The following is a 61,778-nucleotide window of genomic DNA, read 5'->3' as shown; positions in this document are numbered from 1 at the left end:
TTGGGAGTTGCCCTTCAACAGGCCTTAAATGTGTGCGAAACCACATTCAGTGAGACTGAGGTTGTGGTGGTCATGTTAATGATACTGCCCTCTAGCTTTCAGCGGTGCTGAGTTTGACCAGTTTCAAGTAGAGAAAGTATAACATAACAGCAGAACATAACAACATTCCAAAAGAAATATCACCCCATGTGTGTGTGTGTGTAAAGATGAGGTTTATGAACAGGTCGAAAACTATCGTAAAGACTATCGTTTCAGTCTAAAGCTTTGTTGCGTGCACCTAATTAGGGCTGGATATTTGGTTTTGGATAAGCAACCCACTAACAGCAGATCATTAAATCCTTTTATGACAGCCGGTGCCAGCGAGGTTTACCTTACAACCTAGACAGTGGCCTTCAAAGTCTGTACACACAAACGCAAGACACAAAAGACAACCATAAGGGCCTGCCATTCACATGTTTGTCATCTCCGAAAGCAGTGCCGTCTGGCCTGGATATGGTCCGGGGCTGGCCCACCTCCGCCCCAGATCAATTCCGGATGTGTTCCATAGTGTGCGCTTATCTGGGATGTTGCGTAAGTTAAGTGGATACTACAAACAGCGCATCCCTTTCTTCTTCAGGACACAGTATAAACATTTCACATTGACAACACCCATGTTTGCTGACTTTAAATTACCAACAATTAAACTAAAACCCAATGTCCCAACAAATTCAACAACATCTGAGAGGAAAGCTGAGGAGACACTCAAGGGAGGAATTAGAGATATTCTGCCATATTTTATGCCTTTAGTCAACTACTGACAAAATAACACTTCAGAAAGAGTTGTAAATGCCAAAAGACACCACAAAGGGACAAAAACAATTCTGTAGACGTTCCAATGTCTGTGTTTGCTACACTTTAAACATTCTCAGCGTTTGACTTTCATATCTCTCTTCCACTCGAATGACTGTCTCTCTCACTCTATCATAAACACTCACTCACTTACACATTTACAAAAACAAACACACACAGACACACTTGGCTTTAGTAGTATGAGATGAGAGGACAGAATTAACCAGCCAAACAATCACAATTCTACCAACCATTTGCCGTTATGGGTCAGTAGCAGTTCCTATCCTCTTCAATCATAGGCTCACTAATTTTTGTATACATATTTGCAATTACATAAGTAAAATAACAGCTAGTAAGAACAGAGAAAAAAATAGGTTGGCCTATACACAACACATGTAATCGTGTGACCTTATCATACATTCTGCAACTGATGTTGTTCTAATCACCCATGCCTGAAACGTGAGGAGGATCATGAGCGGAAATCTGCCCTTGTCGTCTCATGTGTATCAGCTTAACTCAGTACAGTGCACACAATGGTCACTTACACCACCTAGTCTGGCTTGCACAGCCCTTGACAGGGATTGGGTTCCATTGTGTGTCTTTGCTTTCCTATGTTTACTCTTGTATTGACACAAGATCGCAAGTGGAAAGGGGGACAACAAGTGCAGAGGTGATATACTGTATATAATTTTTTAAATCTTCTTTTATCGTTTGTTTTGATTGAGAGCAAACTGGCTAGTTATCTAGACAACTATTAGGCCTATTACGGCTAGTCGCCTATAGCTATAACACCTCTACAGAATCGACATTAAACAGCACATATGTTATATGGCGAGAAAGGGAAACTCAGGAGTACAACTAATTGCTAAGAATATGTAGATTATTGTATTAGATCTTCAAGTAAAATAACTGTAACCAGTTCACACTAAGCAGAAACCTTGTCGCCCAAACCTTAGCTAAATTAACGTTTACCTTACAGAACTTCAAAGAACTGTAAACCTCATCCTTACTTTAATAAATGTTTCTAGAGAAGTCATTATTATGTTACCTTTATTGGCTGCCGTCCATCACTTCCGACGTCAGGAGTTGTAGACTGCTGGTCGCAGGGACAACCATCGCGGCCAGATTGAGTGAATGGTCAAGTTCACTGCAGTGTGATGAATAAAATGATACGGTGTATGTGGAACGTTCTACAGAAGGAACCGATGGTTACCATGGTTGCTGTGGAACTATTACGCTGTCACAAAGGCTACTTCAATTACATCACTGATCTTATTTCACGCGATAAAGGTAATTATCGCTCACGTTTGACTTGATCCGGTTATTCTATTGGATATGATAAAGAAAGACAGAAATATCATTGCACTTATATGCAATTATGTGTTTCCACAGTGTGTATAGGCTACCTATATGGTCACACACTACACTTAACGCTCTTGTTAACTTAGCCTGTTGATAGTTCGTTCGAAGGTGTCATTTAAGATGCGCCGTCAGTTTTAACATGATTAAGCTGCTACGCTTGTATGAACATGGACACCTGATCTGCAACCGTGTACCTTCAAAAGCCTTTGGTCTAAAGAAACACCAGTCGATGATCATACTGACCTCTTTAACAAGTCAACAGGTTAAGACAACAGGGGGCAGTGTTGAGCTGTTTTGCAAGAGTTTGTGATGTCAGGCCATTAGGAATTATTCCATAATGTGTTTAACAGTAACTTTGGTCACACTTTATTTGGATGGTCCCCTATAGACTAAAAACAGATGCTCAGACTTTAAACAAACTGTGAAACTCTGATAACTTCAATTTATGGTTTAGGTTTGTGTTAGGAATTCGGTTTGGTTAGGGTGATGTTCAGTGAACAATTAGAAACTTGAATTTCAACAAACCATCTGTAAAGTCTCTGTGGCGGACTAAACCAAAGTAACTGTTACCCGTACGCTAGCAGGGTAAGCATTTCTCTACCAGGATTTTGTTGAATACCTAGGACTGGGGCAGTAAGACATTTGATGAAGCAGAGAGCCAAGTTCCCCATGTAAGCATTTCACTATTAAAAATCATGCCAGCTGCATGTGATTTTGACCAGAAACTAGAATCAGCTGATTTGAATGACTGAAGGTCCTTGGTGGTTGGATTAGATTGTGCTCTCACCCAACTGGCTGTCAGACCTCCAGAGATGTCCTGGTTCAGTGTATAATTTTTCCAGCACTTCTTTCTGACTAAGAGGAATGGCCTGCAGTCAGCCTGGCTGTCGGCTTTGCCTTCCAGGGCCATCTGTGTCTGAGTGACAACACAGCAAATCCTTCTCTTCATGTCTCTGGCTGTTAAGCAGCCATTTTCTCTCCCTGTTTTGAACGGGGCCATAAATCAGAGGGCTCACGCCCCCAACCCCTTCCCACCTCTCCTCCCACCCTCTCTCTCTCTCTCTCTCTCTCTCTCTCTCTCTCTCTCTCTCTCTCTCTCTCTCTCTCTCTCTCTCTCTCTCTCCCTCTCTTTCCCTTTTTACCCCCCTCCCCTCTCTCAATCTCTCCTTCTCTCTCTGTCTCTCTCTCCTTTTTCCTCTCCCCATCCCTTTCGCATGCTTTCAATTAATCCAAATGATTTCTACGGGAAATCCGATGGACCAATCAATTCACCTGCACATTTCAATAGCCACCACGATCTGTTGGCGCTCTCTCCTGCACAGCTCCATCGCTCTTGTAAAAACATTATTAATTGCCATACAGGGGGCCCATCCATCTTTTCTGACCCCACCCCCCACCCCCACCCCCACCACACACCCTAACATCCCCAACCACACACACACACACACACACACACACACACACACACACACACACACACACACACACACACACCCAGCAGTAGCTCTGAGCTGAGTGAACAGCTAAGGGCACAGAGCAGCATGGCGGTGACAGGTGCCCGCGTCCTATTCAACGCATTAACAAACAAGCAACATCTGCAAGCAACTAAGTTCATGGCCAATCTTATTCCTTGCAGGATTGGTTGCGGTTGGGGGGGGGAGACAATGAGGGGTTGTGGATGTAGCCAAGGAGTAAGGTGGTGTCATTTATCTCCCCCACATTGATTGTCCCTCCAAATCTGCCCCGCCTCACACACACACACACACACACACACACACACACACACACACACACACACACACACACACTCATACACACAGACTGCATTCATATTTGTTAATACCGTGCTCTTTGCACCGCTGAATGTTAAGAAGGAGAGGATGCAGTGTCCTGTGTGACCGGCTGTGACAGGTCATTGTGCTTCCTGAGTGTCCCACAGCCAGTGCACCCACTGACATCTCATCCGTCTCTGTTCGAGCGCTGCTGCCAGCATCACACCAGACACCTGCAGCATTTGCATGGAGGTAGTTGTTTTATGCATAACTCTATTTGTTATGTACGTGATGTGTGTGTTAAGATGGGTCGGGCTGTACGGACAACCTTACACACGGGCACACACACACACACACGTACAATGTTGAAAAAGCAGTGGTACAGAGGATACTAGGAATAAACATTTTCATTCCCAAGCCCTGTAACATAACCACCTGACCCTCACACATGCGTGCACACACACACACACACACACAAACACACAAACACACACACACACACACAAACTCTGCCATGCACATACACAAACTTATAGATAATTTAAAGATGGCAGTGATAGTTCAGTGGATCAGTGCATTGACCTAACCTTACTGCTCCCAACCACATTAACTCCCAACACACATAAATAATATATTTGATGACGCGTCATGATGAATCTCAGAGCACTGACACGCCTCATGTGCACCACACAATATTTTATATCATAAATGTTAATAATGCCCAGTGCTTTAATCACACAGTCATTTCAATTTCAAGTAAATTCAGTTCAGTTAGTTCAAGTGCATGGACAACTGAGAGTTACAGGTAATTAACGCCAGCTGGGTTTCATGAATGTGTTCTGTTGAAACAATAAAGGATTATTAATGCCAAAGACAATTTTAGATGATGTACCAGTTGTTAAACGCCTCAGCTGTCAAACTGCCTTGTGTTTCACTGGCATTCAGAGGCTTTGGGTTTTTAATTGGACTGGAACAGGATTTCAATATGTGGAACAACCCAAACGGGCTTCTAAATTAAATGAAATATTAAGATGTGGAAGACCTGTGGAAATAAAGGGTTTTCAAATTCAGATTCACAGTGGGGGGTAACCATGTCTATCAGTCAAACACTGATTGGCTGAGCAGGGTTAAGAATAATCTAACTGGCAAAGCAGAGTGCAAACCGCAAGCTGATTTGTGGAACTCTGTGTCAAACACACATTGGCAGAGGGCATCACACAAGCCATGACTGGTTGAGCACAGGGTGAAATGCTGAAACAAATGTTGATTGGTTGAGAAGCACATGAATGAAACAAACACTGATTGGCTGAGCAGGGCCCGCCCTCATTCCACATGCACCCCAGAGCATGTCAACAGACCTCCTTTCCGCACATCTTCCTGTGTGATCACCACCATGTCCTGACTGCCTGGGCTTGGTAGCCGTGTTCCACCACTCTGTTAGTCCCACCCAGTCTGTATCTCTGCTCTACCAACAGCTGGCCTGTGTCAGGGGGGGATTCTCAGCCCTGACCACCAATACGAATCACTCAGAGACGTGGATGAATGGTACATGGATGGGCACCTGTTGTGACCCCTGTGCTTTTGTTCCCTCTCTAATTCTGTTGCCTTTCCTTCTTCTCTTTCTCTCTTCCACACTCTCTCTACGCTCCTTTTCTGGTCCTCTGAGGTCACATTCTTTACCTCTTTTCATCTTGTCTTCTACTCACTTTCTCTTTTCCTCCCTCCTTTCTATCACTCACCTTCCTTTACTTTTTTTCTTCTCTCATTCATTACTTTTCTCTTTTACTTCTATTGCACCTCTTTCCTCCTTCATCCTTCACTTCTCTCTATCCTTCTCCTCTCTTCCACTCATTCTCTCTCTGCTCCCTTTCTCTGGCCAATTCCCGCTGGCCAGCAGAGGGCTTGCCCAGTGAGCTGATCCAATCGATGAGGCCTTTCACGTTTGTCAAGTCCACACTGAAGAAATAAGCCCGGGTCACTGTTTAAGAGTCTATTGATTTTACGCTTGCTACAGTGTCGGCATACAGCTGATGACTTTGGGGGGTCGGGGGAGGGGTGGGTCATAAAGCTGTGGTCAGAGTGGGAGGGGATGGGTGGCGGGTGTAGAGTGTTTGTGTGTGTGTTGTGACTAGCAGGTGCCACACACACGCTCATACACAAAACACACACACATACTGCGTGCATACAAAGAGGGCACTCTGAACACACACACATACACATAAACACACACACACCGTCTACCATCAAGCCTAGCCCCACTTTCAACCAAAGGTAGTTGAAGGCCTTTTTACAGACATGCCAGGCTTCAATTCACCTCTCAAGACTGCTGAAAAGCCTCACCCAGGAAAAAAATCAAACACATTGATGCTGGTTTATGTTTCTAAAAACTACAGGAAGGTTCAAAGACAATAGTAGAGGGAAATAACAAGGTATATATATATAGGATTTGATCTAGCAGATTTAAGCACAAATCTAAACCTGCAAACCTGCCTATGGGCTAACTGCTTCATAAACTAAAAAGACAAAAAAAAACATTAGGAATTTCTGTGCCATGAGATGTTGGTTATGGTGAAATACTATATTAATGGTGATTTTTCAAAAGCTTTAGTGGGTTCCTAGTCAGGCAGAGTCGAGGAGAGTAAGTGCCCTAAATAGTGAGTGTATGTGGCAGTAGCTATAGACTGCTGGTACATTTCCACTTCAGTCGTGAGCAGCGTCCTAGAAAAGGTAGAATTTGGCCATTGAAGCCATCAGGAATAACAGGAAAAAATAACATATTTATCCAAAGCAATTTACAGCACATTTTCATTTTATCTGTGTCGTTTAGCAAAATGTTTAAGATAGTGACAAATATGCAACACTGACAATTTGATCATGTAGACTACATCTCAATTCCATCACGTACTGAGTGGTCATTTTGTATAACGCAAAGAATGCTATATTACTAAAATTACTGCCTCGAATGGCGATGTTGTCTCCAAGCCAAACGCCTGCGTGTCCATCTGCGCAGTAGCCTACGCCAGCCAGGTGCGATCTAAGAAAAAGAGCTGCCCTTTGACCTTGTCAAGGGCAACTCCCTACTTTCCAAATGTTACTCTGGGACAAAGCGCCGTCGCGTCGTTTTTTTTTTCTTTCACGCAGCTATTGTAATGGAGATCAGCGGAGCACACACATGTTCCCCGCAGCAGCGCGTGGGCCCGCGCGACTCCTTGTAGCCCCGCACTGGGACGAGCGCGCCACCATATTGTTGTTAGCTCGGCTGTCTTTGTATGGCCGTCATGTTCATACGATGAACGATGGGATTGCATTGTGAGCCAATTATAACCGAAACGGTTGATGTTCTTCAAAATGATGAAGTTGGCGAGGATAATGAATAAAAGTTGACTATTAGCACCACATAAGGCGTTTAGCTATATTATAGCGGAGATCTTGTGCTACAAATGTATAACACGCGTTTAAATATTAAAAAGGGCACAGTTTAAAGTAAACACATTTTAAAAGCAGAGGGACAAAATCAGGAATAGTGGACATTTCTTAAGAATATCACCTTTGTCCTGAATGTTCAATCTTATTAAGCAATTTCAAAACATATATTTTAGTTTTTATAACATTTGCGCATCGCAGTTTTTCGGTGATAAAAATCTAAATAACAAGGGACGCCAAGAGGAATAATGTTGTTGGGCAAGATGTGTTGACTTTCTTTTCCAGTCAGCTGTCTCTAGTGCACGTTGAAGGACTAAGTGCACCCTATGACTACTCTAATTACAGTAGCAACGTTATCGTTTCTAAGAGGCCTTCTTTATCTAGTAATGCACTTATGTGTTGTGAAAGTAACTGGTATTGTCCAAATATTTTGAACCCTGAACAACAATAATAAACTTTAGAAAAAAAACATCAAAATATATATTTTTTTTAAGAAAAAAAAGCACACACAACCACACCTCTTTTTCTCCTTTTTTCCTTTTCTGGAACTCAGTTTTGACCTGCCTCCAGCTACACCGATTTGTTTTGATTGACAAGGGCAAGTCCGCACTGTGACTGGCAGAGGGGACGCATCATTGCCCCTCGTACCAGGCATTATCCAGTTGATACCTGCTTGCAGAGATGCTTGCTGCTTGTCTTCGTTGACCAATGAGAAACCCACAAAGTAGCCAATCAGAGCCCCTCCGTCATGCTCAAGCAGAGAAACACGGATGTCAGTGGCAAGTTGTCAAGAGGCTATATTTTTTTTTTAAATGTATTTAATTCAATTTAATGTCAATATAGATAGAGAGGTAGTTTTCTCTGGTGTTGTGCGGACATGAATGTTACCTGTAGATTCATATACACATCATTATAGTTTATATAGCAGATAAATCTAATACAAATAAAGAAGACATGGAAGTACTTAGTCTATTTAAATCACAAGAGGCCTTACCCATACACACCTAAACATTAAACTATACTCCCCATTCAAATCAGCTCAGGACGTTCAAAATAGTGTTATGACTGTAACTTCGCAACTAACATGGAGGTTCTGCTGTTTTTTTCTCAGCACACAAGACCTGAACTGGAATAGCACGCATGCACACACCCATCCTGACGTCAGCTGTTCGGCACTGAAGTCTAGTAGTGTCTGGTCAGGCAATGCTATGTCAGCCCTTGACTGGCTCCACAAATCTTTGTACGGGCCTTGCACTCAGCCTCTGCATTTTTGAAGACCAAGGACAATGCTTTGCTAATTTTTAGTTTATTCACTCTTACACCCTTACATGTACCAGTCTGCACACACACACACACACACACACACACACACTCACACACACAAACACACACACGCACAAGTCACGTTTTATTTGTTAAATAATGTGAACGTTAATTTATAGTATAGCAGCTCTGTCATTCATCTGTCACAAGATGATATTTATTTATGTGTTTTGAGGAAACAGCACACATTTCATCACCCCCGATTTAATCCAGATTTCACATCAGAACGCACACACGCACGCACACACGCACACACGCACACACACACACACACACACACACACACACACACACACACACACACACACACACACACACACACACACACACACACACACACACACACACGCACACTCACACACAAACACATCCTTTCCTTGACTCCACACACCCCCTTATTCCCTCAAGAGCCCCACCTTCATGGTGGCTTCAGCTGTCAACTCGTGTCAGTCATTCACAGCTGTGAGTGTGACAACAGTGAGACTGACAGACAGATAAGTGACAACAATTTTGTCACACCTGCCCTCAAGGGTGGAGTACTTATCCTCCCTATCATCCTCTCACTAGCCAACTTCTCTGTCAGTTGTATTAGATAAACCAGCCAAGGTTTAGCTGGAGGCTAAACAGGCTTTTCAATTTAGTTTTGGTTGTGTTGACCATCTTTAAATCACAATATGGTCAAATGAGAAACCCAGAGTTGACTGTATTGAGGACAGAAGTTAGGATCTGGCTCAAGAAGAACATACAGTGGTGTAGATCCACACAGCACAAGAGCTCCCCCTGGTGGTATGAGAGGTTGGGAGAGATCATTTTTAACTCAGTAGATACTCTATGGTGACCCCTGGTGACACTAATAGGAAATCTGGCTTTTCCCTTTAAAACCAACCCAGTTACTGTAAAAGCTTGACCCAAGAACAGATACCTAGATACGGTGCAAATTCACCAGCTAGCCAAAAAATAATGACAAACACGGGACTAGGCAAACATGACCATAGCATAGCAACAAACCAAGGATACAATTTGTGTAACACTATCCAAATACAATTATCATTATGTAATAGAAAACCCCTGCAAAATAATAATAAAAAAACATCTGCTAAGAAAATGGAATCCATCTCTTTTAGATAATAAGGCTACCAAATGGGCACAAATTGTCCTCCTGAATTCCAGTTGTTGTTTGAACTCCATAACATGATGAACAGGGCAGCTGCCATCCACTCAGTGTGAAGGATTTTTCCCTTTGGGAAGGGCTTCCATTCACATCCACCTTGTGTGTCTAGTCCACATTTTGTGGTGTGCCTATTTAGGACCTCAGTGATCTTTGCGTTTACTGGAATACAGAAGGCCCATAAATAAGTATTTTTCCAAAAAAGGTATCACATTAAATACATATTCCCTTCAGTGTAATGTGTGGGTGATGTGTGTTGTGTTATTGTGTGTGAAGAGGGAGAGAGATATGGGGTGGAAGACTATGAGAGGCCATCTAGGACATAATTAAATCCTCGTTCACACACTATCATATTCTCACGCGCACTATCATAGCAAACAATCAGAAATTAAATGGATTGCATGAGATTGTGTCATCTTTACATTGGCCTTTTGTGGTCACTTTTCAACTGTAGCAAACACACCATTATTCCACACTTTGCTGTGTTTTGCTTTTTCAAAACAAAAAAAAACACAAAAGTGGGTAAAAAAGCACCACTCACAGAAGTCCAGAGGGCACAAATTGTGGTTTTTCACAAGGAGGGGTATTCTAAACAAGCAATTTGTGAGAAATGTAAGTGTAGTTGTACTACCGTCCACAATGCTCATGAAATTTGTGAATTCAGGGACTTATAGGGACAGACGGGGGTTTGAGAATTAGTGAGTTTTTGTTGGTTTTTAGAAAACCCAAGAAAATCAACTCCATTTCTGATCTCCATTTCAATCACTGCATTCAGAAGAAAAGCACATTTTCACAAGGGTGGCCTTAAACTTTTGCCCGTGACTGCACAGTACAACTTCCAAAAGCTTTTGGTGATAGGATAACATCGCTATCATAAAAGAAAGTTGTAACATAATCGTTTTCACACACTATCAAATAGTCTCTTATCCACTATCAAACATCTCTCAAACATTATCAAACTGTCTCTCATACACTACTAAACTGTGCAAGAGTGTGTGCGTGTGAGGCAGATTGATAATGCCAGCAAGAGCTCTAATAGTCTGTGAAAGAGTTTGATAGTTTGAGAGAGTGAGTTTGTAAAGCGTGTGAAAGAGTAGAGATGAGCCTTTCACATGGGGTGGGTTGAGTTTGGACTCTAAGTGAAGCCACAGGGAGCTTGTATCTGAATTGATCATATCGTCGCCTTTATAATACATGCAACTGTGAAAGGGTCACAATTCATCCTCTGTTTCTTCATTCAAGAGACTGACATCATCAGAATCATTTATATTCTATATAATAATGCATGCCTATTTAAGAGAGAGGCTAAAAATACTAAAACATCAGGGTGGATCTCAGCTTGGGATGACTTGAAGACACTTTCAGTTTAGTGAATCAGATCTGAATCTTTTTGGTAATTTTGTGTATTTTTATTATTACTAATAATATACAATATAAATGCTGAATTTGGAATTTAACCCTAAAAATTGACTTGGGCTGAGATTGTTTCTCCTTTTTATACATTGTTCCACAACGTGTCTCCAGACGGTCCTCCAGGTTTGTGGTAAGTCCTCCAGTGCTTGTAAATCCCTTTAGAATTTATGGCCCGTGTCATCTGATAAATTGATCAAATTTACTTGCTGTGATCTGGGCTAACAGGAGATGGCAGAGCTAAGATGTAGCCCTTCCTCATGGAACCTCTCAGAATTCATGAAGCATTTTAGAGGAAACCCAAGCATCAGTCCGCTTGTGCAATCTCATTAATTTGATGCTTTATGGTGGAGGTTCACTTGTACCACTTTATCCATTTATCCGTGACTGTGTGGGTTTTGTGGCAGTTGGTGTCAATCAAACATTCACTGAAAATAAGGAAACTGCATGGCAACATGTGTTAACTGACTGTGGTGACACACCTCAGACTTAAAAATGTTTCCGGATTCTGGCAATCCAGGCTCCGTGTAAACGTAGCCCTAGTTGCATCTAACATTTCACAGTCAGCTGTGAGGAGCACCGCAATGTTTACAGTAAAGGCAGCTTGTAATTGTTGACAGATTTCAGAGAGAGAGAGAGAGAGAGAGAGAGAGACTAAGGAAGAGAGAGAGGGATAAAAAAGGGATGAAAAGCACTTTCTTATGTCATTCATCTTAAAGGATTGAATTTATATTGCATTTCAAATTGAAATTATAATGTAGAGGTGGACTGCTTCATCTGCTACCCCTCATTAAGGCTGTTTTCTACACCTTATATTCATCTGAGCAAAAAAAGTTTGACTAAAAATGATTTCGGGTTACTTAGACTTTGCCAAGTGGATCACATCCACAGAGAGGCACAAATACAACTCTTCACTTCACAAACACTTCACTTCTCTTTCACAAACAAGCATTTCACTTTTCCAGCTTTTGGGGTGTGAGACTCTTCGAATTTCATGGCACTACATCATCAGAGGGGAAAAAGCTGAGCACTTTTCTTTTTTTTCAAAGGAGGGGGTGAAAGGTTATTGGGGGAGAGCAGAGCACAGATTTGCGGCTGATTTATTTAGCCCATAAGCCTGCAAGGCCTTGTTCAGACAGGCTGTAAAAATGATATAGACATACTGACAGAGAGGAGAGGAAAAGTCTGACAGCTCAGCTCAGCTCACCAACTGGGGAGATGTGGAGTTCAACCCCGTCCAAAAGTATGCAGGCTCCTTACAGTCAAAGGGCCCTTTCATTCATACAGATCTCTGTCTCTGTCTGTCTGTCTCTCTCTCTCTCTCTCTCTCTCTCTCTCTCTCTCTCTCTCTCTCTCTCTCTCTTAATGCACAGTTTTTGTCAGTTTTGAATCTCTCTCCCACGGTCACACTCGCATTGGAACACACTTCGCAACCAAGGGATGATGACGTCAATATGTTGGCCTCTGAATATGATACCTTGGGCTACATTTGTTTACTATTTCTTTCTTATGATAAAATGTCAGGAAATACATTAATTCGTTTTTCTTTGCATCACAATACTTATGCCCATGTTCATGAGCGGCTGAACAGCTAAGTAAGGGATAACGTATAGTCCTTGGGTCTTGGTGGCTTGGGGTCTTGAGGGGTCTTGTTACGTCCTGAAGCGATGTATTTTTCGCTAATGACTGCCAGACTATACATTATCCTGCTTTTTATACAGTTAGCCAAAACAATAGTAGACATTCCTCCAAAATACCTCTTTTTAAGGATTTTGTTGCCTGAATACTTTCGCACTTCTGCTATTTTTCTCAGACATGCACACATCTGAAACACACACACACATTAAAGATTCAGATTGAGTTAGATAAATTAAATCAAAGCAAAGCAATAACCTACAATGCAGCTAGAGTTATCGAAGTTGCCTGACTTATGTCTTTGATGACATATTACTGTTAATAGTAAAACGCTTGCATTGTGGAAGATGTGCAAGTAATGAGATCTTGTTTACTAATGCCTGTATGAATCATTAAATCTCAATATGACTCGTAAATTGAGTCATTCACAGCCAACATGATATCTCATACGGAAAGATTCAGAAAGACTTTTTTTGAGTCACAAAGTTTTTCATCAGACACAGAGATATGAGAAACAGGTTGAGAACCATCTGGAATTTTAGTGTGTAGCTATACTGTCCTCTACCGGACATAGGCCTATGCACCAAATATACAAACATGATGTCCCACATTTGGTCACATTATCTGAGGAAGAGGTACAGTAAGCAGTCAGGAAACAAAACAGCTTTGTAGTGTTCGGCCAACAGTTAGTTCAGCAAATACAGCACAGCCTGGAATTATATTTACATGATATACTTTTGCATTTAGCAGATGCTTTTTGAATTACAACACAGACTCAGACACATTATGAGTTACTATCAAAAAAAAAATCGTTAAAGTGGATTTGCATACATACACGCCCTGCCAGCTCCTTATTAGGAGACGCAATTTTAGAAACGTGTGCTGTCGCAATCTCCCGAATCCACCTCGTAACAGGTGTTCATTAATAAGGTGGAGATATTGTATTAGCCTACGTTGAACGTCCGAAGTCCGTAAAACACATTTAAGTAGTCACTTTTTTTTTTTTAAATCGATAAATAGTCACCATAGGTGTGAAGACCGGTCCCTAGTAGGAGTATAAATTGCAGTCAGTCCCACGACTATTGGTAAAAAAATGCAATAAATTCATGCCATAGTTCTTGGAGATTGGGTTTAGTGTTTATTTATTTATTCACTTACATTTGCAGTGTTCATGTCATTCACATTCAGTCACTTAGCAGACGCGGCCTTTGTCCAAAGTGACGTACAAGGGAGAGAACAGTCAAGCTACGAGCCATATAGACCTACTGTAACAATAAATACTACCTAGTAGAATTATGACTATAGGCTAAATGTGAAACGTAATTGTTAATGATACAAATATTCTCGTATTTATTATTATCATAATTATTTTAATCCGAGGATGTCTGAAGAGTTGACGTGAACGCAATCACCAACGGGTTCTCACAAATTCAACCGTTAACCCTTTTACTGTAATACAGAGTTTTTTCAAATGTCATTCCTCAACGCAATTCCTCAAATAACCACAAGATGGCCCGTGGAATCGCATTTGAGAAGATTCCGGCAGAGTTACGACTGCTATTTCGAGTTCTGAAAGTTGTCTGAAGTTCAGAAGAAAGCACAGAAGAAAAAACCATGGAGAATGCAAATGTTTTCATAAATGTTTCCGAAGTGGAGTTCCTTCTGAAATCCTTCTGAAAGTCTTCCCAACTGCTGTCGAGAATGAGGCCCATTCCGCAGACTGTTTAACCTTCTCAATATATCACAAGAAACACAACAGAAAACCATTATCATTTCACTTGATGCGGAAAAAGCTTTTGATAAGGTAAACTGGGCATTTTTATTCACTACTCTCCACAGGTTTATCTTTGGAGAGTCATTCATCCACTGGATTAAAACACTGTACACATCACCCAGGGCCACAATTACCACTAATGGAATCACTTCACAGAGTTTCACACTGCACCAGGGCACCAGACAGGGATGCCCCCTCTCGCCTTCTCTCTTTGCCATTTTCATAGAACCTCTCGCAGCAGCAATACGACAAAACAGCATAATTCAGGAATTCAGGTAGCAAACATACAACACAAAATCAGTTTATATGCAGACGATCTACTACTCTATATACAGAACCCACAGGTATCACTTCAAGAAATCTTCAATATCATCAATAGATTCTCTCATGTCTCACATTATAATATCAACTGGAGTAAATCAATCTTACTACCCCTCTCAGATGATGCATGGGATTCTGGAGCTCAGGACACTTCCCTCCACTTTCATACTGGCAATATCAAGTACCTAGGGATTCATATTTCCCCCAGAGTGTCAGAGCTTTTTACCCTCAACTATACTCCCCTCCTCAAAAAAAATCGAAGACAATTATAAAAGCTGGTCTAAACATCCACTCACACGCATCGGAAGAATAGCTGCAGTCAAAATGAAAATCCTTCCTCAGATTAACTACCTCTTCTCTATGATTCCCACCACTCCTACAGACAATTGGTTCAAAACTCTCAACTCACTAACAACACACTTTTATTGGAAATATAAAAACCCCAGAATATCACTCACAACACTACAAAATAAAAAATCACATGGTGGACTCGAGGCACCAAACTTTCATCAATACTTCCTAGCAAATCAATTACAATACTTAGTCAAATGGATGAATATACAAAAGCACAACTACCCATGGCTGGAACTGGAACAAAACCAATGTACAAATATCCCAATTGCAGACCTTCCCTTCCTCTCACAATCAATAAAAAAATCCAACTTCTGCCAGCTCATTACCATCAACTCAACTCTGACAATCACAAAATCATAACTGGCACTTAACAAGTACACCCCTCTCTGGCACAACCCAGCTTTCACATTACAGAACAAACTGTTTCACTTTCCCACGTGGGCACAAAAAGGAATCACACATCTTCACTACCTGTTTGAGAACCACCAATTAATGTCATTCAACACACTCACCCAGAAATATTGGGTTGGGAGAGAACAGTTTCTTCAATATCAACAGCTTAAGCATAAAATTAAAGATAAAACTAGACTAACCAACAACACATTACAACTCTCTGAACTTATAGAAAATCTCAAGAAAATTAATAACTTCAAAAAATGAACCTCCCAACTATATTCAATAATTGCAAACCTAAAAACAACAATAACACTCCCAACGACCACGTGGGAAAATGACTTGGCCTTCACTCCCAACCCCGATTATTGGGAACAAATCTGCAAAAACACATTTTCCATGACCACTGACACAAACCTACAGCTTATACAATAAAAAGTCATTCATAGATCTCATCACCCAAAGTAAAATGTTCAAAATGGGCTTAACCAACACAGGTATTTGCTCACAATGCACTTTGGGTAGCACAGACGATTATCTACACGCCATGTGGCTCTGTCAACCAGTTTACTCTTTTTGGATCACGGTCACTGAAGCACTCTCTACCATCCTGAACTTCAGAATCCCATCAACCCCAACACTCTGTCTCCTTGGTGACATCTCCATAGTCCACATCCCGCAAAAATTCAAGAACCCCTTGCTCATCTCTTTAACTGTCGCTAAGAAAGTAGTCCTCCAAAACTGGAAGTCAAAGAAATCTTGCCACATCAACCACTGGAAAAATCTAATCGCCCAATACATTGCAATAGAAAAACACAACGCACACAGAGGGAGGCAAATGCCAACCTTTGAAAATACCTGGTCACCATTTCTACAATTTGTAAATGAAACGGAAAAATCACCAAAACCTAACCATAAGCCACATATACTGTATCAACAGACACCACTTTTTTCAACATATTCATGCAAGAACAAGATAGAGAGATCATAAACATGCTTTTGGCAAATACGTAATGCTATCAGGCTCAGAGAAATTTAAGCGAACATTATCGGTGACCATGCCATTTTCAATACAGTAATGTCCATCAGGTCTCTCAGTCAACACTGGCAACACTGACAAATCCTAAAAAACCATCAGGGTAAAATGCAACTTTATTTGTACTGTATTTTCATTTTTTTCTGATCTTTTTTTTTTTTACTTTAAATGGAATTGTAACCTGTACTGGAAACATCTTTTCACGTTTGTCTGATATTTGCTGAGCTCACAGTGTTATACACACTACTGAAGTAGCATGAAAACTGGGACATGTTTTGTTGTGATTCTCCATGTTGACATGTTGACTGATTTGGGTATATGGAGAGAATTACATAAATAATGACTGGGACCTTGGGAGCAAGGTCACACACCCCCTCCCCCTCCATGTCCACCAGGACAATGTTGTCCTGGACGACTGCCTGGGATGTCACCTCAGAGGAGATGGCGGCACTGACTGGGACCTCAGGAGCAAGGTCACACAGACCCTCCACCTCCATGTCCATTTTCACCAGCATTGGTCTTGGGTAGTGTTTTTACTGTATTGTGTATTTTCACTTTCTCTGTGTACTCCACTTACACTACTCTAATCACTGAGATGTAGTATTGCTAAAAGTGTTTTAGGTTTATAACAGAAGTGTGTAAGTGGTACAAACAGAATTCAGTATATGCAATGTGTGTGTTTCATATGGTAACAAAATATGGTTTTGTTAAATTAGTGTATAGATTTTACAAGAGTGTTTCATTTTGCAATGGATCTGAGGTGTAATTGCCTGCGTGCATATTAATATTTCGAAAACCAACACGGTAATTGGAACTATTAACTAACATAAGCGCAAACGTACTGATGTAACGTGTCACCGTACACATTTATATTTAGAAACACATTGCAGTGTTAAACGTCTAAAATAGACAAATAACTGTCTCGAAAACCGTTGGTTTGGGTAAGCAAATACATAACGTTAATCTATAAACAGACTTAGGATATCTTTTAACCAACATTACTATGACATCCAAGAGAGCTCGAGGATGTTATGCACGCGAGTTGAGCCTAGTTTCCAAGGTAACGACCTGTCAGAATGTTGGAAATCTCTACAAAACAGGGTAGCCTACTTTTGAATGTTTCGAAATACGCCAGTCCTATCCCATGTCACATTTATGTTTCACACATTATGTCTCAGTCAGTCTGGTGGATTCGTCAACTATTTCTGCAACGATATTCAACAGACGTTTAGAATACATTTCTGTAGATGATACGCTATCAGTAGGCTATTGCTATAAGCCTTCGATATAAACTGCAAAAAAAACATCGGTGCTATACTCGGTGCTCTATCAGTATTTTGTACGATTATTAGACGCATTCTTAACAAACACAGGCTGTAGTACCATTTGATGGGATTCATGATCATAGACTAGCCAAAGAGGTTCAAAAATGAACCATTTGTTTCTGCATAGTCTAATGAGTTTGCTTTTAGGGCGCACTACGGGCTGTCAATGACGCAACAATGCATCCATATTTATGTAGTTTACGTAGTTCTTACAAAGTCTAGTTGTGACGTCACGTGTAGGTAGCCTATAAAAAGAGCTGCGAGGTGTGCTGTCCCTCATTTCTTGTCGAGTTTTTGCAGGTGACACTTTACAGGACAAAGCCAAAATGGATTGCAGTACAGGTGATACGTCTCCGCTTCCCGAAGGAAAGTCTCCCAGCCCACGCCTCTGTTGGGACGAGGTCCAGGTACCCAGTCCCCTCCCTGAGCGCTGCCCCGATGAGATGACCCCTACTTTCCTCCTAACCAACGAGGCAATGGACCCTGATTCCCTGGACAACAACCTCATGCTTGAAGAGGTCAGCCCAGAAGAGGCTGAGCAGGTTGAGCTTGCACTTGTTGCTGAGCTCCCTGCTGCCAGCTCCTCTGAGGTGACATCTCAGGCAGTCATCCAGGACGACATTGTCCTGGTGGACATGGAGGTGGAGGGTCTGTGTGACCTTGCTCCTGAGGTCCCAGTCAGTGCTGCCATCTCCTCTGAGGTGACATCCCAGGCAGTCGTCCAGGACAACATTGTCCTGGTGGACATGGAGGGGGAGGGGGTGTGTGACCTTGCTCCCGAGGTCCCAGTCATTGGCCAGGACCTGACCTCCTGTGAAGCCCCTCTGGTGTCTCCTGAGGAGGTGCTCACTGGTATCGTCCAGACCGCTGCCATGTTTGAACCCGCCCTGGGACCTAGTGTGGGGGCCCCTGCCTGTGGTCTTATGGTTCAGGCAGACCTCACACCAGCTTCTGCAGCCCAGATTCGGGTTTCTGAAGTGACCCTGAACCCTGATGCGTTCATCACTGTGCCCTCTGAGACCTCCATTGCCCTGGTTAATCCCCAGAGCAGACCCAACACCACAAGGAGAAGGTGTTGGAGGAGGTGGAGGTTTGGCCGTGAGAAGCGGACGCCCCCCCCCACCTCCTTGGATGGCCCTGCTGCGCAGGAGGAGTCGACCGGTTGCTTCCCCTTCAGACAAATGCTGAGAAGACTTTTCAAAATAATAAAATAAATGTATCTCTTAAATAACAGACTGGTTGAAAGTCTTCATTTTATATTCTTTGAAGCCATTCAATAGATAGACAGCTACACCTACATCTGCTAACACTACAGAATGCATGATTCCTACGGGCACTGCACTAGTAGTTATAAATGGTTAATAATTGACTACTAAATGAACATATAGTAGTAGAATATGTAGGTTAATTATTAGATACCTAATCAATAATAGGTAGTTATTAAGATAGGGGCCTTTGGTCCATTATTAACCACTAGTGCAGTTCCCGTAGGAATTATGCATTCTGTAGTGTTAGCAGACGTCGGTGTAGCTGTTGGGTAGTGTAATAGCAAGAAATATTTGCACTCCTCATAGGTACAGGTTACACTGAAGTATTATTGTGATGCATGTTTCCTTTTCATTAAGAAATGTTTTAATGTTGTATAGCCTTTTTGGAGATACACCAACAAATAAAGTTTTAGATTATGTATGGATGCATAAAACATAGGTCCCTAACTTTCAAAGAATACGTCCCTATGCAACTTTCAAAATTAATCAGTTCGATGCACGTCAATAGGCTAGCTAATTTCACAGTAATTAACGTAAACAGGTTAAATTTACTTACAGATGAGCAGGCCTACTCCAGACGTCGAAGTGTGTGTTCATCGAAGTGTGTGTTCCTCATGAATAGCCTACATTTTTCTATGTCTACAAAATGGCCGCGGCAGGCTATTGTGACGCTGATCGAATAAGGTCAATAGGCAATTTTACGCCCAAATCGCTGGTCTACGTCACAATGGATTGGCTCCCGTTGAAATGCATTGGGTTTAGAAATCGCGTCGCTTATAACGGTGACATGGGTTTGCACCGTACGGCAAACGGTAAAATACAAATATCTCGCAAACTATGAATTCAAAAATCTTCAAAATCAAGGATGCACAGGTTCAAGACATGCGTAAGCTACATGCGAAATCTCATAACTAACGTAACTACCGTCAGGGAGATACGCCTGTCACAGACAGACAGACACACAGAGATTTCTGGATTTATAGAAAGATTTTTGTTTGTTTTCTCCTTCTCAGTACAACCTTGACAACCATACATTAAAGATCTTAATAGACAGAGTTGACAATTTTCAAATACATGGTTACAATATTACATCACAATGCATCATTTTAAAATACAAATATCTTGCGAACTATGAATTCAAAAATCTTCAAAATGACATCACAATCTGAAAGCCTCCGAGGCTTATCAATAAGCTACCATTTGTAGCGGTGTATACTCAAACGATAACCCATAGTGCCTAACGCAAACAATAAAATAGAAATATCTCGCGAACTATGAATTCAGAGAGAGAGTTGTATAGAGTAAAATTCATGCGTTTTGCATATGTCATGAATAAGTGCTGTAATCACAGCTGAACTTTGAGTGAAGGCAGGATAGTTTAATACCGCTACGCGTATATTGTTTGATTGTGACGTAATTTCGGTGCACAATCGGTCAGTGGGACTTGCTACGGGAAACGATAACCCATAGTGCCTACGGGAAACGATAATATACAAATATCTCGCGAACTATGAATTCAAAAATCTTCAAAATCAAGGATGCACAGGTTCATGACATGCGTAAGCTACATGCGAAATCTCATAACTGACGTAACTAACGTCAGGGAGATACGCCCTAGATGGACACACTGACACACAGAGATTTCTGGATTTATAGATAGATTTATTTATGAATAAACACTTTGGTTATTGTAAGAAAAATTTAACAACAAATTAACTACTTTTCCTTTTATTTGAATAAAATAGAAACATAATTTTAAACTATAGCACAAACAACCAAGACTCCATCTCTCGCGTAGTTACATACTCTCTCGCACATAATAATAATTTGTTGGGGTTTCTGTCGCGCACTAAATGGTCCTTCAACCTCTCTCGTGCGGTAACTCGCTCCCTCGCGCGTACTTTCAACATCTCTCGTGTTCATTTGCTCCCCCTCGCAATTTTTCGCTTGGCTTTTATCCGGTTTGGCGTTTCATAATTCATATGCTTGTGAGCGCCCACTAAAACTTTGCTGACTGATTCCTGCTCTTTTTCAAATTGTTACGAAATGATCCTATCAAAATTCACAAACCATAAAATTATATATGACGTTGATCACTGAAATCGCAAATGCCTCCTTAGCAGGGTCAGGTTAAGTTCATCTGGGGCCCGGGTAGGGTTGGGGGGAAAAAAATCGATTATCGATTGATTCTCGATTATCAATTTGAAACCGATAAAACGATTATCGATGCATTTCGACTATTAAATCATTTGACTTTGCAACTCAGAGTCTAAAATCACTTCCTACTTTGTGTTTGATAATTAAAGAAAATCAACAGATGAATTACCTTCTCTATTGCTTTATTAGAGAAAAAGCTTTTTCTTGTCACAATTTTGACTTTCTATGAGCACTGCAATAATCGATGCAGCTGCAATAATCGATGCAATAATCGATGCAGCTTGCATTGAAATTGATTTAGAATCGAATCGTTGACCTCTGAATCGGAATCGAATCGTGAGGTGCCAAGGGATTCCCACCCCTAGGCTCGGGGCAGAAGCCTCCCCGAAAAATATCAAAATATGATCATTATTTTTATTATTTGTATCTCCCGCGCCGGGGCCCCCTAGTTGCTGGGGCCCAGGGCAGCAGCCCCTTCTGCCCATTGCACAAACGCGGCCCTGCTGATAGCACTGGTTGAGCCATTAGCATTGGTTGAGCTGATAGCACTGGTTGAGCTGATAGCACTGGTTGAGCTGATAGCACTGGTTAAGCCGTTAGCATTGGTTGAGCTGAGAGCACTGGTTGAGCTGATTGCACTGGTTGAGCTGATAGCACTAGTTGATTATTTATGTATTGCTGGGGGTGCTGCCTATTGAAATTTACCTGAAATAAGGATAACATTTTAACCTTCCTACTTTTAGTTTTATCTGTCTGTGCCATTTTGTCAAAGCCCCTTACTTGTTTAAAGTTGTTTATTGGCTTTTCAAAAAGATCACTGGATTATTATCACTCTCAGTTCTTCAAGAATACACTGAACCAGTCATCCAAACCATTATTGGTCATTTTCAGCACCAGCCACAGCCCCTCTCATGATGCCACTTACGCAATGAGATGCCATTGCCATGAAGACAGCGTTCTGAGGTTATGGAGGACTGAGTTTCTCAACAGCCTGCAAAGTCCTCATCAGTGATTTCAGTGAACTCTCCCAAATGGTCCAAACAGGCCAAGATTCCTGTCTCCAGTGTGCCAGCACAGATAGCGTGCTCTCTGCAGAACCTAATCAAAACATTGCAGTGAAGTCACCTTGAGGAGAACAAGGTTACAAGGCTTATGCACATTGTGGAGAGCATTTTTTAGTTTGAATAGTGATGAGCGATTCCCCTTTGATCCGGATCTTTCAACCAGATCTGTTTACTAACGTGTGAACGATCCGGACTGCCTGAGCCAGGGGAACTTCCTCCATAGCCGGAATATGCATGAGCCAGATTTGCTTATTCTGACTGAGTGGATCAGGTTAAGTTCCTCCACAGTGCGAAACACATAGCTGACAAGTGTTAAAATAAATACTGCTAATAAGAAGCCTACATTTTAGCTCTTATTTAGAAGATGGGGTGGAAGATGACTCACAGGTGGACCACATGGCTTTGCCATGGTTTTGACTAGGAGACAGTGGATGACCACGGTTACGACCAGTTCAGGGAATAAGGGAAGCTCTAAATGTTTAAAATATGTGGATGGAGGAAGGAAACTTCACTCAAAGGCTTGAGCATCCACCGGGGAAAGAAGAAATGTCTGGATGGCAGAGTACAGGCATTGAGTACTATTTGTTAAAGAGTAGCTCAAGTCAGTCCGTCAGCATGTCAGCACCCCTGCTACAGCGCAAGTAGGAGAATGGTTTACAGAATGGTGGAATCATGTAGTTGGTGAACAGCAAGGACAAACTAAGCAGACTATAGGAAGAGAAACATGTAGTGGGCTGAAGACAAGGAACGAAATTGCATTAATTGTTGCATTCATTGTCGAATTTCGGAAAGATTGAAGAGTACAGCGGAGAATAAATTGAATCACATGGGAGAGGTAATCTATAATTGAGGCAAGGAAAGATTTGAAGTTTGTAAGAAAGGAAAATCAAGGTCAAGCTAAGTCCAGACATTCCAAAAACACAGTATTTCTCTCATACTGTACATTTCTATTCACCCTCAGTCTAAAACAGCTCTGTTAATCAAGCTTACCGATTTGGTTACAGACATTCTGACCATGGTGCAGCCAAACAGGAATATGTCCCATTCTTCACACTGTGTTAAAGATAATCTAATATCCTTATTTTCAATGTTCATTCATTTATTTTTGGGGTCTTCCAAAAATGCATGATTTCTCTCATACTGTTCATCTCTATTCACTCTCTGTCTAAAACAGCTCTGATAGAGCTCATGTGTCTCCAAGCTGTCCCTCTTGATGAGCCCAGTGTGCTCTGATTGGTCAGCTAGGCAGGCAGTAAGGATTGTCTTACAAGATTGCTTGTAACATTTTGTAACAAAGGGAAAGGGCTGGAATTCCAACAAGGCGTTTCAGGTGGCTAAGAAAATTGTTTCTCTGGGAGAGAACTCCCTCTGGTGTTTACTTTGGGCTTTGTACCTTTGCAGACCGTTTGCATACACAAAAACACCAGTGTTGTAGTCAAGTAATTGAAATGTCTGTTGTTTGCTATTAATGTTTGTTGAACATCACACTGACAAAAGCATAAATGTAATTTGTTCTTAATGAATCTAAATTAATTTTGTAATCTTATGCCAAAATGATTATGGCCTATTTAAAAAAAAAAAAAAAAAAAAAAGTCAGAGTCCTTTTGTCTGTAGATATGCTAGCACATAACCATTCTGCCTACAATTAACACCACTGGAAATGTATTTCACAATTATAAAGATATCTTAGCAGGAAGGGTAGTTGTGCTCTGTCTTTTTGAGAAGTTATGTTTATTTAAAAAGGTCTGAAGTTGGCTCACAAGCTTACAGTTAGCTAACTAGACCTGTGGTTCACAACATGTTGATTTATATTTGACCACAAAGTTAATGTTATTCACTTTAGTGTCCATGCCATCCGACACAGAAAATACAAGTTTAGTTTCCGATAGGGATCGACTCCCATTTTGATGGCTTAATAAGTCCTCTGTAAAACGCATCTTTTACAGTTTGACTAGTCATTCTTCTCAGCCTAGGAGTTGCCCTCTATCCTAACAAGAGTGTAGTTGCATTCTGAGTTGAAACATTTCTAGGACTTGTTTTGTAAGGCTCCTGTGAAATACAACAATATGCTGCACTGAATCCTTAATCTTTCTAACATTGCGCCAGCTAACTGTATGTTTCGCGCTAAAATAGACCTTTTGTGCTTGATGACTTTCTGAAAAGCTGTGCATGGATCAAGGCCAATAGAACCAGGATCATCACATAGCCACGCTGTCATCTCTGTTGTCACACCAGCACTCGTGCTGACAGTGATAGTCCATTTCTGATTTTATTGTTGTTGGCACTATAGACTGTTCTCACATGGCAGCGCTTTAGTATATTTTAAAAATATTTTTAGTTTAGACATTTCATACGATCGTTTGGTAAAGTAGCATTAACACTACAGGGGATCGCCCTCATCCACCAAGCAAATCACACCCTGCATATAGAATAAAGAGGGTCTAATTAACTAACTTAATAAATTTAGACATTTCACACAGACTTAGATGAGAAAATATCCAAATGTGATGCAAAACAGTTGATAGTAAACAAGTAATGTAAGCATACAACAGTAATTATTTGGATTCAACAGCTAGCTAGTTTCCAAACCAACTAGCATTGCTAATGTTGGTTATATTCTTAAGCTATCAGGTAGCAGTGCTGTTGGTTAGGTATTTCTGTCTTTATTCCATTCCACTCTCCATCAAATGTACTGCTGCAGCTTGTGAATCTTTAACTTTGAGAAGAGTTGTTTCTGACTTTTTACTTCCTTGTTCAATTTTCATTATACAAGTATGATAATGGAACAAGCTGACGCTTTGGTTCAATGAATTGCATTTTTACATTGTTGTGTAGTTTCAGCTCTGAAACTAGTAATTATGACCGCCGCGCGACACATATAGGTTTAGTCGGAGTTTTTTCTTTTCTTTTTTTTTCTGGTTTTTCTGTTTTTTTTCGTTTTTTTTCTGTTTGCCGATTTTCTGTCAACGATTCCCGGGACACTGAAAAACCGGGGTGCACGGAATTTGGTGGACATGTAGCCCCACTAGATTAGCGTGGAACCATTGATTTTCGTTTTGATCCGTTGCACCCCCGTCGGACTGGACCACTTTTAAAGAGGGTGGGGCGATGAATAAGTCGAAAACCGTAGGGCCTAGGAGGACCATATTTTTTTTGTATGTTGGTCTTAAGAGGCCACGTCAACCATTCCACTACCACTTATTTCATGTATAGCGCCACCTAGTTACAAATGAAAAAGCAAAAATGGAGTGTTGTAAAAAATGTTTATTGTAAGTTGACAAGGTCAGAACTGCACGAAGTCGGATTTGTGGGATCATTATGACACCTTCTGATTGCATGTTAAGTTTCGTGGAATTCCGTTCACGGGGGGGCATGCAATAAATTGATTTCTAAACCGGATTGTTCAAATCCTTGATTGTGATTGGCTAAAAGCCGTTGTAAAATCCAGCATTACCTTACAATTTGACCTGATAACATTCCATATTACTGCGCAGCGAATGGCAAGGCATTCATATAGCGCATTTCATACCCAGTGTTCCATCTGGCTGTTGCGTTGCTTCAAGGGTTGCGTGGCAACGATTTATTAAGGAACTATTTTTTAGCTTCTCGTCGTGCCTAACAACTCCCCTTACCTGTTCTAAAATCATCGCAAAGCACGGCCTCTTAGGGCTTATTGCTTAATTATATGGTTATACACCAACTGGCCTGTAGGTGGCCGAACACAGTTTTCTTTGAATACCCCGAGAACCATAGGGCCTAGGAGGGCCAAATTGTTCTTGTATGTTTGTGTTTAGGGGCCATGTAAACCCATACCATAACCAGTCATTACATGTATAGTGCCACCTAGTTAAAAACTAAAAAGCAAAAATGAGGTGTTTTAATCGTATATATGTCAAAGTGCTCGAAAAATTACCAAATTTGCCAGGGACATCAAGCCTGTTTGTCCATGGGTGGAGCAAAATGGCTCTGTAGCGCCCCCTAGAACATTGCAAAAACCCCTGCACATTGGGGTTATTTTGGCGTAGCTTGACGGAATTCGGTACACGTCTTCATCATGCTTGGACGCACCAAAAAGTCTACTGACGCCATGGTGGCAGGTTCACAGGAAGTCGGCCATTTTGAGTGGAAGGTGCGTTTTGATGGCGTTTGTACACCTCGCATCTGATCGAACTCCTCCGACAGATTTAATGGTAACGCCTTGAAATGTGGTCAGGTTACTCTTCAGCCATGGGAGACTAAAAGTTATAGAAGATTTTCTCATTAGTCGGAAGGTGTGGGCGTGGCAGACCCTCAAACTTTGCCAACTTGCCAGTGCTTGCCACAAAACACAAAGTCTCTTATCACTCTTGCGTACATCGTTTGATCCAGAGAAATTGTCTTAGGATGGACGCTGGATCCGGCCCGAACGCGTACATATGGCTGACTGATATCACCTATAGCGCCACCTGTTGGTGGTTGGAAACTTCACTTTGTTTCCACACTTCGCATGTGACGGAACCAATTTACACACACAAAACACATTAAAACACACAAACACACTGACAACCATGACTCATTCTGTGCCAAAACCTACTGAACAGTTCGGCGGTCATATTTTGTAACACTTTGCGTTACGTCTAGTTTTATTTCCTATGTGGAATCTTACGTAAACCGCATGTTAGTTGAAACTACATGAATTATACTTCATGCTCAGAAAAAATGGCATTCCATAGTAAATTGGAATGGAAATTCCATTAAAAATCCTTTTCACAAATATGTACATCATGTGTTTCACATGATTCACGAATGTATTTACTGAGTTACATATACTGTAAATGTCACACGATTTACAAAGTTAAATGCTGTTACATTTACATTTACAGACTAACGAACGTGCATTTACAAACTGCTCATCATTTGTGAACATTCCTGCAAATATTAGTGTTTTTTTTTTACACCTGCTGAAAGCAACCTGCTTGAGATGGCAGGTCGGATGATTGGGCATTCTTTCAAACATTTGTAATTCAAGCATGTTTGATCATATTTGACAAGGGGTTTATAAACACGTTATATTCCTAATTGATGTCCTAACCCTAACCCAAGACGCCATTGAAACATGGATTCCTCTTTGTGTAATCAGTTGTATGAAGATGTCTGTTATGGTGTAGTAGCCCACATAACTGGACACTGGGCAGATGCAACACAGTGCGGTCACATTAAGTCATGCCCTCTAGTTTACGTTGCTGTGATTGGATGAAATTGTAGGAGACATCTGATAGGCTGCAGAGAATGACCTTTTGAAAAAAATCATTAGTGAATCAAGCCACTTCAGGAAAGTGTCAAAAATCTTGTTGAGGATGTTTACTAATGGAAAGGTCTACGTTCATTAGTCTGTAAATAAATGTGACAGTGTTTACATTTAGGATTTTTGTACCTGAATCAGGAAATACATTTGTGAATGAAGTGAAATGTATTTGTGAATAAAGTGAAATGTATTTGTGAATTTTGAAACTATTGTAACTCCACAGTCTAAAAAAAAAAGATGTTGCTACCAATATGCTAAAGCAGAAAAAGGACAGACCCCATCATGAACCCTATTGGTTTGGTCTCTCCTGTGTGACTGTATCTGGATTGAATGTCGCAGGTTTGCGACGTCATTTTTAGCAGAGTTGGAGAAACACGTTTATCATACGGCAGCAAAGTGAGTTACGAGTTTATGGAGCCGATCATACAATGTTGTCGTGTTTCTCTACAAAATAACCACGATCATATAACAGAGTGCTTCAGAAGTAAACTTTTTTGATGTACAAAAAAAGGAGGTCAATAGGGAGCTCATGCTAAGTGGACCTCATTCTGAGAAGCCCCCCATGACAGGTACGCATTTCGAATTTTCGAACGCTCGATTACCACCTTGTTCCTGTACACTCTCTGCTTCACACCTACATGTAGACATATACATGTATATATGTATATTTGCTTCTCATAACCATCACTAGCCACGATGTTTCCTCTGGTAAATCCAACAAGTGTTGAGGACACTGCACCACACGAAAGATTTCGTGGTCTTCCCGGTAATATTGTCCAATACAAAAGCACCATAAAACCATGTCCCTCTTGTAAAAATAAGTAGCCCAATGAAATGTGCTACAGTTCAGAAACACGCGTCCTGTTATTTGTCATCCTTTACGTAGTTTCTCAGTGCAACACCAATTGGAACATGAGGGCGTTTCTGCTCACCCAATGGACATCGAGGACGTGCTTTCTTTGCTTATAAATGACAAGGTGACAGGTTTTTGGTTCACTCATTGACTGCAGCTGCTAGTTCGAGCCTTCTGTCTTCGGGTCTGTTTGTGCTGTATTAATAGGTAGGTCGATTTTGTTGTCATTGAAAGTTATAGTAGTGTAACGTTTGAATACATTTGACATGCACAACTTGCAATCAATCTGCTTAATGTGTCCATCTTAATAAGACGTGGACGGTCATTCAATGACTGCTCAAGCTAACGTTACCTAATATAGCTAACTTGCTAACATCTTTTTGAAATGAATGAATTATTATAACCCGAGGTTGCGATGCCTTCTTTTGCCATAACAATGCGTATGTGGACAGACAATCTAAACTTTTAGTGTTTTTGTTTTATATCTGACGTTAACGTTACTTGTACTCGGCAATCTATCCACTACGAATGTAACATAGTTGGCTAGATAACCTATCTAGCTCACTGGCTAACGTTAGTTGCTTAGCCCACTCTGAGCCATTTCTGCAAAATGTCTGACTTGGGTCCTAATTTGGGCCTGACAAACCAACGCACTGCTAGCAGTCACACTTGTACAACATACTTTGGTAGATGAACGAGGATAAAAATCCTCAAAACAAATATGTGGGTTAACTGAAGTTAGCTGTGGTTGAATGTTTATACAATCTCTGCTTGTAACATGGCTTTCTAGAATTCGTGACCTTCACGTTGTGAGGCTTGTTGGCCAGCGTTAGCAGTGTTGAGTACACGGTAGCAAGCCAGCTAATATGCTAAGGTAGGTTAGCGAGAGTTTGTGCAAGTCCTGTCGGTGAGCAGGTAAGTTGGTTAGGCGAGTCATACACTAGCTACGACCTTGTACCTAACTAACACGGGTCCATTCATTTTTCGCTCATGTTGAATTTCAGTGTTCATGTCAGCTGCAGCTTTTGACACGGAAAAACACCCTAGGCAATGGTGCAAGTTGTCACTTCACCTGGTCAGAAGGTTGTATAAATGGTTGCGTTAAGTTGGAATAATTAAACCTGGTGTGGAGGTTAAAAGGCAACGTTACATGACAGCCGTCTACGAGGCTGTCTTAGTCGATGTCAATAAAGTACATTTTTGCTCTGGGTTGTATGTTGTCATTGAAACTAGCTATCGTTGCTAGCTACCTGTGTTAAAGACGTGCAGCCTGAGGACGTCAAGTTAGCTGTAAAATAGTATTAGCTTACATCTGAAAAAAGCCTTTCAGTTGTTGTACGTGGTCAACCAAATTGATCGGCTCGGTAAACACAGTAGTTAGACCTAAAGATAAGTTACCGTTTCTCTACGGCTTTTCGAAATGTCACGGGGTCGGTTGAAGTGCAGCAGGCATGATTGTCCGCTGAAGCCGTGACATTCAACCAGAAGTGGATGCAACTTATCTCTACACTGAGGTTGGCGCGTGAAGATTGTGTTTTACTTCACTCGAAGTGCACAAGCACTACGTGGTTTAGCTGAGGACCTGTTGAGGTACATGGTTTGGTCTAATGTTGATTTCGGTTGACCGAGTTTTGTGGATAACATTATGTTCTGTTTGAACTCTTGCTATCATTATGAACCTTATGTTGGCTTTGCATAATATGAACCTTATATGGCCTAACCCAATCAGATATTGGGTGTGGTTAACTTTAAGTATGCACTCAGTCTGTCACTCATTCGATACTGAAGCTTTTGACACGGCAAAACATTTTGACTACTTTTGACCGTTTAATCTTACCTTAAGGTGTATTTTAAGATGTACTATCAAGCGATTATTCTTGCAATATCCTAGAATGTGCTGATCAATAAAAAAAGATTCTTGAGATCATGACTGACCAGCTTAAGCTGTTGGTACAAATTAAGGAAGAGCTATTCTTAAGTCTAGATTTGTTCTTTTAACCTCTTTGTCCTTCTGTCTTTTCTCTCAGACATCCGCCATGTACGCCTGTGCTAAGTTTGTCACCTCACCTGCTTTGGTACGTATTCACCCTGGCAGACAAATGCCTCTGAGTTCAGGGGTTGAATTGCAGCAGTACTTCAGCGGAGTCCTTCAACTGTCCAGCAGGGAGAATAAGTGGTGCACAACAGAATTCATTTAAATGTGTTTGGCACAAGCTTACTGAAATGAGTCTATATGAGTTGATGATGGCTGGAGCAACTTTAAGGCAAACAGTACCCTATTCAATTTATATCTAATTGAAAACAGTGACCTCTACCTTTAAGCCACATATGATGTGGATGAGCAATGGATGTTCAGGGGCAATAATGATGGGATGTAAGGAATTTTAAAGCCATATTTTTCATTTATTTAAGGCTGGACATTTGTGTGGCTGTTAAGTTGACTCGGCCAAACTCCATTATGATGTTCATCATTCCATTTGCACACTGACTTATTTTTCTCCAAACGTAGACACTTGGTGTAGACGATGCACCTAACTTGCCCATGAAAAATGTAGTTCATAAATAATATGAATTAGTTTAAAATAATATGAATGTTTGTTAGTTCTTAATGCCATTGAAATGTTTTGACCTGAAGATGGTTTTTATTCACTGAGGAATTTCAGGAGTTTTCAAAAATCCTAATGGCTGAAAGTGTGGGAGAGATGGTTGTGATGAGATCTAATAGTGATTGACAGTCAGATTTTCCCCCTTGCAGCTGCGTGGTGGGTCCAGGTTGCTGGCCCGGCCCGTGTCGGTGTCCGTCTTCAACAGACCCGAGGCCAGAACCGAGCAGGTGAGTCCCATCTTTACTAAACCTGCTAAACATTTGTTTGGCATGTCAACTGAATGGTGTTGGAAGATCTCCCACTTCGGTAAGTACTATGTTCTTGGGTATTGAGTCTTGTTGCTGTTGCAAAGCTAAAACTATGTGGGTAACTAACTTGGGCAGTCTGCTAATCATATTAAGTATGCAACTGTAACCTACTTGCCTTCATTGTGTATGGATAATTCAAAAAAGCATATGTAATTCTCCGGTGCCTATAGGATGGAGGGTCTAATAGATTTAATCCCGATATCAGATAAGCTTGCTTTTAGGCATTGGGTTGTATGTGATTATGTTAATTGCGCTGTTATAAAAGAAAATTAAGTGCCATGTAAGTAATTGGGAATTGTGGTGATCAATGTATTTCTGTGTCTACAACAGGCCCTGTTGCCAATGAGTGACTCCTCTATGGTGGCCGTGGCACGCAGCTTTCAGACCAGCGCTGTGTCCAGAGACATCGACACCGCCGCCAAGTTCATTGGTGCCGGAGCAGCTACTGTGGGAGTGGCTGGGTCAGGGGCTGGGATCGGAACAGTGTTTGGCAGCCTGATCATTGGCTATGCCAGGTACGGATGCCCACACATTGGGCAATACATGAAAACTGTACTGTGAGGAGTAAAAAACACATAGATCTCTAGAGCAAATGAAGGTATAAAGGCAGGTCCCAGATTTGCATGGCATTGGCCACAGGTGGCAAAGGAGACTTAGGGTTATGTTCAATCACGTCTGCCCAAGGAGTACCAGAGGGTCTACTGGTTTACGTGTCTTAAGTTATTCCAGTTTGTAATCTATGTGATGTCTAGTGTCAAATATACATGCTTTATCAGTCCATGACTATATTTGATATGTGTGCATTTATCAGGAGTCATGCTGTTCTTGATCTTGCTGGTCTTGATCCAGTTGTTGTAATCAGTGAACTACATTGACCATACCTAGGACATGAAAAGCCTCTCCAAATCAAACATACCCCTCCCTAGCCCTTGCAGCATATAACAAACATGACCAGTATAGATTATAATACTACCAAAGATTTCATAACGTACATGCCTGTGCGTAGGTATGAATACATCAACTGCATTTGAAAATCAGCCAAACGCCACCCTATAATAAGCTTTCTGAGTGCCATTGATGGTAGTTGATTCGTGGGTCTGATCTCTGATGGTCAAGTCATTTGGAGTAGCATTATCCCAGTGACCTAGGATGAAACTGATGAGGTCTCTGCCCATTACTGGCCTGTACAGATGTAAATTAAGAGATGGCAGCATATTCCATTCAGACAAAATCCTTCAGAAAGCTTATATTTCTAAAGTACGAGATGGGATATGTTTGGCAAGCACACAGACATCTCTAAATGTTTGTTACAAGAAAACAAACCTTCCCAAATAATATTGGATTGCTATCCTGGTGGCTACTGAAAGTGTGTTCTGTGACCAGTTCCATGCACTAGGTATTTGGATGACCTGTCCTGAAATTGACATTTTGTTCTTGCAGTAGTTTTTGCTACTATGGTTACAATTCACTGATCATTGGTCCTTGTCTTTCTTCTCACAGGAATCCCTCTTTGAAGCAGCAGCTCTTCTCCTACGCCATCTTGGGCTTTGCTCTGTCTGAGGCTATGGGTCTCTTCTGTCTCATGGTGGCTTTCCTCATTCTGTTTGCCATGTAATTGGGCACTTGTTCTTCTGCATCATCCACTACCCCCACCTTTTATTTTTGTCCCCTTGTCATGTCCTCCAACATCCGCCCGGGGATCGGAACTCTTTTTTTGACGTGCAGCTGACGTCGTCGTGGCATCGCCATTCCATCAGATCTATTATTAAAACCCTACCTTTTTATGTTTTATTTTAATTATTTTTTTTCCAAAACTTTTATGTAAGATCTCACTCTGGTTTGGACAGTGTCTGAATAAATGATTGGGATACATTTATGGCCTGTCTGAACCTCATTACAGGCATCATTAAGATATATATTTATTTATTTTTGTTTTGAAATAAAATTGGGGAACCACCCCAGCTTTCACAATTCATGTACAAGTACGTCATGTACATGACCAACAAATTCCTCTTAAAAAGTTTATATCAAGCACTCACTAAGTTAAGACAAATGAATATTGGTCTGAATGTGAAACCTAAAGCTTTTAAATTCAGCTCCTGGGATGCCCTGCATTGGAACTTATCTATCCATGTTTGGCATACCTTACTTCACTCAGTATTGGCACTCATGGTTAGGCCTGATTTAGGTGCTCAAGGATTTGGGTTAGGGATTGGTAGAGAATCTGCTATGCAGGATTTAGGCGGTTTAGGACATCTCTCACTTGCTTCATTAAATATTGTAGCCTAGTGTTACCATACCAGTAACTTCTGTATGTCGTGTTCTTGAACTATCTAATGCTCCCCATTCAGTTTGTGTCTGTGGTGGGTGGAAACTGAAACTTACAATTTCATTTCTAGCTGTTAAAGGTGTCTATAACAGCTCACTAGAATTCCCCACTCAAGAGTATATGTAATGGCAGATATATTCCCCATTTTTATGTTTAAAACTAACATTATCAAACAATTTGACACTTTTTTTTAGGTATGGTTTTTATAGGCAACTAGTTTTGGTGCCAACCTCAAATTCATTTTTGATAGCATATGGTCATGTGAAGGACAGATAAACACCTGTGCCTTTCCTACTAGCCATCCATGATCTGTCCTATGTAGTTCTGTATACTGGGCTGGAACACCCTGCAAAATTGGAAGAAAAACCTTATACAGCATGACATTTCCAGCTATAATGCCTAAGGACACCAGTTAGTGTGTTGGCAAGCTTTTATCAGTGTCAACTGGGCTGTTGGTGGTGTTTGCAAGGTTTTTGCATGCCTTTTAGGGAGTTAGCTTCCTGGTTTTGGAACAGAACTCCTTGCTGCTTTAAAAGGTGTAATTGTATAATGTAAAATAAGGAAATGCAGGGGGGAGCTGTGGTGCAAGCAGCAGCATTCCTGTACCATGAATGGGTCGGAATGCCCATGGGGACCCGGTTGGAGTCCGACTTGCGATCATTTCCCAATCCCTCTCCCGATCTTTCTTGAGCTTGCTTCCTGTCTCTCTACTGTCCTATCTGATTAAAGGCATACAAATAAATACATCTTTGGGCATGACCCTGAAAGGGAGAATTGTATGTATTTGCCCTTTAGGTTAATGTCAGTTTAGCAACACTAATATTGTGGTGACTACATGTAAATATTTATAACACAACCTTTGATGCTCAGTTAAGTTCACTAGAACATTTCAGAATCACAGGATGTTTCCTTGACATGTGGATTGAAGGCAAAAACACTGGATCTTCTTGATCAATGCAGAATGTAGAGTGGATATGCTATATTTGCATAGTAATGTTATGCATTAGGAATCCAAAATCAACATTTTGAGTGGATGCCTGGTTTACTGGCTTTGTGAAGGTTTCAAGCTCAGCTTCAACCCACATCCAAAATCTCAGAAGGTGACCAGAGGTATCTAACACCAAGCCAAGTTATCAGCAGATCATCTAGGAGGTCCAGTAAGTTTCAAGGTGGAGCCACTATGGATGATCGACCTTGCAGTTCCACCACATTGCAACACGTGACAGGGTGAGCGATCCTAATGACAGGCCATTGCTTTAAGGAAATACCTGGTCCACAACAATGTTGAGGTAGGTGGCGTGTGTCAAATTGACATCCACATGAATTCCATACCCAGGGTTTCCAAGCAGAACATGACCTGGCACTTCTTCCACCGGTATGTCCCTGATAATTGGCACAGCCCGCAAGGCTTAGTTGAGATGCTTCACTGGTGGACAGGGGTTGACATAGGAACTCTGACCCATATGCAGAAGGGTATGATGCACTGTGTGTTCTAACATAGTCATCCCATAGCCATCATTGATTTTATTTTCTGCGACTTACCATTGGTGTGCTTCTGTCAGTTTGATCTTGACGGGATAACCTTTGTTGCCCTTATAAATGGATAAGCCTTGGACCCCAGCAGCTGATTTAGTCATCGGCCCCAAATGATGGAATAGTTTCCCATTTTATGTTGGATCTTCTGCCTGCTCTGACACTTTTCAAACCAGATATAATATTCACCTTTATACACTAACTTTACCTGGGTTCTAAGTAGGTGATGTATTCTTTTTGCTTTTCATTCTTACTTCTTTTACTCACAAATATTTTGCTTTGGGCTTGTCTTGTTCTTTAATTTGAATTGCTTTTATATGTTTTTTTGTCTTTTAAATCTCTTCTTTTTTTATTCCATGTTTATTTTCTATTGTTATTTGATTCACCTCAACCCTAACGCGCTTTGGTACAACTTGTGGTGATTTTAAATGTGCTATATTAAAAAAAAGTGACTTGACCCTTTTGTCAGATCATGGTGGTTCCTTCTTTGGACCTCTTTCGGTAGGTATTTACCACTGCTGACCAGGAGCCTCCCACAAGCCTGTCGATCTAGAGATGCACTGATCCAGTCATTTGGCCATAATGATTTGGCCCTTGACAAAGTCGCTAAGAGGCCTGAGTATGGGCCTGAGACCCAGAGCAGTGAGCCTATTGCCTGCTAACTGGGAGATTAATTTGGGGTAGGCTGAAACAAGCATAAAGAGAGCAGGGGACATAGTTGAATAAACTTATACATGTATACCAAATCAAGTTTTTATACACTTTTTGTTATTGAACTCCCTAATGACGTGATCATTCAGGTGATCAACTTGGGACAATTTAAGCATTTTGTTATCCTTTTACGGAACACTGAATGGGCTCTGGAATGCTGGCAATCGACAGTGTTTTAAAGAAAAAGCCAGATCGTGGAGGAAATGTGGTCGTCTTGGGGTGCTTTGGTGCTGAACAAACGCTTGATCAGTAGAACGCGTACAAACGCGGATGGCACCCAGGCTAACCAGAACCACCCATCAATTTACAAATATTCTGAAGCTCTGTGACAAAACGAAGTCAAGTCAACACTAGATGGCAGAATCTCTTGTTACAGGAAGAGGAAGTGCCAGAGAAATTTGGAAAACACCATGACAAACAGGCTAAAACCGCAAGCTACGTCGATGTAGAGTTGGAAAAGGTCTGGATATTCATTGCGTATGTTTGATGTGTGCTGTCAAATCTACAGTTAGGGAGCCCGCTACTACAATACTATTTGTATTTAATAAGCCTATCGTTCGTAGAACAAGATCATTAGTTTAAGAGGTGAAATCGAAAGGACTATGCCGCAGGTAGGAATCATTTTTCCTCGGCTGACTTAATTCACATCATTGCTAGTCGACAGTAGAAGGACAAACTGGAAAGTAAAGTCTCGGAACGATCATTGAAACAACACATTCAGACCGATTGCGTTGTTATCAAGTTGACGTTTAACAACAATGGCGGATAGTGTCGGGGAGAAATCAAACGGTGCCATTGGTCCAGTCGTAGGGACAAGTCAGGGCAATGGAGCTCAGTTGTTACCGAGTTTGGGTAATTCCCTGCCGGGGCACTCGACGAGTAGTGCTAACCCGGCCTCGCCGCCTCCCGCAGCGGCCGCCGAGACCAGCCTAGCCGTTATAGCTCCCGGTATACCAGATTCGATTAGCCCTGTGGACAGCGCGTATGGTAGCAGCTTGGATGTTCTGACTACAGCGATTAACTCCGCTGTGTCTGCTCCCTTTTCCGTGGCTCCCACTCTCCCTCCGAGCATCGGGCTGGGGGTCACTGGTGCCCCAAATCTGGCCGGAGCAGGCCTGTTGTCGCAAATTCACGCCACATCTTGGGACCCTACACTCAGCACAGACTGGGACAACGAGAAAGCATCACAACAGTGCATTCTGAGGATAAAAAGGTAACGTGACGACCATACCTTGGAGGCTCATTGTTGTCACTGTATCTGCGTATGACTTGTCACGGTAAGCTTTTAGCTAATGTTAGCTTGTGAAGCATATGTCACCGTGGCTAGTAATCTGTGAGCCAACTTGGCTAACCTTTTTATTTGTGAAAGCCAGTCTGGCTTGTATATTTTGAGTGACACGTTAATTGTTAAAATGCTGGGAGTGCTCCAGTATCTAAAAGATAAGGCAACCCAAAACTGCCCCGCATTGAGTGTCTCATCTTGTTTCGATACCTACGGGGGGAAAAATGTGTTTCTTTATGTTTGGCTGATTATGACGTTTCGCATTTTCCAGTAGAAAGTTTTGTCAGTTAGTTGCAGAATCAAAATAAATGTAGCATAAAGGTCTTAAGGCTAGATGTCCTATTTGTGTGCTGTAGAACTGTTTAGGTGACCAGATGCAAACAGACCAAATGGTCAAAGTTTTTGTGGGACATGTTACCAAAAGTAACCAACAACTTTGCTATAGTGTCTGCCGTCCTCTGAGGAAGAAACACTTGCATTCTGCGTTTCTCCTCGTGTAAGATGTGTAACTTCGGTTTTCTGTGTGAAAAGGGGCCTATTAGACGAGCCCATGGGCACGTTTGCAGTTTGATTGACGGCCGTCACAGCTTCTTGACCGCCTTCTCTGATCTCCTCTCAGCCATTGGGTGAAGCCCAGGCTTTTTAGAAAAGCTTGGCTATGTTGCATTTATATGAGCCAGGTCGCTGTTTTCGACGTAGCGCTATTAAATAGAAACTATGCTGGGCATGTAAGAGCACGCATCCATGTGTTCTTATTTCTGACCATTCAAAAACAAATGACCAATGAAAATAAGGGTCAATATGCAGGATGTGGGAGAAAGGATATGAAATGCTGTGCAGTACAACGCAAAGCAGCCTGAGGGGTATTCGAAGTACGTGGTCTACATCACTGGGGTTTTAGACAAGTGAGCAACCTTTTCTCAAAACCATCAAAAGCTAGCAAGTGAAAGGAAGGGCATTTACTTACTATTGCCTGTGTACAAGTGGAACAATCTATTGTGTGATGTGTCTGGACAACATTTTACAGTACTGCTTTACAGTGTATGAGCTGTGGGTTGTCAAGTTCTCTGCAAGAGAGAAACTGCACCAGTCTTAAACAAAAAAAAAAATGTGCATGCCAACACTTTGATAACAGTGGCCAACATTCGCCTCCCATAAAAGGGAGTGTCTTGATGACTTGGCCACTAAGTTACTAGGAAGTTGAGCAACCACCCCACAACAACCACTCAGGTCAGTCTCTGTATCATTGGGTGAGGTATAGGCCTGTTCACATCAGGTCAATATTTCTGTATGTCTTTTTTTTTGTAATTCCCTCGTCATTTTCATATTTCAGAGACATCATGTCGATCTACAAGGAGCCACCTCCAGGAATGTTCGTGGTGCCCGATCCCCATGACATGACAAAGGTATGATCCAGAAGGTCTCATAGGCAATGCTTTGTGATCAGCAGACTCAAATCTGCAATGAACACCTCAAGCTAAATGGCCCTAAAAGATATCTTGGGATGGCCGATGATGACTTAAACCAGCTACATGAAAAGGATGGGTCTTCAGTTAAAAGGCAGTCAATGCCAGCTCTGCATCTACAATTCCATATCTAGTACAGTAGACCTGAGGGTTCTGTCCTGGGACTGGAGCAGGCAGGAGAGTGAGCTTGTACCCTCAGAGACTTGCCACTGCTGGTCCAGGATCAAGTCTTCTGTCTATCTCTCAGACTTACTGACTGCACCATTGAAAGATTAGGTGGCTCCACAATCATAGGCCCTGTTTTGGGTGTAGAGTCCAGGAAGCAGTATCTGCTGCTTAACTGACTAACTGGTGAAATCATTGTATGTTGCATTGTTGAGTGGCAAGTCCTAGACTGCTGGTAAAGGGACAGCAACTTTAACTTAAACCACAGCGATTGACATGTCACATCTTTATTCTTGGCTATGAAGGATTAGGAGAGAAAACCAACAACATATTTTGGTGACATATGTATTTTAGACCGTATTCTTTTTTGCAAATGCCACACTGATTTTTAACTAGGTTTGCTCAATTATGGCAAAAATCATAATCACAATTTTGCCAATATGTTTGTCAGTTTTGAGATCACGAGGAATTTAACACAAGGCCTCAACCTCAAGGCTTTCATATCATATAATTTAGTTTTTACTTTATAAATTATTAGTATTAATTAGTAGTATTATTATTACATATTTCATATTATGCTTATGCAGCTCACTGCTCCGGGTTAGTGTGTAACCTCACTTCACTGTGTGTGTGTCACTTCCCTGGATGGGTTAAATGCAGAGGTCGATTTCAGAGTGTGTGTGTCTACACCACCTCTGCCATAGAGAGGACTTTCACTTTTCATAATTGGAATTGAAATTCGATTTATTGAACACTACTTTTAACCAATGGCCAAATTTGAAAGAAGTCGCATTTAAATACACATTTAGTCATTAAGCGGACACCTTCATTCAAAGCATCTTACAGGTGAGGTACAATGCAAGTACAGAACTGAAAAATAGACAGGCAAGGTGCCATGAGAAATATGTTTGTCAAGTCAAGGCTATTGAGACAGAGTGTCTGACGAAGTAGAAGTGTCATTTCTGAACGGCACAAGGCTACTGGCTAGGCCAATTGAGACAGGTTATTATCAGTTTAGGTTCCTGAGGTCACCAGTCTGCCATTTTCTCCTTCACCCTCTTTATCTCCCACGACCTCTATCTCTGTCTTCACTACGTGCCCACACACATAGGTAGTATTATTGTCAGAGATACTTATCCTTCTTTTTTTAACTCTCTCTCTCACACCGCCTTCTACCACAGTGTCTGCTCATGTGGTCTATGCACAGAATGCACAGTCATTCAGACAGTGTGATGAAATGCCGTTGGCTTTAATCCATCCGTTCCTCCCACAGATTCATGCACTCATCACGGGGCCGTTCGACACACCCTATGAAGGAGGCTTCTTCCTCTTCCTGTTCCGTTGCCCACCCGACTACCCCATCCACCCTCCCCGGGTCAAGCTCATCACCACAGGCCACAACACAGTGCGCTTCAACCCCAACTTCTATCGCAATGGCAAAGTCTGCCTCAGCATCCTCGGGTAAGTGCTGCTTTGAAAAGATCAGCAATTAGTCTATGACTTGTGTGAATGTTGTGGTAGGAAATGGACATGGGTTTGCTGTCCCACATACTCACATACAGTTTGCCAGTTACAGGCAGAGGTGCTCATGGTTTTGGTGTGATGGAGCCTTTGCAGTTTTTAAGAAACCATAAAACAAGTCCTTAAGAAGCGTAAACACCAATAAAAACACATGACGTTAATTTTGATGCAAAATGATCTGATTTTGTTTTGTACACAAATCAGTAGTGTGCGGGTATCTGAACTTTTAGCATTATCACCTAGGGCATACCATGTCAGGACAACCAATGGGTCTGCACCTTTTTTTCTGATGGAAGATATGATGGAGAAACATCCCAAAATTTGAGTGCCATGGGGGAATTATTTTATCAATTTACAGCCAGCTTTTACTGTTGCTTATGGAGACAGATACAGTCTGTACTTGCTCTATAAGCTTCTGGTCAGTTTGGCACATTTCATAGGGATTTTTGTTAGATACAGGCACTGAAAAAAACCTCTAAAAAGTTGTGATTTTTTTTTTGTTTTGTTAAAGTGGCTTAATAATTACCCCGTGGTTCTTATATTTGTAATTTCTCCATCATATTGTTCATCTTCATGAGGAAACAAAATTGAGTTGGAGACATTACAAAATGGCCCGCATGCAGATAGCAGTAGCAGATGAGAACCTCACATGGCCAGATCTACTGTTGTCCAAATGAAGGCTTTGACTTTAGCTAGTCTTCACCGTTCACTGACACATAAAAAAAGATTCGCTCTGATTGACTGATCTGCTCAATCACATCTCATCAGATGGCTGCTTTTTTATCAGAGTTGCTTAGAATGAGCACCTGCAATGCATTCATGGTTCTGAAATAGCAACATGCTCTTTCTAAAATCTCAACAACTGAGAAGACATGTAAAGAGGGAAAATGAAAGACTCTTTAACTTACAACTAAACTCTGCAGTTTCCACTAAATGGAGTCAATGTTTGCGTCTCCAGTGAAACCCTCATAGACTTTAAGATATGTGTAGCTTAACATTTTACACCAAAGCTCGATAGAGGCATCAATTTTAGTCTTTTGAGTGAAAATGCAAATCGGTATGTTTCCTGGTGCATTTTATGTAGTGTTTAAACCAGATTAGAAGCCAGCCTAATGACTGATTTGCTCTGAAAGCAAACATTCTTGTATTTAGTACAGTGTGACATGAAACTACTGCAACATTCTGTTCTGATTTGAGATTTATATGGATTCATTGAGCTTCAAAATGTTTTAATCCAAGATCCTTAAAGTAAACGGTTTAACAAAAGTACTCTAAGTAAAATGTACAAAACCTTCTGAGTAACCTTGGTAGTGTACAGAACCTTCTGAGTAACCTTGGTAGTGTACAAAACCTTCTGAGTAACCTTGGTAGTGTACAAAACCTTCTGAGTAACCTTGGTAGTGTACAGAACCTTCTGAGTAACCTTGGTAGTGTACAGAACCATCTGAGGAACCTTGGTAGTGTACAGAACCTTCTGAGTAACCTTGGTAGTGTAAAAAAATCTTCTGAGTAACCTTGGTAGTGTACAAACCCCTTTGAGTAACCTGAACAAATGTAGTGAGATTTTCGTGGTTCATCCATCAGTGTCTCCTGAATTTCTACTGTCCCATACATCTTTATCTCCTGAAATCTTCAGTATTGTGTCCAGATGTGAATTGAAAATGGTCTGCTTTCTACCTGACTGAATGATCATAAGTGACGGAAAGATGAATGTAGTTCATCTATTAATTAAAGAAATCCACAGTCTACTGTGTGATTATTTTTTAGACAAAAGGGGGCTCATCTTCTACATCTTGGGCCAGAAATACAGTGTAACCATCAGTTTTACTGACCACTTCCATATGTTTTGCACTGGCTTAGGTTGCATAAGTCAACGGTTAGTCACTCTCTCATTCACTCCTCATGAATTACATTTTTATGGGAGTTTTAATTTTTCAATTAAGTCACCTTTTATCCAAAGTAATTTGTGGGAAACGTGTGCTTCCAGAGGAAGGAACCAATAGCCCTTGGTTTTGTTAACAACTTGTTTAACCTGATGCAGTCAAATCGATGCAGTCAACCATAAAAGCCAAGCTATTTGATCAGAGGGTGGTGGTTGGTGGCGGTAGAGGCGGTACCCACGGGAACAGTTGGCATGGGGCATGATATCAGATATCGAGTGGTGCACTGATTTGAGGGGGTGTTGAAGTTGACTCAGCTCACTGATCTCTCTCCCTGTGTGTGTGTGTGTGTTGTGTGTGTTGTGTGTGTTGTGTGTGTGTGTGTGTGTGTAGCACCTGGACTGGTCCTGCTTGGAGCCCTGCACAGAGCATCTCTTCTGTGCTCATCTCCATCCAGTCTCTGATGACCGAGAACCCCTACCACAATGAACCCGGCTTTGAACAGGTACACACACTATCTCACTCACTCACTTACTCTCTCTCTCACACACACACACACACACACACACACACACACACACACCTCTGGAACCTCTACCGCAGTGAGCTGGGCTTTGAACAGGTACACACACATGTATTTATGTATGTACATACATACATACACACACCTCTAAAACCCCTACCCTAACAAATGTGGGCTTGAAAAGGTCACAGACAGACATAAACAACTGTGGAACCCATACAATGACTTTATCTCTGAGGAGCTACACAAGTTCCTACAGGTACCTGTTGCGTCATTGAGTGACATAGTTGATTTTTGTATTCAAATAATGAACTCATTTACTTGCATGATTAAGGGTGTTGCCTCTTATTTTCCAGACTGTGTGTATGGCAGACAGCCAGAAACGTTATTTATTAGAGCTGTAAAAATCAACGCGTTAATTTTCATGAATTCAATATTTAACCCAATTAACACAAATAATGCAATTCAGCGGCCTGGGTTTTGTCATTAGCGCATTTGTAATGGTTAAAAACTCCCCTCCCCGAATGTCTGTCTGACTTCTTCACTGCTTATCTGCATCTTCATCTCAATCCGTGTTTCAAAATAAAAGGCACACACTTTACTTGCTACACATCAAGCTTAGTCAATTTTTTATGGTTTTATTAGAAATCTCACAGGAGAGAATCTATGTTCCAAGTCAAACAGAAGCTATTAAACAAGTTTTTATAGTTTTATAAAGTTTAAATTTAGAAAGTATTTTAATTTAAATACACTCCCTTTGTGTGGATTCTACATTAATTTTGGGTTTCCACATTGAAATATCCATTATTACTAGCTTAGTCTTGAGATGAAATTTGATTATGCAATAGTCGCACAATTTGTTCTGTTTTTAGCACTAGGTGTGTGTGTGTGTGTGTGTGTGTGTGTGTGGACATGTGCACACGCATAGTCTTTGCTCTAATATAGTGGTGAGCGAAACAGGTCAGATAACCCTAAGAAGTGTTTGACGTTCCCCGCAGTCCCAATTGTGTTAGAAGACACAAAGACAGAGAAGAAATAAAAAAGGTTAAAATTGTCATTTGGAATCCAGGACACCCTGGACCCAGGAAACTCTGCAGGTCGAGTTAGACGTGCGTGTGCGTGTGCGTGTGCGTGTGCGTGTGCGTGTGCGTGTGCGTGCTCATAGTCCAGACAGAATAGCTGATTGTCGTTTTGTGTACGGTATATGTGTGTGTGTGTGTGTGTGTGTGTGTGTGTGTGTGTGTGTGTGTGTGTGTGTGTGTGTGTGTGTGTGTGTGTTGATCACCTCATGAACACCTATCACACAGAGCCCACATGTTCTGTACTGTTATACCTCACTGTGCTCTTATGCCTCTCCTCTCCCTTTCTCTCCTCTCCCCATGGTGCTGCCCACTCCTGCACTTTGCTCTGCCCACCCTCCAGGAGCGGCACCCGGGCGACAGTAAGAACTACAATGAGTGCATCCGCCACGAGACTATGAGGGTGGCTGTCTGCGACATGCTCGAGGGCAAGGTGCCCTGCCCAGAGGCTTTGTGGTTAGTGTGCCTACTCTGCCATCTCATGCCACCCCTCCTATATCCCGTTACACTGTTCTACTCTAGGTCAGGCCAGTCTATATATACTGTATATATATGCCACCTTATACCACTCTACCTATGCCAAGTCTACCAGTATGGCACCTTAAGCCATTCAACTTGTACTCCATTATACATTTATACTGACAGTATACATCGCAAGCAATGCTACCATCCCACCTGATGTCATTGTGTTTTATCTTTCTCACCTCACATCCCCCGTTTCGGTGTTTGATGGTCCCAGTTCTAACCTTGGCCCATCTCATAGACTCTGGGCTTTCCTGATTAGATTGACTAGGTCTGTTAAAGTTGGGTGAGACCACCTGAGTTGAGTAGTAAATGGGAAAAACTAAGTATTGGACCTCCTCAGCTTACTTCAGTTAACTGGTTTACACTTCACCAGCCAATTTAGATTTTTGATGGGGAAATCCAAGGAAGTTTGTCCAAAAAAAAAAACCCTACATATTTAGCTTTGTGCCTTTTTCAGTGGACAACTCATTTAGCTTTGTTACATGTAACACATCAGCATTCAAAAAACCTGACCTCAAGCTAACTGATTATGACCTTTCCTATTTTAGTAACCTCAAAAGCCATTCATAAATCTGAATGGAAACCTGTACTTTCTATGCACCTACTCAGATAGAAGTCCCTAATATTTAACAGCGTTTATCTGCCATGAGTTGAATGAGTCTCTTTCCTTTGTGTGCAGGAGTGTGATGGAGAAGTCTTTCCTGGAGTATTACGATTTCTACGAGGGTGTCTGCAAAGACCGCTTACACCAGCAAGGACAGAACATGCAGGTAACGTTCAGAAGCAGATCTGTCACACCAACTGACTGTTTTGTGTGAATATTTTCATATCTGTGACTGCGGTTACATGTATCCGAATTTCTGGCTTTATACGATTTAAATCGAAGATCCATTTCATGTAACAACCAATATTCAAATTTTTGAGCTCCGACTAAACTCCGATTTACACTCCAAGATAACTCTATCGGAGTTGGTTGTTTATCGGAGAAAGCGCGCATGAAACCACTGAAATCAGAGAATCAACTGGAGTTTATAATAATAATAACTTTTATTTGTAATGCGCTTTTCAATGACCCAAAGTTTATGTCTTCGCGCATGCTTGAGATCCCATCCATAGACATATATACATGCATCATATATGTCTATGATATGATAATCGCTGCTAGACGCTAACTGTTCTTGTGCTCCCACATCTCATTGATTCTCACTGTTTTGGACAGAACGCGCTAATTCACTGAACAAATATTTTCATATTACTTTTTCACCACTTGTTATAGTCATGTCATCCATTCATACCGATGTGAATCAATCGATACTAATACAACTTTAACTGTGATGTGTTTTTGTTTCATTTCACAACTTATTTACTGTATAATCAACGGTAGCAGGTGCACGCCCTAACATTCCACATTTGATTTAAACAGACACGGCCAATGATTCGAATTTTTCACTGCCATGAACTTTGCCTAAAGCCATTATCGGATAAATGCCATCATGTAAGCGTACTGTGTGTCAGAGGGACTGAAAACAAGATCACACCGTACACCCCCCTCAGTGTGTGTGTGTACGTGTCAGTGTGTACGCGTGTGTGTACGTGTGTGTTTGTGTCTATGTGTCTCTGTGGTAACCTACAAGCAGGTCTATCCTGTAAGCAACATAACGGCTATATAATCAACCCTGTATCTTTTCTCATGTCTGTGTGAGCATGTGTGTGAACCTATGGGTGTGGCTGTATATATGCGTGTGTTGAAGCGTACACTACCTGTGGATTCAGAAACCGCATTCATCACATCTGAATGCTGGTTGTGTCTCTGTCTATCTCTCTGTCTGTCTGTCTGTCTGTGTTGTTGCCATGTTAACAGTGCATACATGTGTACTGGTAACTCTCACCTTCCCCCTTCTCCCACCCTCTCTCATTCTATGTGTCTTTCTCCTCCTATCTTTCTCTCTTTCTCCATATCTCCCCTCCCCACACACACGTGTCTCTCTCACACTTCCTCCAACTCTCTGTCTCTCTCCTCAGGACCCTTTCGGAGAGAAGCGGGGGCGCTTTGACTACCAGGGCCTGCTGGCCCGCTTGAGCGTCACACACAAGCGGCTGCGGGAGAAGTGCCTGTCGGAGGAGAACAACGCCGACTCTGACTCGGACACCAGCTCATCCGGCACGGACCCGGACAGCCAGGGCAGCTCCCAGCCGTAAGCAAGCCAAACGGCGGGTTGCAGCCGGTGTGGAGGGGCACGCAGTGGCTATGATCTTCAACGCCGTCTTTTTGACTCTTATTTTCTTGTCTGGACGTCTCCGCGCAGGCAAGGGGCGGAAACAACGGTTCTGTGGTTTCGGGCTTTTCGGGTTTTTGTTTGTTGAGGCGCTGAGCTGCAAAAAGACTTGTACAGACAAGTCTTCAAATTTGGCTCCTGTCCTCGCCATGGCCAGTGACCGCCTTTTCTTCTTCATTCTTTCGTTGGCATCTTGGAGAGCTTGCAACCAATCAGGGGATGGATTAGACAGGGGGTGGATGTGCAAGTATGTGGTCTGTAACTATGGCACCTTAGCTTTGTCGTGTTAAAGATGATGGTAAAATCCAAACATCCCCTCTTCCTCCTCAAATGCAAACACACTCAAAACAACATGAACATACATTTATGCATTCTCGCATTCAAATATGCATTCACACGCACACATTCATAAATAGAGTGGCATACACATAAATGGATACACACATATTACACATACACACATCTATTTTCAGTCATTAGCTCTCTAGCTCTACTTGTTTCTTAAGTGTGTGTGTATGTGTGTGCATAAACACTCATATCTCTTCTGAATTGAGCCACACCACTTTGAAAAGAATAAAATTATGAACCAAATCATAATTGCATCAGAAAATTCATACTGAATTGCAGTCCATGGATCTAGGAGAAATCAAAGCATAATTGACATAAGCGTGAAACTTGTACATAATCTATATATATTGAGCATAGGTTGAAAATGATCGTTTCGATGTCAGACTGATGCATCTAATGCAAACAGATGACGGCTGATGCATCTAATGCCATCGTAGGACAACCAGTGTGCCCACCTCACTGGTTCCAGACCTCCTTTCCAGCATGGCTTGTGGGTCTCAGTCTTGTAGTACCTAACCAGGGGTGGGTCTCTCTCTGTGATTTCCACACACTACAAAGAGGCTTTGGGTCGCTGAAGCACAGAACAGCAGGGGGATTCTGGGTTGTGAGAGCTTAAGGGTGGCTGAGAGGCTTCCCCTCAGAGGAGAACCTTTTAAAAGAAAAAAAAGAAGAAAATAATGGCAGGCATGTGCTTGGGAGACATATTTTTTTTGCTTTCATCCCGAGAACGCACACAAACCTCTCAGGCCTTTTCATTTTTCTGTCTGATGCCAAGGATTCAAATCTAAGTGGCACCCGCAGACAAACAAGAAAAAGAAAGGAAACTCAAAAACAAAACAGCCTTGTGAAAAACCTATTTTTTTTTTCATTTTGGTCTGGTCCTCTCCTGTGTCGACTTTTGTGTTTGCCGAACACCTTTCAGCTCCATCACTACAGCAAAGTCAGGTTGCCATGGAAACTGAATGTGATATACGCAAGCTGGCGCCAAAACACTGGCATCTGTGAAAGCTGTGAGGTGTGAAGGGCTCCGCTTCCATTTGGACCTTTTATTTCAAATCTGCAGATACCATCACTCTTTCCTCTGGTCTGGCGATTTGAGAGGTAGACCTGTTGGTTCTTTTTGTTTGTTTGTGTTTTTCTGTGGACAGCCTTTTTGTTTGACCAGAGCTCAAAGTCTCCATTTTGAAAAGATCGTCATTGCAGACAAATTGGCAGAAAAAAAAATATTGTCTTTGGTTGTTGTAATTCAGTGGGATACATTTTGTCATCCAGTGACACGTGACATCATTATCTAGGTAGCACCTGCCTGTGGAACAGATATGGCCCTGATATAGGCTATGTTTGTTCCTGAGCTACGGTCCTAGCATGGGTATTGGAGACATCAAGGCTGCAAGATGGACAGATACAAAAAAAGGCATATTTTGCAAGCAGCCCTTTGTCTTCATAGTGTTTTTTTGTGATGAAAATAAAGAGTGCTGATGGATTTGCAGAGGATTCAGGGACAGGTTTTTATTTTTTTTTTAAATGCCAGCAGTTACTGTGGTGTCTTCTATTTTCTTTAGGATCCCTGTCCTATACGCATTTCAAAATATATAGGTTCCTCTGGTGTACATGTCTCGGTCTGTGAGACGTGATAAACTCCACTGGTTGTGTTGTTGTTGTTGACCAGCAGGTAGACACCAAGCAAAAAATAAATGCACATAAACACACATGCCACTGCTTTGTTGGGACCCAGGTCCATGCTTTCCCTGAGTAGTCAGGTGCGATATGCAAACGACCACCAGTCTCGGTATGCAGCCAACCCCCTCCCCATCCCCACCACGACTTCCAGACAACAGGGCTTATTGTTGTGAAGTGAGTCTGTGCATCTTCCCTATTATGGTTGTGAAAACTACATGTAAAGTGATTTTGTCTCTGAAAAGAACTGATGAATGAGATGGAGAAGCCTCCGTCACATTCTTTAACCTGTTCCCTGTTCGTGATGTCATCACATTCTCTTTTTTTTTTTTTTTTTGCAACATGCAAAAGAATTGTGTAAATAATATACCAGTAAATGTATCAATCTATTGCAAATGTATAAAAAGAATAAATAACATAAATCCTGATGCCAGATACCATTATTATACCATTACTTAAAGCAACATTACTGGTTTGACATCATCTTCGTTCCACCTAGCTATCCAGGATAAGCACTATGTACTTCTATGTTCCGGGACAGACCAGCATGCAAAAATGTAAAAAAAACTTTCGGAGCACTTTCATGATGCCAAAAGACACCAGTTAGCATGTTGGTTATATTCTATCAGTGCCAACTGGTCTGCTGATACCCGAGGTTTTTGCAAGGGTTACTGCTTGCATGTCTTTTAGGTAGTTTTAGGCCAAAACGCTAAACCTTTGACATTTGAACAAAATGGTGTGGATGGGTAAATGCAAATTGGTAGATGATATTAATTACAATTTTATTGAGTATAACATAACTATGCGCCGGTCAGATTGGATTGACAGAGTACATCATTTGGAAAAAGGGCAGAATTTGAATGGCTTGTATTCCCATGAGCGAAGATCATGATAGTTGGGAGACCACAAGAGAAGGTTACAGTTCAAATTGATACTCGTGTTAAATTATGGTTGTAGCTTTTTATGAAATGAAATGGTAGTAAAAAAAGACATGCAGTAGGAGTGGGAATGCTGCAGGGGCTCAAAGGTGCTTTTTCGAGGCAGGGCTCATGTATGTCCAACCAAATAAAGGGGTCGTGTATGTCCAACCAAATAAAGGGGTCGTGTATGTCCACCCACATCTAGGGGTTGTGTATGTCCACCCAAATAAAGGGGTTGTGTATGTCCACCCACATAAAGGGGTTGTGTATGTCCACCCACATAAAGGGGTTGTGTATGTCCACCCACATAATGGGGTCATGTATGTCCACCCACATAAAGGGGTTGTGTATGTCCACCCACATAAAGGGGTTGTGTATGTCCACCCACATAAAGGGGTTGTGTATGTCCACCCACATAAAGGGCTCATGTACAGTGGGGAAAATAAGTATTTGACCCCCTGCTGATTTTGCAAGTTTGGCCACTTGCAAAGAAATGTGTGATCTATTATTGTAATGGTAGGTCTATTTTAACAGTGAGACACAGAATGTCAACAAAAACATCCAGAAAACTGCATTTTATAACAGTAGTAAATTGATTTGCAGTTGTTAAGTGTGAAGGACCGGGGCGGTCACCCCACGTTGTTTGGGGATGTGTCGACTGGACGGGGTGGTGAAGGGTTGAAGAACAGTGCAGGAGATGGTAGTTGTTGTATAAAAATATATATATATTTATTTACAAGGGCTATAAACCCCAACACAGTGCCCCAAAATAAACAAACAAAAACCTTCAGGCCGTACCGCCCGGCACTCAAGTACGTGGCACCCTGGGCACCTGCTTGGCCGATTAGGCCCAAATACCGGCACCTGCTCAAGGCCCAAGCCAGGCCCCTAACTAGGCCCAGGCACCTAGCCCAAAGCTAAGTACACAGCTAGCCACTCAAACATAAAACACATGAACTAAACACATCAAAAGGCACAAAGACAAGGCACAGAAACAAAGCACACAGAACAAGCACAAAGGAACAGGCATAAAACAGGGCAAACGCTGTCCACACATCTAGACAGAAAACACATACACCTTCTAAAAACAAGGAAGTGCTTTACCCTAATACCTCTCATCATTCCTCTCCACTCTGTCGTGTCTCTCTCAGCCTCTCTCCTTCTTGAGAATGAGGCACCCTTTAAATAGGACACAGCCACGTTAGTTTAATTAGCTCAAACATTGGAATCAGGTGCGCCATCCCCAACCATTATGGGGGAGGAGTCCAAAAGTCTTAAAGGGCACCATCCCTTTTTGCCATGGTGAGGAGGGGGAGAATTCACCTTCTCACATTAAGGCCCAATCCCATTTCTCATCTCTACCGCTACCCTTACCCCTACCCCTTCGCCTTCGCTTTTTCAAACGGAGCGGTAGTGGAAGGGGTTGAAACGCTAGCCCTTCGAATTGGGATAGCACTTCAACACTTACGTACGTCATCAGTACGCTGCGTCAGCTGTTACGTTACCGGAGAGCGACAGCTGTCACTCACCAGACATAAACAAACATGGTGCCTGCAGCTCTTATTTACACAATGCAACATTTCAGCAAACAAGTTTTAAAATCATGAATTACAAAGAAAATACTTTCATTTGTGTGATGCTTTCCCTGCTGTTTCCGACATTTTTAAATTGACTCCCGCGATGTTTCTTCTTTAATGCTCACGGGTTCGCAATGCATTGAGGGAAATCAGTCTACCCCTCCGTTTGAAGTGTGCCCTCGGAAAATCTTCGTTTGGAGCGGTAGAAAGCGCTTCCCCTTCCCCTACCCCTCTGTCTTAACGTGAATTGGGACGGCCCTACCGCTCCACATGAACGCGCAAAACGGAGGGGAAGGGGAAAGACGAAGGGGTAGCGGGAGAAATGGGATTCAGCCTAAGTAAGTATTTGAACCCCTACCAAACAGCAAGTATTCTGGCTCCCACAGACCAGTTATGTGCCCAAGAAGCACACAGATTAGTCCTCATTAGGCCTAACAAGGTACACCTGATCTCAACTGGTTACGTGTATAAAAGAAACCTGTGCAAAGTAACACACTTCACACCAGCTGGGACCACAGTCACCAAGAAAACCATTGGCAGCACACTATGCTGTAATGTTTGAAGTACTGCAGCACTCGCAAGGTCCCCCTGCTCAAGGAAGCACATGTACAGGGCCATGAAGTTTGCCAATGAACACTTGAATGATTCTAAGGAGGATTGGGAGACATGATGTGGTCAGATGGGACCAAAATCAAGCTCTTTGGCATCAACTCGACTTGCCGCATCTGGAGGGGGAAGAATGCTGAATATGACCCTAAGAACACCATCCCCACCGTCAAGCATGGAGGTGGAAACATTATGCTTTGAGGCTGTTTTTCTGCCAAGGGTACAGGACGACGCTAATGCAACGAGGGGACTATGGATGGGGCCATGTACTGTGGAATATTGGGCTTGAACCTCATTCCCTCCCATTGAAAACACAACCTTATGGATTTGGAGAGGATCTGCAAATCCCTCCTGAGATGTGTGTAAACCTGGTAACCAACTACAAGAAACATCTGACGTCCGTGCTTGCCAACAAGGGTTATTCCGACAAGTATTAAGTCATGTTTTTCTAGGGGTTCAAATACTTATTTTCCGTGGCAAATGCAAATCAATTCATAACTGTTATAAAATGTGGGCAGCTGTGGTCTACTGGTTAGGGTTTCGGGCTGGTAACCGGAGGGTGGTTGGGTCATGTATGTCCACCCACATAAAGGGGTCATGTATGTCCACCCACATAAAGGGGTCATGTATGTCCACCCACATAAAGAGGTCGGGTATGTCCACCCACATAAAGGGGTCGGGTATGTCCACCCACATAAAGGGGTCGGGTATGTCCACCCACATAAAGGGGTCGGGTATGTCCACCCACATAAAGGGGTCATGTATGTCCACCCACATAAAGGGGTCGGGTATGTCCACCCACATAAAGGGGTCATGTATGTCCACCCACATAAAGGGGTCGTGTATGTCCACCCACATAATGGGGTCATGTATGTCCACCCACATAAAGGGGTCGGGTATGTCCACCCACATAAAAAACAACAGGCTCTCTGAGGCACTCAGTCTGGAGAAGCATCCTATCAGGCCTATTGCTTTGGGCTAATGCATGAAAAAATTAGGATTTGGAAAAAAGCAGAAAGCACACCTAAATGTTTGTTTAGGAGTGGTGATTTTTTACATGTGGGTGTACCTTATGCTTTTATGTAAGATAATGCACTTTTACATTTAGGTCTAGAAGGAAACATGGAGAGACAGTGTTTTCCTGAAATGACAGATTTGGAGGTTAAGGCTACAGCAAACATGGGTTGAGAAAGACATCTGTGCAAATTTCAGAATACGTTCTATGGGTGTGCATCCATGGCTATAAAGCTGAGCAAATTTATGTTTGATACGGATTATCTGGTATTTCATGTGTCCTTTTCAAGGATGTTTTCTTTGGGAATTTTCTATTGAGTCCCTTTATCCAAAATCCTAGTTTGTTGCTTAGCACAGGCAGAATCAAGACACAAATGCAGTCATATTATATAAACGTACAGTATATACTGTATGTAGTGCAAGAACATGCTTTGACCTGAGGGTGGCTCCTACAGCTAATCGCTCTTAGACTAACCAATGCAATGGGTGTCCTGAAAAGGAAATGGTTAAATGGAATGACCGCTGGCTTTGGAGGTGTCAGTTTGCTTTGCTTGGCTTGTGTCAGAAAGCAATATCTTTTGTTTGTATATTTTGTGTGTTTGTTTTCCAGAGGTTTTATACAACATGGAAAATAGTTTACATGTCATCCACATTGTATTGGATATGTGACAAGACAAGTGAATAAAACAGGGGCATCTAAAGCAACTTCCACCCAGAGCCCAATTCACAAGAGGACAATAAAGCCCCTCTGTTAACCCCATTACTTCCCATTACTTCCTCACTGTTAATAACTACCGCGTCCTGACGCACAAATTCAATGCAGGCTACTGAAACTGATACATGGCTACAGTCTCTCAGTGAAGTTAAACACAGTGTTTTATTTCACTCTTCAAGGGTGGCGTTCTAAGCTCGGGTTGCAGACAGGTGACTAAGCAGCAGCTCCACTGTCTGAGCTCCTGTAACTCCACCTCTAAAACAAAGTGCTTACAATACCAAGGCTGGGGATTCCATTCCCAGGGAGGACAAACATTGACAAGGTTATTGCCCTCACATTAGTTACATTGGATCAAGGATTAGGCTAAGATACACTAATACATGTTACTTAACATCATCCACTTCATGGCTGAAGATCTTTCCATAGATCTATACCACTGATAAGAAATATAAGCTTACCTGGGTACAGTATGGTGGAATTTGTTTGGATTTACGTGTTTCATTTGAATTGCTAAATTGAGAATTTTACAAAGCAAGGATTCCTTTTGCTCTTTCCCCTATTTTTATTTAAATATAAATACATAAATAAATAAATTACTATCATCACTAACTGTTGATGAACTGACATCTTAACAGGTGACAGATGATCCAGGAAGAGCCCAGACGAAGGTGGGTCATTAAATGTTACTATCTTCACTGTACACTGAAGAGTAAATACACACTGGAGCCAAGCTGTTATTCCTGCCGTACATTTCTACATTCAGGGGAACCTTTTATCCAAAGTGACACTACATTCATTTTGCATGCTCCCAGGGAATCCTGATCCCACAACCTCCCCCATGCTTCAGCAGCCGCAGCAGGAGTTACAGGAGCCTTTTTGTGACTGTAGTGAATGTAGTGATCAGGGAGTAGTAAAGGGATTTAAGCCTTGCCCAAGGGGGTGGGTAGGGTGCTGTTGTTCCAAAGAAAAATGGCGCGATTGGTCAGTGACCCGTTCTTTGACCTTTGCCTCTTTCCTGAGCACAGGCATCTTTTCTCCGCCCCAAACCATGTTTGAATCACATCTGTCAAACCAGGGGTCAGTTTCTTAATAATGAGAAACCCGAAAAAGGTCGTTCATTTAGCGATTTATGTGGTTCAATAACTCCTCTCCAGTGACTGCTGTGTTGAGTTATAGCTCTCTGTCTGAAGTGTTTTCCCAGTAAATTGAGGAGTAGAACATAAATGTCAATGGAAGGTGGTGTGCATTTACAAACACCCAACAAGGATCCCATGCATATAGGTCTAAAAGCTTGGTAAGAATGACTAGGGCTCATATGATGGTAAAATTTAATGCAGGTTTTAGACAAAGCTTTTCTTTAGATACATCAGTTATTTTCCGTAGGGGCTGCAAGGATGCGTAAATACACTGCTTAACATTCAGAGATGCTTAAATCAACAGGCATTGCTTATTCTTATGACCTGAAACCTGCAAACTAGCTGCTCTGTCATGTCTTTAATGAGGGAAGTTTAAGTCTATCCTTCATGAGCAAGATCAGTAGAGAGACAAGTTAGTTTTAAAGATTATTTTGCAGGTTTGTGTGTGTGTGTGTGTGTGTTTCTTAGCTGTTCCTCTCTACCTCTCTATCTTTATCTGCCAGATCTTTAAACGTAATCTAATAGTAAACACATGAAACCCAAATGAACAAATTACACCACTTTCACTTATTTCATTCATTAAAACTTGACTATTCTGGCATGACAACATAATTGTCCCTAGTTTAATAACCTAATTAACAAAATATGTGGAGTCAGCTGACTGTACTCAGCCCAGCTTCGTTCTAGACTTAAGGAATATAAACACTCATGACCATTAAGAGGTAAATTGAGTATTATGCCATTTCCTACTAACATTCCTGAAGAGAACAGTATTCATAAAAGTTATTTACACCGGTAAGATCACTTGTCATTTCCATCTGTAAGCAGCCAGATGTACTCTCAAATGTCCAGAGATGCAGTATAAAATCATCCAGCAAATCACAAAGGCTTGTCTTTCCTCAGGTTGTATCAGGGGTCCTGACTCCACAACCATAGAGATACAAGACATTAACAGGCCTCAGATGAAGGCACTTTATATATTTATTAAATAAGTGGAATAACAACCTTCTCATCCCTCAGTCTCATTCTATGCAAAAAAATGTCTATATATTGTATAAGGTGTAACCTCAGATTCTTGATTTTGACAACGTGCTGCTATCCTCTATAAATCACTTGAAAGAAAAATTCTACTGAAGTCAGAAACTCATTTTAATTCATTTTTGTATTGTGGTAAGAACTCATATGATCACTGCCTTGGGAATTTGATGCTGAAATTCTTCTCAACTCAAAGGCTACACATGCAGGTTCAGGAGATCAAATAAGTGCAGTTTTCCTATTTGTAAACTTGCACTCATTCATGAAACACACTTACTGTTGTTGTTTTCTGAGTTGTAGGTCTGGTACAGAATTCAAATCATTTCGTATGATGGGCTTGAGATCGATGGCACACAAATCTCACGAAATATCTCAATTCATTAAGAAACCCAACCTAAGGAGGGCTTTTAAGGGCGAACCATACACCCTCAATCACGACTGTGGAATGAGGCTATGTGGATATATTTGTCATTCAACTTCTGTTCGGTAACAGTTTTACCTGCAACGTCATGGAGTGAGACGTTAACCATCTTGTTTCTACAACAAATGTCAAGAGAACCGAGTAGCCTACCTCTGATGACCTAGGCAACTGCAACAAATCGAATACGTGATTTGAACAATGACGTATGACGTATTTCCCATACAAACAACACCAGGCTAATTTATGTAGGCTACAAGATAACACAAATATATATTGATTAATCCAGTGTCCAAGTGTAGTGTCGGAAATACAAGTTTTGCAGATGAAGAAACTCTTTATTCGTATTTGTATACGAACACAACCAAATAATTCAAGGTTTACCATTTCAATTGTTGTTTTTGTCATGATCTGTTTAAAACGTCCTTCCATTGGTTACCTAATTCGAAGTGTTTGACTGAACGAAATATTTATATTAATATTTATTTAAATGAAGAATGACCTAGCAATGGCATATCAATTCGTGCGAATGTTGAGAGACATGAACGAATGCACGCTACAAGGACTTATGCATTTACAATTTACACAAGGTTGATTATGAAAACAAAATACCTTTTTGCCAATTTAAGCAGTGTTCACATCAGCACATTTGTTTTTATTTCTCACATGCTTCATAGTCAATATAAACTCAAAATATAATCTTTCCTCAGTATGGTAGTAAACGGATTAACGTTCCAAATCACTGAAGAATTTCAGACAATTGTCTGTATTTATTCTGTTTTTGTTTTTAGATAATAGTTAGTGTGGCCCGTTTAAAACAAACAACGCGCTTACTTTACAAGCGAACGGATGTTATTTAACCCTGGTTTGGAAATGTATTTGATCTTAAAATGTTCGCTCAATTATTTTACTAGGAATGACAGAGAAAGGGATTGTTTGTCGTTGGCAAAGAAGTTGTATGTTTCCAGAGACAGAATGTGCACATTTGTGCACAATATGTGTAACAATTTTGTTGCATGTGTACAATGGTGCTTTAACACATAACTATATGTACCATGAAGATCCAAACGGACATCGACGAATACAGCTTTATCTAACAGATCACACATGTTATTATCAAGAAATAATGCCATAAGAATGTTACCATTTCATTATTAGTGAAATTCACGTCGGACACGTATGGTCCCACAGTAACATTAATCTTATTCGGTTATATGCTCACAAATAAGGCGTACTTGTTTCATTCTCAGCGCTGTTGTTGTTGTTGGATTTGTTTGCGAAATGTTACGGTTTCGTTTAAATCAGAGTTTGTTTCCTGATGTGACGTTCTACAGAAATGCATTATCTCCAAATGTCCACATGGTGGAAGCATGCACGTGCAAGACGGAACCTTGTTGAGTGAGTGGTAAATGGAGTAAAATGTTAACCTCTCAACAATTACTTTATTGTTGTATGTTTGTCGATTAATGGGAAGAGTGTTTTCTACACAGCTACCACGGGAAACAAGATGTCAAGACATGAAACTCGTCTGCCGAATAAAAACATTTAAAAGGTATTACAAACTCAGGTCCAGAGATAAGATGGCATTCTTTCTGTCTTGCAGTTTTAGAAATAAATGAAACAATAGTCTTTGTCGAAAGTACGATATGGTTTGAAACAAAAATGATTAACTTTTCATCGGTGGCATTTTTATGCAGCTTACCAATGTTTGTTTTTAATTAGCCTCTATGAAAGCCATACGTTCAACACATCGTTTAAATTTGGACGTGTTTCTAGAAATGAACACCTGAATGGCACTTTTAATTGAGCTAAAAAAAAAAAAACTTTTTCGGTACCGAGGAATCTACTGTGTCCACGTATTTCGATCAAGTAGGTCGCTACGAAAACTCACTAGTTAGTTGCAGGGGGGTGTTCGTGCGCCATATGTTGGGCGCGCATTGCTCATTGGAAGTGGTATTTTTTTTTTCTCCATTTTGTTTGAAGTGAGGTCGCAAACAACTCGAGCGTGGGTGGACATTGTAGGAACGAACATGCACGTCAGAATTGTTCCGAGTTTTGCTTCTTATTGTGCGCTAAAACTTTTTCGCATGGGATTTACCTGCATACCTTCATTTTGTATGTATATTCTCCAGGGACTCTCAAACAGACAAAACAAATGTTTTTAATACCTCCTAGGTCAAAGTTATGATGTGCCTGAAGGTGTATGATTTTTCTGTCCTCTGTCTTTGTTTCTTTCCTTAGGCTAACTGATTCAATTAGCCTACACTGTTTCTAGTTTGTCTTTGCTTGTTAAAGAGTATAATTTTAGTAATTAAGGCATTCTAGGTATCCTTAAACAATTCTCCTCACTTTCAACATTTAAGTGTAACTAAGTGTAAATTGAATAGTCTCTCTGAGCAGTGTTTTTTTTATTTATTTAACTTTATCTAATCATAAAGGCATTGTTTGTTAATCTGGCATTCAGTTTTATTGTTCTGTTAGGCTTTTAGTTATCAGGCACTTTATATCATGAAAGTGAAGGGGACGCATGTATTAAAACCTGCCTCATACATAAAATGTGAATGTTTTGCAGTGTTTCCTTTGTTTAAAAATGTTGGCATATCCTAGGTTAGACAGTTTTCACAACTTTGGACCACATGGAGGAAATTATTAACTTCATACTTTTACCTTTTCTTTGATGTCCAACCAATTTTGGATTCATGGTTCACATTATTCTGGTGAGCCCTCTCAAATAAATATTGATCCAGCAAAAATGGCTACTCAATGAAAGGTATGCCATGATTCATTTAATGTTCAACGTGTTAAAACAAGGCTGCTAGCCTTTCATTTACATTTAAATTGTTGTTACTTTGTTATATCTTATACAGTTTTACTTTTTTATCTTTTATGCCTTTCTACTGCAAGAATTTCACTGCTCTGATGATGCTAAGCTATTTGGTGCATGTGAAAAATATAAACACTTGGACACTTTTGTTTAAGTTTCAAAGACAAGCATGCACATTTTCCTGTCAAGGCTTTTGCAAGATGTTAATGGAGATTGCCCATAAGTCTGCACTGTTTGATTCCGTCAGCACCCACAGGCATGTTGACATAGACTGTTTGGGTAGAACTTTTCTTCTTGGTAAAATGAGATATATAGTTGTAATCCCTCCTCAATTCACAGAATGATGAAATCACCACAGCAATGTTGTTTTCTGAAATGGTGTGAAACAATTCAGCAAATTCATCTCTCTTTAGTTGTATCACAGACTACATGCATGGGACAGACAATTACAGCACTGGTCACAAAGTCCTCTACTACACGCAGAACTTTCTATCAGCAGTCAATTATTGTTCTCATGCAGCACAATCCCATGGGATGACTAAACCTGGATTAAGGGGGTGCAGAAAGGGTAAAATGGGGGAGGGTCCTCAAGCCGTGAAGATTATATAATATTTCTGCAAAGACAGCAAAGAGGGGCTCACAAAGTATGCAAGGCATTGTGGGAAACCACTGACCTGTCAATCTCTCGGTTTCCATGGGAATGCAGTGGGGGACTAACCAACCAATTTCGAGTTCAAACTTAGGTGAGGGAGAAAACAGTTGCCGGAGGCTCTGGGAGAGCTTCATCTCCACATGCTGATTTTATGTGACTAACGCATAAGGAGACATCATCACCACCACCAACAGATATGACAGACATCCTCAGAACCCATTACACATTTGCGTTAAGGATATGTTCTGCCTTATTTCTGCAACTGCAACAGCCTCAACCCCAAGATTTTCTTCCCATGGTCTGAAGATTGCACAGAGAACAAACTTCCTCAGACCCGTTGTTTCGTGACACTTAAATACATACCCATTTCCTTTCCCCTGACTTTCTGTGGCTTCCGTTAGAGAACAGAAAGAATCTTTAAGCGAATTCATGGTAAAACGGGGCGGGCCCCTGCTCCATGTGTTTGATGCAGCGGAGTTACAAAAACACCTGCACTACGACATGGTTTAAAAACAGTTTACAAAAGGTACCTTGTACAGAGGCAAAGCAAATGGCATGAGCAATTAATTGGGTCATTGGCTGAAGAGCACACAGAGCATTCCCCTACTGAACATGCATCTAAGGGACTCTAATGATTGGTTAGTGGTGATGACACATCCTTGACCTTATTAGGCTCTGGCCATTTTCAAGCATACACATTTTCTTTGTTTTTGTTTTCACTTGGACTTCCTTTCAAACCACACACTATGCATGTCACACAGACAGATGTGCATGCAATCAAGCATATTAGCTGCTGTATTCTGTCAGTTATATTTCAAATAGCTTTTGGCAGCTGGATCATTAACCGGGTGCTTTGAATACTGTTAAAGGGCTACCTGTTCATGGCGCAAGACATCTTTTTTTTTTTTTTTACTATAGTTCACAAGACAGACAGCCCATGGCATACGTTAACCCTTGCACGGCTGAAGAACACATTATATTACCCCAGGGAACTTTTTGTTCGGGACACTACTCATTGCCTTTGGACAGTTTAAACATTTTTTGGTTGCCAGGCTAAGGTTCTGGAATGGATTTGGAGTGGATTTTTAACAGATCAGGTCTGGATCAGACCAGGGCTGACATAATGCCTGGGACTGGTCACAGCCACACAGTCCCACAATCCCTGCCAGTCTCTTTAAAAGAGCTACAGCATGGTGGTGATATATGCCACATGAGGGACAGGTCTGCTGCTCAGAAAGCTCCCTCATGGAATTGCAAGAGGGCTGCATCAACCAACCACTGAGCATTCTTCCCCAACCCCCACCTTAGCCTAAAAACCACGCTCCCTGTGTAGGGTATGCAGCCATACCATCTGACTGGGTGTGTAGTCTTGGGCTTTTCTGACCTTTTCTTGTCAACAAATCTCCACCATAAGGAGGCTTCTGGCTTCTGTCCCATGGAAAGGATACTTATATTGGAAGTTTCAAAATATTTCAACCTTTAAAAAAAAAAGAAACAAAATAGACATGAATAGCGCTCCCAAGAGAATACACTGAGAAGCCTAACCACTAGTAGTGCTAGTATCTCTGCTAAGTCTTCTGACATACCCCATTCTGTTTCTTCTATTGCAACAAAAGCCACAAACCTTAAGGAATGCAGAAAATCAAAAGTAATCAAAAGTGTTGTTTGTTGCTAGTAAACCCCTCCCATTTCAAAGGTGAACTGTAAAAAGTCATAAAGTGATAAAAACAACCAATGGACCGACAGTTGGACGTCTGCAATATAAATATCAACCTGATAAAATGTAAAATTCTACGTTAATCTGAAAGAATCAGATTAGGGCAGAGTGGGGTAAGGTAAACTATTCTTTACTCAACCGGTAGCCAAGGGAATGTAAGAGGAATAAAACGAATACAACTCCAA

The 61,778-nt window shown here is 41.4% G+C and overlaps 2 protein-coding genes across 2 annotated transcripts; both read left to right on the top strand.

Moving 5' to 3' along the window:
* Positions 1-28,877: 28,877 nt before the first annotated feature.
* Positions 28,878-33,536, top strand: atp5mc1 (ATP synthase membrane subunit c locus 1). Its single transcript, XM_080856667.1, has 5 exons — positions 28,878-28,957; positions 30,778-30,825; positions 31,506-31,583; positions 31,995-32,179; positions 33,165-33,536. Exons 2-5 carry the CDS (start codon positions 30,787-30,789, stop codon positions 33,277-33,279), a joined length of 417 nt encoding a protein of 138 aa, XP_080712793.1. The 5' UTR covers positions 28,878-28,957; positions 30,778-30,786; the 3' UTR covers positions 33,280-33,536.
* A 3,117-nt stretch (positions 33,537-36,653) lies between these two features.
* ube2z (ubiquitin-conjugating enzyme E2Z) lies at positions 36,654-49,405 on the top strand. The gene is made up of 7 exons (XM_080857143.1): positions 36,654-37,450; positions 38,853-38,925; positions 40,424-40,611; positions 42,945-43,056; positions 44,497-44,609; positions 45,358-45,448; positions 46,701-49,405. The coding sequence occupies exons 1-7, from the start codon at positions 36,996-36,998 to the stop codon at positions 46,875-46,877; spliced, it is 1,209 nt and encodes a 402-aa protein (XP_080713269.1). The 5' UTR covers positions 36,654-36,995; the 3' UTR covers positions 46,878-49,405.
* The last annotated feature ends 12,373 nt before the right edge of the window (positions 49,406-61,778 follow it).

Source organism: Sprattus sprattus (genome assembly GCF_963457725.1).
Source record: "Sprattus sprattus genome assembly, chromosome: 18".
Classification (NCBI taxonomy): Eukaryota; Metazoa; Chordata; class Actinopteri; order Clupeiformes; family Clupeidae; genus Sprattus; species Sprattus sprattus.
Note: the sequence above shows the minus strand (reverse complement) of the source record. Positions and strands in the feature narration are given on the sequence as shown.

Excerpts from the sequence above, each read along its gene's own strand:
- atp5mc1 (XM_080856667.1), top strand. The coding sequence starts at position 30,787 with ATGTACGCCTGTGCTAAGTTTGTCACCTCACCTGCTTTG. Across the intron at positions 30,826-31,505 it reads TTGTCACCTCACCTGCTTTG|CTGCGTGGTGGGTCCAGGTT; the intron begins GTACGTATTCAC and ends TCCCCCTTGCAG. Across the intron at positions 32,180-33,164 it reads CTGATCATTGGCTATGCCAG|GAATCCCTCTTTGAAGCAGC; the intron begins GTACGGATGCCC and ends TTCTTCTCACAG.
- ube2z (XM_080857143.1), top strand. The coding sequence starts at position 36,996 with ATGGCGGATAGTGTCGGGGAGAAATCAAACGGTGCCATTGGTCCAGTC. Across the intron at positions 38,926-40,423 it reads ATCCCCATGACATGACAAAG|ATTCATGCACTCATCACGGG; the intron begins GTATGATCCAGA and ends TTCCTCCCACAG. Across the intron at positions 44,610-45,357 it reads CCCTGCCCAGAGGCTTTGTG|GAGTGTGATGGAGAAGTCTT; the intron begins GTTAGTGTGCCT and ends CTTTGTGTGCAG.